We start from the raw sequence: 70699 nt of genomic DNA, 5'->3' as shown, positions 1-70699 counted from the left end.
AAATATTAGAGTTTTGAAAATTTCGTCGTTTATGGACACCCCCTGCCCAATTTTAGAACAAATTTCCGAGGATGGTGGGGCAACTGCCCCATGTTGCCCCACCCTGGGCACGCTAGTGAACACAAGTCATCCAACCGTCGGACGTGCAGTACGCGACGCGCAGCAGCAGAAGTGAATGAAGGAAGTGCGGAGGAAACAGAAGAGGAAGAAGGAGGTGTTGAAGGAATAAATAGAGAAAGTGAAAGTATAACCTTCCGGTGCCTTTTCTTCGGACCCCTTTCCGACCCCCTAAATACAGTCCACTCCGAAACTGGCCAACCGTGGCCGGTGCACAAACAAACATGGTTAAAACCGACGGTCGTCGGTTAAAACTACTATCCCAATTCGCCCCAGTTGACGGAACCTTTAAAAAAACTCCAGTTTTTTTTTAATTCCGGTCTGTTGATCAAATGACACCATATGAGTTAAACCTTGACGGAGTTCTGTTAGGATGTTGGCCGGATTAGCAGAGTGCCGACGGCAGCAGGGAACGCGAAAAAGAGGAACGGAATCGGTTAACTTTGCCGGAAATAAAATACGCACAAGTAACAACTAACTGTGTGTGACGTTTCACTTTTCTCTTGAACGGCAGCGCCGTTGTGGGCATCCGCGCACGTCACCACCAATAGGGTGGCTCAACACTCCTCCTAGCGGATTCATCCCTTGGCTCCTCCGTCGTCCAGTTTTGGCACCGCTCTCTTCTTATCTCTCTCGATCATGTTGATCTTCTCCTCCTGCTTGCAAGCAACAAGATAATCTACGTAAATGAGTAGAGATATCCCGTCCTTGCCGATTGGCTGCTTGTAGATGCTCGAATCCGAATTGCACCGCTCGAATCTCAACCGCGACAGTTTTCCGGTGATCGTCCGGTACCACACTCGCGCCGCTTGTTTGAGACCACAAATGCTTTTCAGCAGTCGGCACACTTTGGTCTGCTTCTTCTAGCTGCCGTTGTTCGCTCGAACCCACTCCTCCTTTTCGGGACAACGTACAGCTTTCTCGTACGCCGCTCGTTTCGCACGATGGGCTCCATCGGGGACACTTCTTGCTCTTCACGGTCGTGCTTCACTGATTCACTTTCGAGTTCACTGCACTTTCTCTCGTCCGGCATACGCAAATCCTCGACAAACTTCACATCACGACTTATCGTCACACGTTCACTTTGTTTGTCGTCAAAACGGTATGCTTTGTGTTCGTTCGAGTATCCCACAAACACTAGTTTTCGCGCTTTCACGTCCATTTTCTTTCTTGTCTGTGCGGGTACCTGCACCCATGCCTCACTCCCGAAGATTTTCATGTGCTCTTGGCTGGGTTTCCTCCCGTACCATTTCTCGAACGGACTCATCCCAATCGACCGCGACAGTAGACGGTTCTGGATGTAGGTCGCCGTCAGCACGGCTTCGCCCCAGTACTTCGGCTCCAACTCTGCATCGCGCAGCATACAGAGACGACTCCTTGAGGTACCGGTTCTTTCTCTCGGCAACTCCGTTCTGCTGCGGAGAGTACGGCGCCGTGAACTGGCTCACGAGTCCTTCTCGGCGCAGATAGTCCTACAGCGTCTTGTTGACGTACTCGCCGCCTCCATCGGACCGAATGACGCGCGGGGTCTTTCCGATCTGGGTCTTGCAGAACTTGACAAAGTTTTCGATCTTTCCCGCAGCGTCGGACTTGTTCCGGATCAGGTACACGAACGTCATTCTGGTGTAGTCGTCGATCAGCGACAGGTAGTACCTGTTTCCGCTCGGGGTGGCCTCCATCGGGCCGCTCAAATCCATGTGCACCAAATCCAGCCTGTCCTTTGTGTCGTGCACAGCCTGCTTCGGGAACGGAGTACGTGACATCTTCCCTTCCATGCAGCTGCTGCAGAGCGTCCGTACGCCGCAGTCCTCAACCTTGATCCCTTCCGCAAACTTCCCCAGAAACGCTTGAACCACCTCTTGATCACGATGACCGAGCCGACGATGCCAGGTGTGATGGCAGTTGGCAGTGTGGCTCCTCTGCACTGTGATCATTGCTTGGTCCGGAGTGCACAATCGGTAGAGACTTCCGTGGCGAGTCCCTTGGGCTGCTACTACTCCTGCACGGTTCCGGACTTCACAGCGTTCGCCGTTGAACACAACTTCGAATCCTTTCGCTGCAAGTGTGCTCACCGAAATCAGTCCGCTGGTGAGTTTGGGAACGTAGAGGACGTCGTGGAGCTCGATGTCGACCGGATTTCCTTCACCGTTGACCGACGAATCAATCGTTGGCTGGGCCAAGCAGAACCGCCTTTTTCCCAACCCCAAAAGAACACAAGCGATAGTATTCTGCAAGGCAGATACAGTCGCACCGCAGCAGGAGATCATCTTCAGTGGGACGGCAATCCCGCTGAGCAAAAGTGTCACGAATCTCGGACTGATCATGGACTGCAACCTGGACTGGAACCTTCAAGTGAACGACGTGGTAAGGAAGTTCTACGGAACACTCAAGACCTTCAGACGCTTCGCACCGATTCTTCCTGAGCCAACACGTCGAAAGCTGGTGCAGGCAGTAGTGATGCCGTACTTTACCTACTGCGACATCGTGTATTACCCCGGGCTGAGCGCTGCGCAACGAGAACAACTCCACCGCTGTTTCAAGTCAGCGGTACGGTTTGTACACAAGCTTTGCTGTTTCATGAAACGAGCATTTGAGGAGGCCACGCCCGGATACATCCTACAGCACCTACAACGCGCCAGACAGGAGCGAACGTCCGGCTTCATCGTCCCGAGGCACACAACCTCCAATGGGAAAAGTGTGCTAGTCTACGGAGTTTCCCGCTGGAACGAACTACCAGTAGCAATCAAGCAGGAGAGACGATTCAACGCTTTCAAGAAAGCGATAGTTAGGGAAAACGATTACTCTGATTGCTAATTTTATTCGCTCCTAAAGTTTGATTATGATCCACATTACCTCCTTGCCCTGTGTTAGGGCCCAAGGAAAAGTAGATTTTGCGTTTTGTTTCCACCTTTATTTTCTTGGCCCGTTAAAACGGCGGACGAATTTGATGGCCCTTCTGCCAACCCTGTAAGCAGAGAAAAAACAGAATAAACCGAACTGTTGGAGCCCCAACGCGTCGATAAGATCGGCAACACTGGACAACGCGGTTTGACAGGTTTGAGATCCACCCTGTGATGTTTGCGCGCAACGGCACCCGTTGCTGCGATTGAGAAGGCGAAGAAAGCGCGCAAAAAGAGGAACGACCGAGCGCGCGTTTTGTTTACGTCACCAGTCCTTTTTCACCAGTTGAAACGGAAACATCTCTCACTTTAATTCTAATAAATTAAGTTTAGTTAGTGTAAAGAAGTGCTTCTTCCCTTCGCCCACGGGCGCGTCCACCAGTCTACAGTCCGCCGAAAGTGTCCACCGTCGCTTTCAGCTCCGGCACACCAAGATTTGGTTGGTGCCATCTTCGCCGTTTTCGTGGGGCCAAGTCTGGCCCGAACATTGGTCCTTCACCCCGGATCGGACCCGGCGTGGACGGAGGAAAGTGAAAAGTGAGAGGCAAACCGGCCTCAGCCACGAACAGCTCGAGAACCGACACCGAGAAGCAAACCGGCTTCCGGAAGTTCCGCGAGTGCGAAGCAAACCGGCTTCCGGAAGTTCCGCGAGTGCGAAGCAAACCGGCTTCCGCGAGTGAACCACACAAAACAGTAAACCCGGCGTATTTTCGAGTGGCAAACCGGCCCCGGAAATAACCGAGAAGAACCTGAAAGTGCAACGTGAACAAACAAGTAAAAATGCCCCCAAAAGTGCAACGTACGCCGAAGAAAGAAGAAAGCCAAGAAGAAGAAGAGTTGGGCAACCTGGTCTTCCTTCGTGACGAAGAGAGGGACAGGCTCGAGCGCCTAAAAGTGAAGCTTGCAGCGACCGGTGCAGCTGATCGCACTGCAACCGCAGCGGAAGTGCACCAGCGAAAGCTTTACGATTGCAACGAAGCTTTCAAGTCCTTACAGCAGCAAATCTACCGGTTGGCTGGCACCAAGAAACGAGATGTGCACAAGGGTAAGTCGATCGAATTCGAATCCTTGTTCGACGAGCTGGCCATGACTCTCGGGAGATGGGTGGCAGCCGCCCACGTAACCGCAGTGCAGCAACCCATCATCATCCAACAGCCCCTCCCACGGATCATTCCGACATTCGATGGGAAGTACGAAAATTGGGAAAAGTTCAAAACCATCTTTCAAGATGTCGTTGACCGGACGAACGAGTCGCCGCGGATCAAGTTGTACCATCTGGAAGAAGCTTTGGTTGGCGAAGCGGTCGGAATTCTGGACGCCAAGACGGTTCAGGATGGGAACTACGACCATGCCTGGAACCTGCTGGAGGAACGATACGAGGACAAGCGGCGAATGGTGGATCTGCACATCGGCGGTTTGCTCGCCGTCAAGAAGTTGCCCCGTACTGATCATTCGGAGCTGCGTTCCCTTATTGACAACGTCGTTGGCCACGTGGAGAACTTGAAGTTTCTTGGCCAGGAGTTCTCTGGAGTGTCAGAGCTCATCGTCATCCATCTGCTGGGACACGCTCTGGACGATGAGACAAGGAAACTTTGGGAGTCAACGGTCAAGAAGGGAGAGCTTCCGAACTACCCCGAGACGATCCAGTTCCTGAAGGATCGTGTCTCGGTTCTGGAAAGATGCGAGACCACCGTCGACGCAACACCGAGGGAACACCACCGAGCAGAATCGAAGCCAACCGCGACTGATCAACCGTATCAGATCGCCAACGCAGCCGTCACGTTGTAATGTGAGACAGTCTGTCAAGTGTTTGACTAGTAAACGGTTGGCTTAAATGCGCCACTTCCGTCGGTAAACCGAGGGAAGACCAACCGTCATCACGGGTGCCCGGCCACGTGAGACCCCTAACCGAAGGGCGGGTTTATCTTGGTTTCCTGAAACAGGATCAAAGACGAAACGACTGTCTCCCAAACTCAAGAGGTTCAACAAACTAAGAAATGATCAGGAAAACTCAACAAAACCACCAAAAAAACGTTCAGCCAATAACCAAAACCGATTCCTACCTCTGGATCATCACCGGTGAAATCTTCCCGCCCACTGTGCCGCGTCTCGCTTTGGGAGTAGAAGATAATTGGGCTGAAAAAAACTACTAAAAAAGAAGACTACTGAGCCAGCCACTCCAAAAGAAAAAGAAGAACGCAACAATTTATCCCAAAACCCAGTGAAAACCTCCTGGTCGCTTTTTATTGCTCAAACTGCAGAAAACTGTTCATTTCGATCGAAGTGTATTTACATCGTGGGGGTGTTCACAAAAAAACGGTTTGATCCCGACGGGATTCGAACTGCGACCATCTCGCTTGCAAGCTTCTTCGGTAAATTCGTGTTCATCTTCCTACTGGCGCCTTAGCCGTCTCGGCTAACCTGTCTCTCTTCCCTTTCCCTACCTATCCGCCCAAGTGCACGTTTTGGGCTGCGTGCTTTACGTGTGCGTGTTCATTTGGCGCGGCGCGCGCTTTTCATGGGGTACCCTCAGGGGCTGTGATCACATGCGCATGGATTTTGATACTACTCACGGTCTGACCTGTTGTTGGTTGTTACAGCAGCGGCGTCGGGAATCCCCGACGGTCGTTCAGCAGATCCGGGTTCGGTTCCGGAAGTTGTCGTTCCTCGATGATCTCCCACGTGGTCCGGATGGACGTGTTGGACCCGACGGGATGACCTTAAGCGCGTTGGTGACGTCACGCTTCTTCCGGCACGTGGCGACTTGCCGGGTCTTTTTGCCACCGGGTGTGGTACGGCGGGTTTCTCCGACGGACGTTCGAAACGGATGGGTTGTAGCGCAGCAGCAGATTTCGAAGACGCCTGATAGAGTACCTGGCCAACTAGTCTGGACTTGTTTCGCCAACAATCCACGATTCTACCTTGCCAAACTAACTAGCCCACTCTGTCGGTGATTTGTAGCACCTCACGATCATCCAAACTCTAAACTAGCAATCACTCCCGCTCCTACCACGGTCGGTGACAAAGTGGACGAGTCAAAGTCAGGAACCCTCAGATGAGGTGCCAGAATCGAGACTTTGGCTATCGGAAACTACAAACCCGAAATTTCTTCGTTCTTTAGTTTTTTCCAAATTTGTCTTCTTCTGTCGAATTGTTGAGTTTTTCAGATCAGTCCATAGCATGTTCCCTTCCCTCTTGATGTTTTGAAATCTAGCCATCCCGCTTGCCCTTTTTTCAGAAACCACGAAGTTTGCCCTTCGTGTATAGCAATCTCACGAGGCTAGGAAAAAAGATTGTAAAAGTTCTGATTTTGTGAGTGCGCGTCGCGAGAGTACGGTGTCCGGTTTAGGACGGTAGCTCATAGTGAGTGAACGAATGGCTGAGTTCGCGAATGAACTCTGCCGTGAACTTGCGGGGGCTTTCGAAAGGGGAATTCATTTCCTAAACATTAATCAAGGGGTTCTTCGATCGATTTTTTTCTGTAAAAGGGCACCTTATTACAACGTCACGACCGGGACCACGGTGTGATTTTTGCAGCGAGCGTCACCTGACCTTCAAGTGCGCTGCCTTCCAAGACCTCACAGTGTGTCAGCGCATGGAGAAGGTTAAAGAAAAGCACGTCTGCTTTAACTGCTTGCGCGCTGGACACTGCGCGAAGAATTGCAGACGGACAAGCTCGTGTGGTAAGTGCCAACGCCGACACCACACTCTTCTACACGACTTCTACCGGAAGTCAACCGCACCGCAGAGACCATCTCCGGCTGTGCGTCAACCCGCTGAACCACTTCCGCCGGTGGAAGTGAACAACTGCCCCACTCCGATGCTTCAAACAGCAGTCGTCGATCTGGGCGACGGCAGCAATCGACCTGTGCCGTGTCGCATCCTTTTGGACAGCGGATCACAGGTAAACTTTATTTCTACCTCGATGGCTGATCGTCTTAAACTAAAAAGAGTTCCCGCAAACGTCCCGATCTGCGGCATCGGAGGTCAGACGACGAATACTAGGGAGTCGACAACCGTTCAGCTCCAGTCCCGATACAGCGGATTCACGGCGGACGTGGAGTGCCTGGTCGTCCCGAAGGTAACTGGAAAGATTCCGTCGTCACCGGTCAATACCACCGATTGGCCGATTCCAAAGGGATTTCAGCTGGCCGATCCTAAGTTCCACATCCCAGATCGCATTGACATGCTCGTCGGTGCCTCCCTGTACTTCCGCTTACTGAAACGAGGCTTCGTTCACATGTGGGACAATTACCCGGAACTGCGAGAGACTCACCTGGGTTGGGTTGTCGTCGGAGGAGCTGGAGAATCCGTCACTGGTCAGCAGTTTGCGCCCACTGCGGTGCTGCAGGCCACACATCTACATCAAGCGACCACTCTAGAAAAAGCTTCTGCTGGGCCTTCCCCAGCCCGGGGGGAGGATGTTGGAGCCCCAACGCGTCGATAAGATCGGCAACACTGGACAACGCGGTTTGACAGGTTTGAGATCCACCCTGTGATGTTTGCGCGCAACGGCACCCGTTGCTGCGATTGAGAAGGCGAAGAAAGCGCGCAAAAAGAGGAACGACCGAGCGCGCGTTTTGTTTACGTCACCAGTCCTTTTTCACCAGTTGAAACGGAAACATCTCGCACTTTAATTCTAATAAATTAAGTTTAGTTAGTGTAAAGAAGTGCTTCTTTCCTTCGCCCACGGGCGCGTCCACCAGTCTACAGTCCGCCGAAAGTGTCCACCGTCGCTTTCAGCTCCGGCACACCAAGATTTGGTTGGTGCCATCTTCGCCGTTTTCGTGGGGCCAAGTCTGGCCCGAACACCGAACCTTTGTTGAGACAAGTCGCGCGGTGTTTTTTCTCCCGTCAGAACCCCTCCATTTTCTCGCGAATTTCAACAAGTTTAAACTGAGCTATCGTCGAACATTTTTTGGTCCGTTCTCCCGGATATTATTCGGAGAATTTGGAGCTGGTTCCCGGTTCGTGAGTGATTAGCCCGGTGCTAAGTTCGGCTGCGGCCAAAGTGAAGTCGGTTCTTGTGTCCGTGGCACAAGTTTCGGGAAATCGCCATCTTGGGCGAAGTGGACTCTTGGGTTGGTGCTACGCCACCAGGAAAATGCGTGCCCGTGGCACTGAAGATCACGCAAGATTTTGAGAACGCTCGACTGGTCGGAAGTTTGGGGTTGGCGCTACACCACCAAGTGAGGGTGTGCCCGTGGCACAAAAGAAAAAAGCACGCCAGTTTCAGCGGACAAACGTTTGTGTGTGTGTGCCCGTGGTACATAAGAAAAAAGTGGTCGCCATTGTGGCGTGGAAAACTGACGCCGGTTGCGATCGGCTGCAGTAGTGTGCGTGCTCGTGGCACGTCGGAAAGGAAGCCATCTTGGCAAGTGCGAAAAAAGTCCATCTCTGCGCGAGACCAGTGAGTGCGAAAAAGGCTAAAGTGGCCATTGAAGAGGCAAAAAGTGTGCACGGATGAGCGACCAGCAGACGCCCACGGGAGAGTCGTCCGGAATTACGAGGAGGAATATTCTCGGAAATATGCGGCGTTTGAAAAGCTGCACAGTACCGTGTACGAGAAGTTGCAAGCGAGGATCGCCGAGTCGGAGCTCACCACGAAGCTGTTGGAACTGCCGAAGGCACCCGCCGCCGCAGTTGCCCCTCCACAACCTGTCTACATCCAAGCCCCAGCGCCAGTCCCGCACCTTCAAGCTCCGTTCCCTACCTTTAACGGCAAACCGGAAGGCTGGTACAGCTTCAAGAACCTGTTCCAGAGCATTATGAATCGCTACACGAACGACCCCCCAGCCATGAAGATTCTGTACCTCCGGAATGCGCTCGTTGACGACGCCAAGGACAAGATCGACCAGGACGTCGTAAATAATAACGATTACGACGCGGCCTGGAGGACGAATACGAGGACAAACGCCTCATTCTGGACACGCACATCGACGCCATTCTGGATTGCCCGAAAGTCGCCAAGGAGAGTCGCGGCAATCCATCTCCAATCTGGTCGAGGTGTGTGCGAAGCTTTGGCTGGTCACGGGTATCCAGTCGAAAGGCTAGCCGAGCTAGTGATGGTGAACGTGATCTACAAGAAGCTCGACAAGGAGACTCAAGAGCAGTGGGAGCTGAAGATCGCCAGCGGAGCGTTGCCAGACTTCGTGGAGTTCATGGAGTTCCTGCGGGAACGTGGGCGTGTTCTGCAGCGCACAAATCGCTCCCAGCAGCACCCAGCGCAGCAGTCAACAGTGGCCCCAAGCAAGCAACGCCAAGCGTTCGGACAGAAGTCCCTGCCCCTGCTCAAGTCGTGCTCGACGTTCAGAGACTTGAGCGTACCGGAGCGCAAGTCCGTTGCCACCAAGGCAAACTTGTGTTACAACTGCTTGAAGGCGAGACACCGGGTGAGTGATTGCGAGTCCAAGACTCTGTGCAAGGTGCAAGGCTGTGGCCGCAAGCACCACAGTCTCCTGCACGACAGTGCCACCCGAAGCAACCAAGGTCAAGTGAAGAATCGAGCCAGTGCCTGCCAGTGGCATCCTCGGTTCCAGCGGGCGGTCCAGCAACCGCTCCAGTGCAGCAGAGCAGCGCGGTGTCCCTCTGTGCAAACGTCGGCGGTGCGAAGCACCAAGTGCTGCTGTCGACGGCGGAAGTGATGGTGATCGGCCAAGCCGATTCCACTGTCAAGTGTCGTGCGCTGTTGGACTCGGGGTCTGACAGCAACATTATCACCGAGAAGTTGGCGAACAAGCTTAAGCTGAAGATGGACCTACCTGTGAGCGGTCTGAACGACAATCAGACTCGAGTGAAGTACCTGCTGTCCACGAAGATCAACTCCTGCGTCAACGCCTTCGCCTCACCCGTGTTGGATTTCCTGGTCGTACCACGCATCACGTCTAACTTACCCGTGGTTGAGATCGACGTCGCATCCTGGCCCCTACCGCCAGGACTGCAACTAGCTGACCCAAAGTTCCACACCCCTGGAGAGATTGACCTTATCATCGGCAACGAAATCTTCTTTGATTTGGTCAAGAGCGGTCGCGTCAAGATCGGCCGCAACGCGCCAACACTGGCCGAGACGGAACTCGGATGGGTCCTAGGAGGAGCGGTACCGACCAGAAAGGCCAAACCATGCCCGCGTGTGTGCCAACTGAACCACTTCGAGGAGGAGCTGAACAAGACGATGGTGAAGTTTTAGGAGATCGAGTGCGTCCACCCAGAGACCGACCTGACCGTAGCTGAGGCTGCCGTCGAGGAACACTTCCAGCGCACCCACTCCCGAGATGCCGAAGGCCGGTTCGTCGTCCGGCTTCCTTTCAACAACCAGAAGAGTCAACTGGGCGACTCGTACAACAACGCGCGGAAGCGCTTGGACAAGTTGATGATCTCGTTGGCCAGAAACCCAGCCAAGCGTGTCGAGTATTCCGCGTTCTTAACAGAATATCTCACACTGGGCCACATGAAGGAAGTGCAACACGTGAACGACGGAGGTTACTACATCCCACACCACGCGGTGTATAAGGCCTCAAGTTCGACCACCAAGACAAGAGTCGTTTTCGACGCTTCGGCAAAGACCACGTCTGGTCTGTCGCTGAACGATACTTTGGATGTTGGGCCCACAGTGCAAAACGACCTTCTGTCGATCATCCTGAAGTTCTGCACCCACCCGGTCGTGCTGACTGCCGACATCCCAAAAATGTACCGGCAGGTCAAGCTGCACCAAGACGACTGCAAGTATTAACGGATTTTGTGGTTGGATGACGACAGACAGCTGAAGGTTTACGAGTTGCAGACGGTGACATACGGCCTCGCCAGCTCACCTCATCACGCAACAAGGGCATTGGTTCAACTGGCCACGGATGAAGGCAAGGATCTCCCGCTAGCGGCGCGCGTGGTCAAGCGGGACAGCTACGTCGATGACTTCCTGACCGGTGGCTCGTCAGTCGCCGAAGTTGTCCAAATCTACGAAGAACTGACGGAGCTGCTGCGCCGAGGAGGGTTCTGCTCGAACAGCACCGAGGTGCTACGAGCGATCCCAGCTGAGCTGCACGAGAAGCAGGTTGATTTCGGGGGAGTCCGATGTCAACAACACAATTAAAACTCTCGGACTCATTTGGAACCCGCTCGAGGACTACTTTGTGTTGAAATGTGCAGTGTTCACCTTCTTTACACCACCTTGGTGTGCCGTTATTGTGCTAACCTTGCTAGCAGAGCATTGGTGGTTGTGACAGCTCATTCCCGCCAAACCAGTCGACGCGTGCGGTTGGCAGTTTGTTTTTGCTCGCTAAATAAAAGTTCGTTCGCTAAAGTAAATCGCGTGTTCTTTTCATTTCTCGATTCCGGTTCGCGTTCGCGGTAATCCGCTGTGCGTTCTGGACGGCAAATTCCGTCAGGTTATGGGCCCAGTTAGGACGGTTTCGGGAAAGTGAAAAAGGACGGTTCCGCGTGGAGGAAAAGTTAAGTTTTCGCGTGGTGGACGAAAAGTGTGCTTGCTTTTGTTTACCGTTTGGTGGCGGAGCACCAACGGAAAAGTGAGGTTGTGTTTTCGCGTGTGAAAGAACTTTGAAGTGCGCGTGAAAAATGGCCGGTATGTTCGGGATTGCCAAACTCGATGGCACGAACTGGCCAGTGTGGGAGATGCGTGTGGAGGCACTCTTGGCCGTCGAAGACCTCTGGGAGGTTGTGATGGAAGATGTGCCGGCGGCAGAGAAGCAGGACGCGGCTTGGAGGAGCTGCGACCGGAAGGCGAAGGAAAACATCGTGTCGCTGCTGGTGGACAGCCAGCGGTCGCTCGTGGAGGGAGAAGCCCACGCGCGGGACATTTTCAAAGCTCTCAAGGAACATCATCAGCAGGTGAGCCGATCCGCGGAACACACACAGCGGGGGAAAGCACGGAAGTGATTCCGTTGTGACCAGCCGGGGCATTTCAAACTGAGTTGCCCGGTTCGTGGCGGATTGCGGCGGAAAAGCGAGAGCGATGGTGAGAAGGATGCTGCCAGGAACATGGAGAAGAAGATCGCCGGGAAGACGGCGACGGTGTCCATCGAGGGCACGGCGGCGGCGGCTGCCAGAACCTTGGAAGTTCAAATCGCCGGGTGCACGGAGATCGAGACCGCTGAAAGCGACGAACAGGACGTCGCGCTCACCACCGGAGTGAGAAGATCTGCGAGTTGGGTGATTGACAGTGGTGCCAGCGCGCACATGAGCAACGACAGGAACTTTTTCTCGTCGCTGCGGGAATTTGCTGGTGGTCATATCACAGTGGCCAACGGAAAGCAGACCGAGATTCGCGGTGAAGGAAGCGGGGTAGTGCACGGCATTGACGGCGAGGAAAAGCCGAAGAAGATCGCCATCGGCGAAGTGAAGTTCGTCCCAGGACTAGCAACGAACTTGCTCTCGGTCGGGAAGTTGGCCGAAAAGAACTACAGTGTTGTGTTTGAGAAGAAAAGCTGTTCGATTGTGAGTGCCGAAGGTGAAGTGGTCGCTACGGGTAGACGTCACGGAGGACTCTACTACCTGCGCCAGACGAAAGCGGCGGTGAAATCGATGGTGGCTGCGGAGGCTCGACACAACGAGGGTTGCCAGCACCAGTGGCACCGACGGCTCGGTCATCACGACTGGGCAGTGGCAGAGCGGATCTTCAAGGAGGAGTTTGCCACGGGGATGAAGGTGGCGGACTGTGGACAGCGGCTCGTGTGTGAGTGCTGCGAGGAGGGTAAGTCAACCAATTTACCTCCTGTGCTCGGCCGGAAGTCGAAACAATTTCTAGACGTGGTGCACGCTAGTGTTTGTGGGCCGATGCGCACCGTCACGCCGAGTGGAAATCGATTCGTCTTGACGATGGTCGATGACTTCAGTAGGTTTACGGTCACCTACCTGCTGAAGCGGAAGTGCGAAGCGGCGAGTGGGATCAAGGAGTACGTCCGGTGGGTCGAAAGCCAGTTTGGGCGAAAGCCGCGAGTGATGAGGTCGGATGGAGGGGGAGTGTTCAACAACACAGAACTCCGGAACTTCTACAAGGTGGAAGCGATCCAGCCTCAGTTCACCAATGTGCGGAACGGCGTCGCTGAATGGAAGACCAAGTCGCTGATTGAAATTGCTACCTGCATGCTGAGCGACGCGGAACTGGACATGCGATTCTGGGGTGAGGCCATGCTCACGGCCACGTTGTAACGAGAGCTCTTTACCCTTTGGCTGCTCATCAAAATAAATACCAACCAACAACGTTTGCTTTTAACATTCTTCTATTGCACGGCCAAAAATGGCAAATATTTTTCTTAATTTAACATCGAATACCAGGCTCTTGGCCAAAATGTTTTGCTTAGTCTAGTTCTACTTGGGTGCACCCTAATCTTACAGTTCTAGCACTCACTGACATTACGCGCGCCGACTTCGCCAGACCAATTCCGCTCGAGATGGTTTCTTCTCATACCGGCTTCAACCGAAACAGAATCTCTCTCAGCGCCGTGTGCTCCGTCCCAACAAAACCGCAACTTCACTTGGCCTCTTCTCCTACAGCTTTCGGCACACACACACTTGTCGCCGTACACCGCCGGTTTTCGACAGGACGTATTGAAGTTCACTCATGGACAGCTGTGCGTCACGCCAGCGAGCGGCAAAAGAACAGCTTAGCACTCCCAAAGAAAACCCTCTGAGAGGGTTTTCTGTTGTCCAATGTGTGCACGACTTCCGTGGGTTGGTTCGGCGTTCTACACTCGGTTGTGACCGCTCGTGACCCACTCGGTCGTGAACGCTTGTGGCTAGCTGATACGGCCTCTAAAGAGGGTGAACGTCCTGTGTATCAGTGCCAGCGATTGGAAGTCTTGTGGGGTGCTCTGCTCCGTCCGGCCAGGCGATCTCGGCTTGGCTACACTTGAGCTGATTAATCCTCGCCGTCTGCGCCGTCTTGCCGTGATAATCGTCTCGGAAAGCTTGCTGATCCTGCGGCTTCTCTGCGGACAGTTCCTGTTGCTTCTCTGCGGACTGATGCTTGTTCTGGCCAAAATAGGAGGAAATGACCAAACACAATCCTTCCAGCGCTGCAGAAGACGCGGACCGTTTCAATTTCACTTCTAAGTTGGAACTAGCGTGCAAAACCCAACTTTGCCGGAACGTTATCTCGCACAAAATGAAACCACTTGCGCGCTTGGTTATCGTTCGGCGTTCTCTGCCTCACGATGAGTTAAGTGTGTTGGTGCAGGCGATTGGGGATTTCGTTTCCGCCTTCTGCTTGCAAGAAAACTTTGATGTAACAAGTCCCAGGTGGCGTATTTATGTCGGCGCGCACAGAAAGAAATAATCTATCTATTCTGCTATTGTGCTTACACATTAAAATTAAGAAAGACTAATTGGTTCCGTTTACAAATATCATCACAAAACAGACCATACAAAAAACAAACGTAACAACGTACCTCCAAAACAGGATGCCGATTGTACCGGATCAGAACGTGATCAGAACACGCCCTACGAGCTCTGGCGGGGACAGAAGCCAGACCTGGAACACCTTCGAGTGTTCGGCAGTAGAGCGTATGTCAACTTGCCGGAAAAGGAGCTGATCTTCGTCGGGTACGCCTTGGACCGAGAAGCGTACCGGTTTGTCGACCTGGAGACGGACAAGGTCACCGTTAGCCGTGACGCCAGATTCTTGGAACTCGGCGACGGCACAACAACGGTGGAGTGGCCTTCGTCGGAACCAGCGGAAGAGATCCAGTTGAAGCCGATCGTTGTGAAGGAAGAGTTCAAGGAAGAAGAAGTCGGAGACAACGTGGCTGGAGACGAAGAAGATGAAAAAGATGCCAGCGAAAGTGACGACGAAGAGTTCTTCGAAGCAGAAGGAGACGAAGGCGGACCGAGTCTAAGCCTTTGACGCTCGGGAAGGTCGAATCTGGGAGCAAGACCGCGCTACTTGGACGACTACGAGGTGAAGCATGCTGTCGGGATCGCGGTGAGCGCAGTCGAGGAGACTGCAGGCCGCATGGAGGAGCTGAAAGGGCGGAAGTGGAGCACTTTTAAGCGGTGCATTCAAAGGCTGTGGCTGTGAGAGGAGGCACCGGATGGAGGATTAGTGAAGAAGGCTCACCCTGAGGGGGAGTGTTGAAATGTGCAGTGTTCACCTTCTTTACACCACCTTGGTGTGCCGTTATTGTGCTAACCTTGCTAGCAGAGCATTGGTGGTTGTGACAGCTCATTCCCGCCAAACCAGTCGACGCGTGCGGTTGGCAGTTTGTTTTTGCTCGCTAAATAAAAGTTCGTTCGCTAAAGTAAATCGCGTGTTCTTTTCATTTCTCGATTCCGGTCCGATTCGCGGTAATCCGCTGTGCGTTCTGGACGGCAAATTCCGTCACTTTGTCTTCCGAGTGCCTCGACCCATCAACGAGGAATGGACAAAACGAATCGTGCTGTCGGAGATCTCCAGCCTGTTCGACCCCTGCGGCTTCCTGGGGCCGATAATCACGCTGTGCAAGCTGGTGATGCAAGACGTCTGGGTTCGTGCGCTAACCTGGGACCAACCACTTCCGATCGAGCTTTCACTGCGGTGGAGGCTGATTCGAGTGCAACTGCCAGCTATCAGCAAGATGCGGAAGAAGCGATGCCTGATCGCCCCGGATGCGGTGAACGTGCAACTCCATAGCTTTTCGGACGCCTCAAAGCGAGCATACGGTGGTGTGCTGTACATCCGGAGCGTCAACAAGCGTGGCGAGATCAGCGTGTGCCGAGCTGCCAGCAAATCACGAGTGGCTCCACTCAAGGAGCAAACAATCCCCCGGCTGGAAGCGTGCGGCGCAAAACTGTTGGCGGAGTTGACTCAAAAGGTCATGGCCGCCCTGGAAGTTCCATTCGACGACGTGGTGCTTCACTGCGACTCCAAGATCGTTCTGTGCTGGCTCAAGAAACCTCCATCGGCACTGAAGCAGTTCGTGTCGAACCGTGTAGCCGCAATTCATAAGTTGACTCGAGAGTTCACGTGACGTTTCATCCGATCGGAACAAAACCCAGCCGATGTGCTCTCACGGGGAGCGCTGCCGGAGCGCGCTTCCATGAAGCACCACATGAAGCGGGTCGTCGGCGAGACCAAGCTCACGTACGAGGAGATGACGAGGTTCCTGGCACAAACGGAGGCCATCCTCAACTCCCGGCCCCTGACCCCGTCGCACTTCCTGATCTGCCGGTCTGGAGTGGCTCTACCGGAACCGTCGTACGCGGATGAGAAGATCGGACGTCTCAGCAGATGGCAGCACATCCAGTACATGCAGCAACTTTTTTGGAGAAGATGGTCTGGCGAGTACCTCCATCAGCTGCAAGGACGACCGAAGTGGAACGCTGGAGTGAAGGAGTTTAAGGTCGACGAGAACTTGCCTCCGCAGCAGTGGCGGCGCGGACGGATCGTCGCTACACACCCCGGAGAAGACGGCGCTGTCAGAGTGGTGACAGTGAAAACTGCAACGAACGAGTTCAAGCGAGCAATCACCAAGGTTGCTTTCATGCCTTCGGTTGAGCCTGACGCCTCAACGGGGGGAGAATGTTTGGGCACACTGCCCAAGGAAAAGTAGATTTTGGTTTTGTTTCCACTTTTATTTTCTTGGCCCGTTAAAACGGCGGACAAATTTGATGGCCCTTCTGGCAACCCTGTAAGCAGAGAAAAAACAGAATAAACCGAACCTTTGTTGAGACAAGTCGCGCGGTGTTTTTTCTCCCGTCAGAACCCCTCCATTTTCTCGCGAATTTCAACAAGTTTAAACTGAGCTATCGTCGAACACCCTGATATACAGTGTAAACTAACAGGATATCGTTTCAATAAAATTACAATTACTGACCACAACCGCTCATTTCCATTATAAACTTCCAAGTGTGGTAGTTTACGCTGGTCAGTCTGGGAAGGACGTAGCGCACCAATAGGGTGGCTAAACATAGGATACATTGAAACTGTGGTTTTAAGATAACAATGTTTATTTCCAAGGTAATTTTCATCGGCTTTCACAGCTTCTTACAACTTATAGTTTGAGAATGTTTAATATTTGCCAGGAAGTTTCGTTAGCCCTAGAATTTGCGCCATGCAGCAAACAGTTTGAGTGGCTAGTTTTGGGTGTTGTTTTTTAAATCCACATAAAAACTGCAAATAATCCGTTTTCTCGAGCCTTCGAAGCGCTTCCTGGTTTAGAACTTTCATCGGCAGATCATAGAAAGTAATCAGTTTCGCGATGGATGTGCGACTTTGCTCACAAATTTCCCCAAAAAGATCGGTCAGGGTGCGTTCGGCGGGGGCGCCCACGATGAACGATCGCACGAGGTGGCCATTCTCGGCTAGCAACGTATCCATGCGGAGCTGGACACGATCAACGATCGACTGGAGCATGTCCTGCGACACGAGCAGATCGGACTCGCGGATCGCCCTTCGTCGCGCAATGATGGCGCTGATGATTCGAAGCTGCATGAGCTGGGACGAGCCACAGCACGTGTCAAAGTTGGTCAGCAGCTGTGTGGAAAAATGAAAAAAAAAATTTTTGTTTATTGTTGTCGAGCGCAATCTTAAAGAAAACTCACATGCATAAGGTTCATAAAGATCGGGAGACCGTGCAACTTGTCATGGGTGAGGCAGTCGTATGTTTGCAGGACCAACATCTGGGTGATGTTCCGTTCGGAGGTGGAGATCGATCGAGCTTCTTCGACTTCACTTTGGAACGACGACGGCGGCGAAAGCAAAAATTTGTTGGCCACGTTGTAGATTCGCTGGTCAGTTGAAAAAGCGAGCAAACTTTTGGGGTCTATTTTCCACGAATTGTACTTGTCGGTGGTGAGTGTTTGGGTGAGCATTGATTTGAGTCGGTTTGGATCTTCCAAATACGACAGACATCCGGCACGTTGTTTGATGTCTATACAGCCGTTTGATTTGAGAATATTTCTGTAGGAATACATAAAATACATTTATAATACTGAGCTTTTGTCAAAATGCGATCAAAGTTTGTTGATACTTACTCTAGAATGTGCCAATTTTGGTGGTCAAAATACACTTGCCAGTAGCTGGAGTCTTTAACGTACACTGTAGAGAGCGTATGAAGTTCCGGGAGCATGCAGGGCGCCATGATTTTGACTGGTTCGGTTTGTCCCTTGACAACGTAGTAAATCTCACACAGACAAAGCTTGCCACTGTCAATATCTCGTGGTAGAAACAGCCGTGGCTCGATGGCCAGCACGTACAAGTGGCGGAATGCTTGCAGATGGTATCGGTTGTCGTTGCTGTGGATGGGAAGCTTCGGGAATATTGAACAAATCAAAGCAGCAACGGCGGGCGGCGAACGTGACAACGTGTACCGTCCAGCACCGAGGAAGAGAAACCCGAGCGCCATGTGTATCGCCATGTGGGATCCATACGTCACGTGGCATTGGCCGAATCGTGAACGGAGCATACGAATGGCACGCAACACTCGGACGTCACCCGTGCCAGCCATTACCATCGATGCGGACAGCAGTATCATAATGGTGCAGTTTTCGATTGTTTGCTTTCCGGCAAAATCTCCAAACGGGCGCCCGTTTACCTCCAGGAAGTACTTTAGCAGATAGTTCAGTGTTTCAAAGGCACGTTCGTCAGCAGTTCCGGCGTATTTCAATCCAATAGAGATGGCCGCTCCGCACACTATGTTGCAGTAAGCCTGACATTGGGCCTCGTGATCGGTCAGTTGTTGCAGTTCGTCGTCTTGCAAACGATTTTTGATTATGTCCGACAATGAACGTGGAATCTGTTTGTACACCCAAGCAGTCGAGGCATCGATGTCGTTCCAGAGAATCAAATTCCGTGCGACAATGCGCAGCAGCAGCAGATCCGGTCGGATGAAATCCAGTAAGTACGTGGTATCCGGTGGCTTCATCCAGTTGGCAATCGCTTCATTTCCTGTGCGGAAGTACATAAGTCCCAGGGCCAGAGTGGCACCGGGGGCAGTCACGTCGATATTGACCGTGTCACCTTCCTTTATCTGGAACGATGGTAGCTTGTATTTCTCCTTTTGGGCTCCCATCAGAGGGCGCTTGTTGCCGCCGACCATGTAGTAATGCAATGTGTCGGGAATGTTGAGATCCCGCAGTGCCGTGCTTTGTTCTCCCTGCTCGAGAGTCACCAATCCTAGCGCTAGACCAGCCGTCAACGCGTACGACTCACGCTCAACGTAGTTTTCCATTTCGGGTCCAGGAGGGCGTCCAATCTCTTGCAGTAACACCTCGGCAATGTGGCGCTTCGCCGTGCCTTGGTACACGAGACCGATTCCCATCAACGAGGCCACTTGTATGTTTTGCGAAATGTCCAACTCGACGGCCGTCGGCGGTAGCAGCGCTTCGATGTGTACACTCAACAGTTTGGTTGTTTTGGTGTCCATCGAGCCTCGATGCGTCGCCGAAATGCCCAGCAGCAGACCCAGGCTGGTCATTTCATCGCACTTGACCAAATACTCGTAGATGCTCATAAAGGACAGCGTCTTTAGGTGACCGTTCAGCCCAAGAGCCATCAAGAATCCCGCGTGCTCCGTAGGTATTTCAGCCGCCCCCTTTGGTTTGTTGTACGTGATCCAGGTGGAATCGATGTCTGGAGTATCCGAGCAGATTCTCAAACCCGCGGCAACACCATTGTGGAACATTGGCCACAAGTTCATGTTGGGCGGAACTTCCAGCTGTTGAATTTCGATCGTCGCACCGCGCAGCACCTCTTTACCGGTGAGACAAAGCTTGGGAATCGGTAGTGTTTGTGTGGCCGTTGGTCGACTTGTCCGCAGCGTAAACATTCCCCGGCCAATTGGTAACGCCATCGTCCGTATGCACAGCGCGTAAAGTTGCTTTTCTTGCTCCTCGATGAACTCGTGATCAGAAACGTTCGGAGCCTGCAGAATGTCAATCGTCACCGGTTGCGAACTGTTAAGGAACGATTTGACGTCGTTGATTCGCAGGTCGTCGGGAAATCGTAGACGCAGCAGTTTCGTGTCCATATTCTCCATGCCACTTTCCTCCGGTTTGGTTTCCGTCTTGGGAATTACTTCCGGCTGAGGTTTCCGCCTGAGAGACAGCGAATGTTCTTTCAAACCGGATGCGCCCGACTTTTTCGACCGCACCAGTTGATTTTGCGCGTCGAAGGTGGCATGGGCGTATAGTTCATGGCGCAGCAGCAGCTCGTATACTTGTGCTTCGTAACTGTTGAGTGGTTTGTTCCGATTGCACTCGAGAAATTGTGAAATCAGATAGTGAATGCTGACCGGAAGTTTCTCAATCGTCAACCGGTTATATCCACGCTTGATCAGCATCCGAATGATGACGTTGGCCATCATCTGGTCAACATCGTCCATTGCCGCAGTTTTGGACAGCTCGAACGATGGAAGTAAACTCTCGAATTGTGCGGTAATCCACTTGGACAGATTTTTTGCTCGATACAAAAACGCTACGATGAGGATTATGTCACGGCTACGATCATTAACTCCGGCCACGTACGGGTACGATGGTAGCTCTGCACTACCTGCGTTCACGATCAACGTATGAATGTACTGAAAGATGTTGGGAATGTGCTCGAAATCAGTGTCCGACACGTTGACAAACTCTACGCTGTCTTCTTTGCGTATGAAGCAGTGCGACCGAATACGGATCAGATCCTGGATGTCGTCGAGAAAGTAGTGAAGCTGAAACTTCTCCAGCTTCAAGTCCAGGGACAACTCGTAGAGAAAGTGCGCCAACAGTTTCAGGCTGTTGTTCAATAGCGGGTCGAGCTTCATATCTTCGTAAAGCAAGTGCAGTGCAAACAGGATGTTTGGAACGTGTGGAAACAGCAGCTTGGACGAGTCGTACGCTGCCGGAGCGGTGCATTCCTGCGGAGGAGGATCGATTGCGCACTTGGCGTCACTGTGCTGCATCATAAACTCCCAATCGTCGTCCGTGCCGAGTTGGTTTTCGTTCTTTCGTCTCTTTTTTGGTTCGTCAAACGAAGATCTCGAACTGGACTTGTTGAGTCCTTCGCCGTCAACCGGTGGGTACGATCTTCCCATGTGTTGCTGCAACATAGTCCGAAACACTTCCCACTCGCGATCACCGTCAAAATTCTTCGAACCAGGTGCATTCCTAGTTCCGTACCAACGAACCATAAATTCCAGGGACAAATCTGTGGGTAGAATGTGTCGAAGCGCAAGCAAACACCGTGAAACCAGCTGGGACTCGCTCATCAGAGGAATCGCAATGCGAAACATTTTCTCGCTGGAAAACACCAGTGTAATCCGATTTCCGGAACCATCGCGAATGTTCTGACAGTTGTTTAGCCGGGAGGATGCTTGGCCTCCGGGCCGTGACAACTGATGCAGCGGTTGCACCGGTGATAGCATGTGCAATTCTTCGTCGAAACGGCTTTCGGCTTGCGCAGCCGCAGCCGTTGGCAACAGGCTGCTCCGTCGGGGGAAACCTTGCGACGACGAACCAAACGAGGTGCTCAGAGCACTGGACGTGACAAAACTGCTCAAAATACCCGCCACGTGCACCTTTCCAACGTATGCTGGCCCGGAATAGAGCATCAACGTGCCACACGGAGCCAAAACTGCAATCATGTTCAAGCGCTTCAAACAGACGGCATCTTTTGCAGGTATTTGCGAAATCATTTCGATGCCGGCGCTTATCAACGATGGATCCGAAAGGCCGGGCTTGATACGCACCAGAATTAGCTTTTCCGAACGTGGCAATAGAAAGCACAGGTAATTGTTCTGGACCAGGTCGGTGTGAAGAAAGCCAGTCGATGCCATTTCAAGAGAACTCCTAAAAAGATGTTAATGTTAATAACTCAAGAGCATGCACAAACTCCAAAGACAGCAAACTTACTTCCAAGTGTTGGAATGTTCAGTCCACACGTGCTCCAAACAGTACTCGGGAACGATTGGCTTCGAAGGCTCCGCCTGGCCAATCTTGCGCACATTCAACAGCGACGTTGATGTTCCTCCCATGGTCGACTGCAGCCTCGAAAGTGGCGTTGTCCCCGTTCCCGCTAGATGGCTCTGGTTGGGTGCGATGTTGCTCCGATTGGCGATACCAGCAACGCTCAGATTGAACGATTGACCCATCTGGCCAACATTGCTCACGTAGGGACTGCAAAACGTCGCCCCGAGGCTGGGTCGCCCAGCAGTGGATGCACTGTGACGGGTCAAAACTACAATCAGAAAGAAACGTCAACAGTCGTTTTGAATACACATCTTGAGTGATCGACTTACGCGACGTTTTGTAAAACGATTGCGGCGTAGTCACTGCAGCTGGCAGCGGAGTCGCCGGTTGAGAAAGATTAACGCTTGAGGTAAAGGCACTGTTGGAGAAGCATTCGCTGTCGTTGACGCATCCGACCGAATTCTTTTCGTCTTCGGAGGCCTTTCGTAGGAAGCAAATAAAATGCTTGCCAGTCTTCTCGTCAAACATCAACACCAAATCGGTTTGCTCGCAGGAAAATACCACCCGATATTCCGTTTCGGTGATGTAGCTGACTGATCCGGACATCTTGATGATCACCGGACACATTTCATCCAGAGGGTGCGTGAGGGAAAACAGTCGGGGCAGCGGAACCGAATGAATGTCGAGAAGCGTGCTAGAGGACTCTTTTTCGAGCAAAATTCCGTGCTTCGTTACCCAAACGTTCGAAACGGGACATTCGATGCTGGTGATGAAGTTTTCTCCGTTGTCACAGTGCACTTTCAGTGTGGTTCCATCCACAAGGCATACGGCCGATTTGGCAGCAAAACCCTTGAATGACCTCGTATTGTCCTTTTCGTTCTCGGAGCATTCCGACGATAGAAATCGCACCGGACAGAAGAAGGCAAATTTGATCGATGTCTCGCAGGTAAGACAAACGTGGGGAGCCGCTGCTTCGTCACCGTTAGTAGTGGTGCCCTTTGTCCAGACGGCCGTCGTTCCCTTCACGTACAGTTCTTCCTCGGTGTTGACGTTCGCTTCGAACAAAAATTCAGCCGAATCGTCGTAAACCTCCCGCAGCACATAGTACTCGGATGGGGTCTCATCGAGCGAGATGTTTACGTCTTGCATGCGCTGCAGCAACACGAAATCGGACGGAACCGAGACGGGTTTCTTCACGTTAAGAAGGGGGCCCGGGTGTTCGTCCACCGCCTGACGACCCCGTGGAATAAATTCCTGCAGATCGAACACAGTTTAGTTTTATTTTTATAGCTAGCAAACAAAACTTACCAAAGGTTCCGAGGCGGTTATCATTACTTTGCTATAGTCATCCAACATGGAACATAACAGATTCCAAATTTTGTCAGCAACCGGCAACGATACACTTTTGCCCCGCGAAAACAGCAAGCAAACTACACCCGTACCAAAAATCATGATTTTTTGAGTTCCAAATCCCACTTTTCATACGAATTTTTCAGTTCAACCCATATAACCATTTTTATGGTTGTAGTACCTGAACTCAAAAAATCGTATGAAAAGTGGGATTTGGAACTCAAAAAATCATGATTTTTGGTAAGGGTGTAGTAGTTGTCAACTGTACACGATTGTGTCATACCAGGTCATGTTGGGTTAATTCGGAATGGCTTAAAAAATACTCAAATAAATATAACTCACTCATACTCATCACATGCGGATTTTTTAGGCAGCAATTCGACGCCAACATTTCAAAAAGCATCATGTACAAACCATGCGTTTTGAGAAAAACGCATTTGAATGTTGAGCATCCATTTTCAATTCCCATTTTAATATAAAAGCAAAATAAGATGTTCTAATAATAACAAACGATGAAAAACGTTGCTTTTATTGATACTTGATCATCCAAATTCAATAAAACATTATTTCCGTCGTTTTATTTAAGAAACCCCGTGGGAGTCGCTCTACCTGCATTCCTGTCACACATGAGGTCTGCACAGCTGATTCCACGTAGATTTGTCCCGCCAGTAATGACAGGAAACGCTGACAAACGGAATATGTGCCAAAATCATAAGTGGTTTTTAACATATGAAGGGAAATCATCGTGAACTGGAACTGCCGGTCGTTAGCCCGGGTAAAGTGGAAACGTTGAGATGATTGTTGTCCTCTGCTCTCATCTCGCAAAAAGCCATACAGAGAACCACGTCCCATTCAACCGGCTCCGTGGCTTAATGGTTACGGCTTCTGTCTCCCAAGCAGAAGGTTCAGGTAGCAGTGAATTGATCCGTAGTGTTGAAACATGTTATCTCTTCTTCTCATATTATTAAATACGCGCTGATCCCTGATTTGCCTGAAGGGATTGGAAGTCTAAATATAGATCGAGATTCCTTCAGATGCTTGCTTCTATGTTTAGGCGGGGCCGAACAATGCCCAGCGACCTCGGAATTGGACCGCAAGGAGCTCTGTCATTCTGAAATGGGTCGTTGGAAGCAGCGCGAGGGCTATCACCACCTAATACCCGGGACTGAGATAAGCTGTATCAGCATTCGGCATGTACACAGTCTGATACATATTATACTTTCCCATAATTTCGCTACCGGTTAGCGGGTATTGGATTGGGCCACACACACACACATTTCCGTCGTTTTATTTAAGAAAAACAAACATAACTTCTTTTGAAATCACCAACGTCTATCCAGGTTTTGGCACACTTTTTTCGTAATGTTGGTACCAATGCGTGATTTTGACATTTCGGGCGTTCACCTTTCGAACGCCATTTTCGCTTAAAAACCTGGATATCTCCCTGCTGGCATTGGAGGGAGCGCTTTGTTATGATTCGTTTTTCTTCGCCGAATGTACATGGCGCTTTGTTCATGATGCTTTTTTTTATTCGTCACAAGTTTCACATGTAGTCTTTTGTTTGACAGGTTGACAGGGCTATATAAACAGGGACTGCTGATGGCAGAGATTTTGTTTATGTTACTTTATTTAAAATCATGATTAAACAGACTTTACTGAAGTAACTTTTGCTCATTTTTGGTGGAGAGGCAGCTTATTAGGAGTACTTTCAGAATATGCAATAACCAAGGGGGAGGAAACTTCAAAAATATTAAGAACATTTTGGTAGAATAACGAAGTTTTAATATACTTTTTAATATATTAACGAAATGTCAACCATGAGTTCTCACCAACACTTGAAGCACCTTGATTTTGACAGTGCAAGCGGATTGTTGTTGTTTTCATTTATCAGCTGATTGAAATAGGTTTATATTTCTTCTCGCGGAACTTGTCCGGATCTTTTAGGAATCCGTTGAACAGTCATCGCAAAGAGAAAGTGCACGAGGACATGGCCACAGCAGCAACCGCTTTCGGTAAACTGAGCATCCTGGAACTCCCGCCAAACCAACGTCTACGAGATTTACCGTAATGGAAGGGGGAGGAAGGCGGCCAGAAAGCATCAGGAATTCGTGGCGAAGAGCAGAGAGACAAACCGGCCATGAAGAGAACGAATTGGCCATGGTAGACGGCTTCAGGCCAGCTCGAGGTTCAAGGCCGATTCTTTATTTTTAAGCTCAATTGAATAATAAAACAATTTTATAATCATAGACCGTTCGAGAGGCGGGTTGGTAGATGTTTCGTCTAGGCTAGATTTTCTGCCGCGATATTTGTGGACCTGATTTGGACCTCAACCTTGACCTCAACACATTATCGTGCTCGTTTGCCTTAGATGTCAGGGCACGTTGACTGGCTTCAACATCCATCTCCAAATTAACCGTGTCTGGTGTAACATCTTCGGTAGGGACTCTTGACACATCAGCTGGCCACGTTTGTTTGGCTAGAGCTAACCGCTGTGCCCGACCAGGCTCAATTGACGGAATTTCCACCGTCAGACAGGCACTTGCATTGGCATGAAAACACTTCAGAAAATGTCATCCTCCTTCTCCTCCTACTACTGTTGCGCTCATGAGGCTGTTCCTTTGGCACTGGCATTATAGCCATTCGAGGTACGGTTGGCAGAAATTCCGTCATGCCGTTCTGGACAGAACCAGCTACAACGGAATCCATCTTCCGGCAATCGCATGTACTCCGGAGATGGCAAAGTTACAGCTTCCAGTTGGCGAGTTTGAACGATATGCGAGTATTTCCTGTTAGATACTTGGAACAGAGTTCAAAGTTGGTCACATCCCATTCTCGGCGTGAAGAGCCTGGGTGGGAATCGGATGGGAACCTGGCTTGTGAGACCAGCAAGCGGCAACGGTCGACGGTAAACAAAAACAACAACAAAAGTCTGACTTTTCTTTACGTCAGTTATGACATTTCTATTAAAGGTGTATGTATTCAGGGTGGGAAAGTATTAATATAAGCGGTATACGCACTTCGGAAGGAACCGGTCAAGAAAAAAATCAAATGGACAGCAGCGGCAGCGCAAGCAAGTCAGAGAGGGTGAAGAAAAGCCCCAAGAAATCGCTCCCTCTCCTTTGTTCTGCTGTTCGTAAAGCTGTTTCTTGACCCCTTTCCTTCCGATCTGCATACTAGCCTATAATAGCAAAAGTTAGTATACTTATTCATATAATAAGTAAAGTTCAAAGGAGTTTCTTGCCCCTTGGCAATAACCCAGAAAGTGTCAAAATGTACATGATGCCTTTTGCAATGTTACCGTCGAATTGTGGTTTCGGAAATAAATCTAATCTAGATCCAATTTGGGTACTAATGCCCTACGTAAATTAAAACCCATTTCTGATCTCTTTTTTTTTCATTTTAATGCGGCACGACTTACCTTACACGAATACGCTCCGCAAACTGATCAACTATAATTCTGAGTGCAACGAGATGTTGCCCTGTAAAAAAAATTCAATTCGCAATTCGCATAACGCCTCGAATCGCACGACCGCCGCACTGAAAGCCCGACCATGGTAATTTTAAGAACATTTGCTAAAAATGCTGCTTATTAAATTAACTGTGGCTTTTCGGTAAAAGTAAACGCAAATTTTGTTAAATGTACCATACTTCCACAAAATTGCATGGTAGCAATTACAAAATCATTATCATTCTCTCCGTATTGAAGGGTTAAAATTACCATACCGCTCTCGACATAGTAAAACTGATTGCGTTAATCAGTCAATCCAAGCACGGAATGTTTTTGGCAAAAATACGTCGGTGCGTGTTCTCAATTTAACCCTACAATAAATATATGGTAGCAACTCCCTGACAGACGGACCGGACCGACAACGGCCCGAAAACCGCCGGACGACTCGACAAAACGGCCCGAATTCCGACGGTTGGTCCGACGGAATTGGGTACTAAAACCCTATGTCAATTTTTATGTACAACGGTGAAAAACACGATTAAAAACCATTTCTGATCACTTTTTTTCATTTGATTGCAAAAAAAAAATTTCACAACACAACATTTTTTCGATGGATCAACTATGGTCCCCTTGGAACGAGCTGTCAAGTAGGAGCTTTTCTGTCAAGAAGGACTGCGAGGATAATTTTTCAAAATTGATTTAAAAATCTATTTTAAACTCTTTGTGGTCGTACAAAGGGTCTTTGTACTCAGAAAAATAAGCTTTATCACTGTAAACAATAATATCAGCAATCTAAGCTTCATTTTAGGACCCAATTCGAGCCCTTTTCGTGTGTATATGCAACACTTTCTCCGACGATCGTCGAAATCGACGTTTGAGAAAATCGACGTTGACGGGCCGTTGTCGGGTCCGGTGGTTTAGTGGTTAGCGTGGTAGCCTCTGAACCCCAGTATGGCCTGGGTTCAATCCCAGACGGACCCGGTGGCATTTCTCGAGACGAGATTTGCCTGACCACGCCTTCTATCGGATGGGGAAGTAAAACGTCGGTCCATTTGCGTAAAAGAGGTTTTGAGTGACTCACCACACATAACCTTCGGACGCCTAGAAATGAGCAGAAACTTGCAATAGAGACCACAAAAGACCCGGGGGTCGTCAAAGTGGATTACTTTGCTTTGCTTTTGGGCCGTTGTCGGGCGACTTTGTTAATTAGATTTTCCTGCCACTGTCAGACGCTCACGTTTCGATTTTAGGGCTTAATCAATCAAAAGTATTTTTTTTGCAAACAAGTACTTTTTATTTTTCTTTATTGATGATTGATGTATTTTTGTCTTCAGTGTGTGCCGATTTTGATCCAAAAAGCAGCTCTTGCATGTTTTGTTTATGTCCTTGTCAGGACAATTTATCCACCGCTGCTGGATTCCGTCCAGGGAGAATTTGTTTATTTGGTTTGTTCGCACTAATATCATTTAAAAATAAAATTATAAGGATTTGGTAATTAAGAAAAAAATTTTGAAGTCACCGCCTGCTAATTTTCTATACGCCGATCAAACCCAGGACAAACGCTCGAAAATGGCAGGACAAGATCGATTTCGACACTGAAAATACGCCACACGTTTTATTCAAGTGCCCAAACACTTGAATGATTGACACGTTATTTTCATTCGGGTGACTCAAGCTTTTCAAGATCTACACAAAACAAGCACTATTCAAAGTCAACGTGATTTTTGAATTTAATGTGTTTCACTGATTGATTTTAGCGCGACTTTTATCGATGGCTAGAAGCGAGGCTAGAACGAGTAGCACAAAAAACTCTCCCGTTTTCAACTGACCGGCCGGCGCAGTGGTAGCGTGCACGACTAGCAAGCGAGAACTTGTAAATCGCTTGAACATATTATTTTTCAACACCATTTAGAATTCAAGTGTTTGGCTATTGAAATTATTTTTTGGTCAATCATCGAAATTTCAAGTGTTTTGCGATTGATATTTGAGTGCTCTGTACTGCAGGGTCAGATCATGTGCGAAACACTTCGATGCGCCTTGTGAGTTTTGCTCAGTGAACGCTTCGAATCGCACGACCGCGGGACTTCAGTCTAACAGGGTAATAATTAGGTCTATTCCCGTACTTGCAGAATTGCAGAATTTCTGCAGCATCTGCAGCCCGCATAAGTCACTTTTTTGCAGCACGTTCCCGTACTTTTCAACTCGCTCTCTTCATCTCTCTCTTTTGCAGAAGTTCTGCAAGGAGAGAAGCAGCAACAATTTTGCCTTTGTAGCGCGTTCCAGTACTTTTTCTGCATGCAATATTGTACACAGTTGAGTGGATTTACCCAAATTGGGTATGAAAGTTATTTAATTATTTCAAAAAATTAAAATAGAGGGATTGACGAGGGGATTGAGAAAAATAGTAATTGAAAGGAGTTTGCCTCTAGAACGGGGGCATTATTTTTTTATTCAACTTATTATTTTATTTAAAAGCATGTTGTTAGGACTCAAAATTGAACTATCCCTGTACACAAAACACAAATAGCGCACAGCGCTATCTAGACAAGTTTGGACCTGGGATGGGATAAACAAAGAGAAAAAAACCTATTAGGTGTTACGCCGACCCGATTGTTAGGTTAGAAATTTGACAGTTCGGCTGCACTGTTTACATTTTTTGCACGTGTGTCTAAGTAAAAATGTGTGTGCGTGTGCGCTCGTGACGTCACGCTGTAAAACCTAATTGTTAAACTAAACCACTTTCAACATGGCCGCTTCTGTCAATCTAAACCAGTCCTTTCTTATGAGGAGAAAATGAGAAGTATTGTAATTTGAGTTGAAAAAAAAATAAAACGAATTTAAATCAATTTCACAAATAATTGTTAATTGCATTAATAGATTGATTAAAATATTTTCAATTGAAAGGCATTTATTTCTATCGTACACCGAATGTTGACTTATCAGCATTTTCATTTTAAAAAACAATACATTTCATGAACCGACTATTCTTTTGCCCATTTAAATCTCTTGTTATTTTTTTTGCGCGTTACATAGAAATGTCATCTAGATTGAACAATATTAAACCTGTGCTTCCCATGAAATTAAAATGTGGCGTGAAGAAACAACATTGTAGAACTGGATTTAAAAAGCAAACAAAAATAATGGCCACAGTTTAGCCTATTTGATTTTTTTCGCACTTTTTTATTTCAACACATTGCCACAAATTGAAAAACAAACTTTTATGCTCTTTGAAGTGAATGAATTGGTACAAATTTGAATTTTTGCCAGCCATTTCTTTCGATTTTGACACCTTAAGTGGTATACGCACTTCGGAAGGAACCGGTCAAGAAAAAAATCAAATGGGCAGCAGCGGCAGCTAAAGCAAGCCAGAGAGGGTGAAGAAAAGCCCCAAGAAATCGCTCCCTCTCCTTTGTTCTGCTGTTCGTAAAGCCATTTCTTGACCCCTTTCCTTCCGATCAGCGTACTAGCCTTTAGGGCGTGCGACCTAAGGAATGTTAACTTTCTTTAAAGTTGAGTAAAAATTGCCGTTGAATTCGACGTGCTCCTCTTTGGGGAACTGGGAAAGATTTGTTTACTTTCTTTGCGTAACGGGACAACGACAGGAGCAGTTCAAAAAAATAATCTCCCCTCCCATTTAATGACTTGCAGGCTCGCTTGCAGGCATTTTAGGATTTTTTTAGATTGATGTATTTTACATCCGCACCAATAAAGTTTCCCCACTCGCACAGAACGGTCGAGTTTGTTCCCCCAAAAGTGCGCCGCGTTTTTTAGTCGTCCGATTAGACGTTCCCCCCGAAATAAGATCCCCGCCCGTGATAAGATCACCCGGCCTCGCCTGTGTTCGGTCGCGAACCTGCCCCACCGTGCACAGTTGGTCCTCGCGCTATCCGCAAGGCCGTGTTTTACCCCGAAGTGTCACCCTGCTGAATTGTCCGGATTATCCGGTGTGTGTTCCCCCCGAAAACGATCCCCAGCGGTGGAAAAACGACCCGTACCGGCCCGTGAGCTGCCCCGAATTCCCGCACCCGCAGTGTCCCCCATCACATGTACCATTTATTAGGTAACTAGAAATAAATTATGCTTAGGTAGAATTTATACATTAAAAATTATTCAAAACTTTTACATTAGGTAAAAAACGTTACTTAATCCACCTTTAGGTGGTTGGTGCCTTCCTCATATTCATAAAGTCAATACATTCAGTAAAAATAGCAACATTCCCCCTTAACATGTTTAACAAATCAACTTTATTACTCATTTCTTTTGATATGGTTCGCAGACCATCAATATTTCTGGCTCATCGGCAAGGTCTGATAAAAAAACCTATCCAACGATAGTTCACATGGAAGATTCAGACAATATTTTTATCACAATATCTGAAATCAAACCTCTAAAAAGTGTATAAATAACACTTAAGTGCCAATAACTTTTAATAGGGCTGTCAGATCCTTGATGTTTTAGGCTCATTTGAAAGGTCTTTCGATTATCTAACTAACGATGGGTCGCATGATGGACCCGGACATCATTTTCATTGAAATATCTGAGATCCGGCCTCCAAAAAGTGTATAAATAACACTTAAGAGGCAGTATTTGTAGATTCTGCTCGGTTTGTTCTAGAGGTCGTATCGAGGTGCTCCGATTTGGCTGAAACTTTCAGCGTTTGTTTGTCTATACATGAGATGAACTCATGCCAAATATGAGCCCTCTACGACAAAGGGAAGTGGGGTAAAACGGGCATTGAAGTTTGAGGTCCAAAAAACATGAAAAATCTTAAAATTGCTCGCATTTCCGTAAAACTTCATCAATTCCTACTCTCTTAGATGCATTCGAAAGGTCTTTTGAAGCCCTTTAAAATGTGCTATAGACATCCAGGATTGGTTTGACTTTTTCTCATAGCTTTTGCAAATCACTGTTAAAAATTGATTTTTTTAAAACCTTAATAACTTTTTGCAACAGCCTCCAACACCCATACTCCTATAGGTCAAAAGATAGGTAATTTCATGGACTATAACCCTACGGAAATAACTTTTTGGCCAATCGCAGTTTTTCTCATAGTTTTTCGATTTTTCTATAACAAACATTTTACAACGTTAGTTTTTGCCCTGTAGGCATTTACATGCAATGTATTGTTGAAGTCGGCTTAAACTTGCACGCGCTTTCAGCGAAACGAATAGCGCACTCCAAAAACGTTCTGAGCGCAGATTTTATTGAAACGACGCAGATTACAATTTGAAGCACAGTCGCAATATCGAAAACACGTGTGGAAGAGAGAATTAGTTCAGCGAACCTGAAGGTAGATGGAGTTAGTGTTCGCTGTAGAATTTGCGGTCAGAATTTACTCAAAAATATGTATGGGGTGGCACGTCAGTTCGTCAGTGGTTTTAGGCTCATTTGAAAGGTCTTTCGATTATCTAACTAAGAGAGTTGGAATTGATGAAGTTTTACGGAAATGCGAGCAATTTTAAGATTTTTCATGTATTTTGGACCTTAAACTTCAATGCCCGTTTTACCCCACTTCCCTTTGTCGTAGAGGGCTCATATTTGGCATGAGTTCATCTCATGTATAGACAAACAAACCCTGAAAGTTTCATCCAAATCGGAGCACCTCGATACGACCTGTTTCACATCGGTGAAAAACTCGCTCTTAAGTGCTAATAACTTTTCATAGGGTTATCAGATCTTCAATGGGCTCATTGGAAAGGTCTTTTTAATACCTTTCTGAAAATGTATAACATGACAGGGTTTCTTACAAAAACCACCCTTTTTACAATCTTCCGGACATACGCCAAAATCGTTTTTTTAGCATAACTTTTGAAGTACTTTATTGATACTTGCACTGTAACTTGGATTTGGCCCGCACTTTTCTCTCGCACTTTTGACAACAAAATTTCCAAAAACTAGGCAACCAGCAGTTGTTTATTTACTTTTCCAGTCGCAGTTTTCACCAAACTGGATATTCGCACTTTAAAATTGCGATTGACAGGTGAGCAACATCGGCTCGCTTTGATCATTTTTTGAGAAAATTAAAATTTCCCAAGCCAGTTTGACAAGTTGCAATAGTGCGATCGTTAGCAATAATTTAGTGCGAAGTCCAGGTTAGTGAGAATTGCGCAATACTAAACTTCATAATTTTCAATAGGGACTTATGGGACCCCAAGACGAATCGAATGAGACCAAAACGGTCCAAATCGGTTAAGCCAGTGCTGAGATAATCAAGTGCATATTTTTTGGTGCACAGACCCACATCCCTACACACACACACACACACACACACACACACACACACACACACACACACACACACACACACACACACACACACACACACACACACACACACACACACACACACACACACACACACACACACACACACACACATACACACACACACACACACACACACACACAGACATTTGCTCAGAATTTGATTCTGAGTCGATAGGTATACGTGAAGGTGGGTCTACGAGGTCAAACTAAGAAGTTCATTTTTCGAGTGATTTTATAGCCTTTCCTCAGTAAGGTGAGGAAGGCAAAAATAGTGAGGGTTGCAGGTACGTTTTACAAAAATAATTAAAAAATGACAAACACGTACCATAAATACACGTTTTAATAGCAAAATGTTTAAAAGATTATTCAGGAAAACATAAATAAATTATAAATGGATGTCACATAGAAGAACAACGGTGATGCAGCGAAATTGACAAATTTTAAAAAAAATAAGTGAATCACAAAATCATAAAATTAGAAATCTAGACATTTAGAAATTCATGATTAAAAATATTTACAAAAAACTTATATTTTCAAATTGAGAAGCTTGGAAAAAATCTGATATTTGAGAAATTTAAAAATGCAAATATTTATATCAGAAAAATAAAAAAAAATAAAACACAAATTCAAAGCCTCGTTCAAAGCTTGAAAAATACAAATAATTAAAAAATAAATATATCAAAATGTTCAAAATATCAAAAAAATCATAATTTTAAAAATTCAAATTAAACTTAAAAGTTCCTAAACTTAAAAATTCTTATATTTTGAAATTCTGAATAAAAAAAAAATCAAAAGTTTGAATATTTCAGAGTCCAGAACACCAAAAATTCAAAAGCTACAATTAAAAAAAAAAAGGTTGCTAAAAAATTTCAAAAATAAGCAATGTTTTAAAATTCTGTGAATCAAAAATTTTAAAATTCAGGTATTAAAATAATAGAAACAGTTAGTACTCTATTTTCCGAAGAACTTGTCAAAATTTCCAACCTCTAAAACCTCTAATCTGAGCTTCTAACCTAAAATATGACTCCAATAAAAATTGTACTTTTTATGATTCAAGATGGCGGCATTTAAAAATGTCCGAATTTTAGAATTTAAATTTCTTAAAATAGAAGAATTCGACAAAACTACATCAATTTTTTTTTTGTTCATATAAGAATACAAATTGGTAGCACCGTTAAAGGTACAATGAATTATTTACCAATTAAATTTACCTATTATTTAAACACACATATTTAGTCTTTTCACAAACAATTGGGTCCTAAAATGAAGCTTAGATTGCTGATATTATTGTTCACAGCGATAAAGCTTATTTTTCTGAGTACAATGAACCTTTGTACGACCACAAAGAGTTTAAAATGGATTTTAAATCAATTTTGAAAAATTAACCTCGCGGTCCTTCTTGACAGAAAGCTCCTACTTGACAGCTCGTTCCAAGGAGACCATAGTTGATCCATCGAAAAAATGTTGTCTTGTAAAAAAAAAATTAGCTTTAAAATGAAAAAAAGTGATCAGAAATGGTTTTTAATCGTGTTTTTTACCGTTGTACATAAAAATTGACATAGGGCTTTAGTACCCAATTGAAGATCAAAAATTATTTCTAAACAAATATTTATTTGAAATTATTAAACACAAAAGAAATGTGTCTTTTAAAAGATTTTTGAAAAAATCTGTTATTATAATATTTTTTTTGTTGAGTTATTAGCCGTGCTGTAATACTGACTTTAGTTATCTTTTTTTTTGTCAGGTTAAAATATTAACACTTAAAAATCGCTATATCATAAAGAACTAAGCCTGAAACCGTTCTCATTAAAAACAGACATTAAAAAAACTACCCCAAAAATCCATTAATTCAAAATATACAAACTTCCCTTCAAAAAGACTACTTTAATTTAGTAATAATAAAACATAAAGTTTATTGCAACTAATAATGGGAGCGTTCTTTTATTACGTAACGCAGTAGGGGGGGAGGGGGGGTCGAAGGCAGTGTTACGCTCCATACAATTTTTTTAAAATTTGTATGGAAGTTTTGTTACGAGGGGGGGAGGGGGTCTAAAAATCCATTTTTTTGCGTTACGTAATAAAAGAACGCTCCCTAATTAAATTGATGATTTCACCCAACTTGCAAATTTTACGTAAGCGTGTACTCAACATCCATCACACCAAATTGCAGTAACTTTTCAACAAGAAAGAGAAGAGAGAGCTTGCAGAAAAGTACGGGAACGGTTTTGCTGCAACTTCTACCTCTCTCACTGCAGAAGTTCTACCTGAGAGAAAAGTTACTTTTGTTGCAGAAAAGTACGGGAACGCTCTGCTGCCGTTTTTGTGCAGAATTGCAGAATTCTGCAGTACGGGAATATACCTATTATTCTATTTGTGAGTACTTTCCTTTCTACGTGTAATCATGTGGTGACATTTCATTTTCGCCTTCGGTTGTCAACTTATAAGTGTCACCACCGGGGATGCTTCCATCGCTTCGGAGTGATTTTTAAAGGTGCGCAAGCAAAAAACAAGGGAAAATTACGATGGGAGCCTCTTCCAGCAACCCGAGGACCGTCACGATCGATAACGATTCACCGGTGGGAGTCATAGACATTTCCGACGACGTCGTAAATAGGCTCAAGTCCGGAATGCCCCCGAAAGAAGGTAGGCAGTTGGATTTTTAACAAAAATAAAAGACGGTCACGATTATGCAATAAGTAAAAACAAAAATGAATCGTAAATAAATTCACCACAACTATGCAATCTCTGCCTATTTGCAGGTACTAGACAGCAGCAGTCGAGTGCCCCATCCGTTGGCGCTGGGCCAAGTTCTTACCCGAATCCTCTGCCGCCGCCACCGACCGGTTTTTACGGAGAACCCTCGTTAACATCGATGCAAATCCGTCGCGAGAAAGAACAGGAACTGCGAGCCAACGATGTCTACTGGACAAAGCGACTGCAGACTCTCGAGGCCAACCTCCAGAAGACTAACCAGATACTGGAGAAGGAATATAACGATGCGGTAATGCTCTTTCGCGATGCCGGACGCTCTGTATTATTTGGTCTATTAAAATGATTGTGTTTGCTTTTCAGATTGCCGATGTGAAGAAACGTTTTGATAGCACTGCCGTGGCCCATCAGCTGCCCCCGTGCCAGGATCTAAAGGCCAAGGTGGTAGAGTGCTACAAAAAGAACCAGCATGAAACGCTCAACTGTTCCGCGGACGTGCGAGCCTTCACCGACTGTGTTAACTTACACCGCATTCAGCTGCTGAAGGAGAAAGCATCCGGATCCGATAAACCGGCCAAGTAGTTTTGAGCGAAATGCGCTGGAAAGTTATCTGCAAAACAAAAACATGCTGTACTAGTAAGGTAAATCATGTTCTTTCGTGTGTACATACATCAGAAAAGAATTAACCCAAAATGTCGATTCGGTAGTGTTTTCTACTTTTCGTGCTGGGACACAATTTCTTGTAACTCCTGGAAACTATCGTACCCCACGATGCTCTTGCCGTGGCCGTCTTGTCCCCAGTACACACTTTTCGCGTCTCTTTCCGAAAGTCCCGTTTCGAGCACCTGCTTGCTGTTCCCTTCTTCTGGCTTGCGTTTGGTGATGTTTTGTGCGGCTTCGTCCGGAATCTGCTCCGGAGTTTTTGGTTGCTGCAGCACGGCGTTCCGCCGGACGATGGTCGTCTTGACCAGGGAGCTCGGATCGTCCACCGTTTCGTAGCTGTGCAGATTGTTTCGCTCTTTTTGAGAGTTGTCTTCACCGTCACCACTGCTGCCGTTTCCGGCGGGGATCGATGAAAAGGTGTTGGCCGGAAGGCGGGACCAGAACGGCCGCAGGATGTTGGAAGTGTTAATTTTTCGCACAAAAACTGCCATTTTGCTTGAACTTGAAATTTGGAATGACGATGAGTTAAAAAAAAATTACTTACTGAAACACGTTGTCTTCGCACCCATTGAAAATGCAATATTTTATTTTATTTTTTTATTTATAATTGAAAAAGGATAAAAGGTTATTTTGGGTAGAGAAAAAGCTGTTTCGCCGTTCGGGAATGACAGGAAAAGTAAGTAGTTTCACGACAGAATTGCAAAAAATATATTATGACCTCATTTTTTTCAAGAATTTTACATACACAGAACAGAAAACGCAGCAACAATTTTTGTTTTTGCTTGAAAAAATATATAATAGAAACAATAAGGGAAGGTTGAAGGAGCGGCCGTGGCTGACTGGTTACGGTGTTCGCTTTGTAAGCGAATGGTTCTGGGTTCGATTCTAATCTGCTCCCAACGAGAAAGTTAAGAACACATAAATTTGAAATGATGAATATGAACGAAAAATCAAAGTCGCTCGAGGCGGAGTTCGATCCTCCGTCCTTTGGATTGGTAAGCAAAAATGCTAACCACTAGGCAATGACGACTTGGTGAGCGTGGACTGGAATTAGGAATACTGTTACAGAGAGCGAGTTGTGGCGCTATAACCACGGCAAATAGTGTCCAGGGCATTCGTGGAAATACAATGTCCCATCCCAGAGGGTCCCGGAGTACCAAACCTTCTTAGCATGGTGCTCCCAACGAATACAACCAAAATCTCGGAGCGTATGGTGGTGTGTCCCCACGCTTCTTCCTCCCCTGTCGATTCAGAATTGTGTTGTTGTTCGAACACTCTGTGCACAAACTAAACCCAATTACGAGTCATCTCTGCGATACGGCTTTGCGCAGTAGGCCTGGCCGCTTTAACGCTTGTGATGTTTCAATGCATTCCGATGCAATGGCGTACTACAAATGTTAATAAATGACAAGAAGAGTGCTAGGCGTCATCTAACCTAAGGCACTCTCCAGGATCCCTTAGAAAGATTGGCTGCGCTAGGGTCTGATTAGATTAGATTAGAATAGAAACAATAAGGGAACCAATAAGAGACCATTTTCCAATATACAATTTTTATTGGCTCATTATATCATCTTTAAAAAAAATGTGTGAATCCGCTTAGTACGACCACCTGAAAAGCAAAACAAAGTCATTAATAATGTTATCAAACTCCGTCGTTTTTCCCCACTTACAATTTCAATATTTTGTCCTTCCCTCCGGAGGCGACCCTAGACCCGTCAGGTGCCCAGTCTACGCCAAACACTTCATCGGCATGTCCGGGCAGTTCCTGGGCCAGTTTGCGGTCCTTTACGCTCCACACCTTCAGGGTGGAATCTTTGCTTCCGCTGAGCAGAAGGCGCGAATCGGCCGACCACGCCACCGTATAAACGGCCTGCACGTGCCCACGGAGTGCACAGATGAAGGCACCGTCACTGGCACGCCACAGCCGAACTGATTTGTCAAAGGACGCCGACGCAACCAGTTTCACGTCCGGCGAATATTTTACATCGTTGACTACGTTTTGGTGGCCGGTCATTCGCGTGACGAACTGCTTCTGGGTAGATTTCCACAAGTACAGAGTGAAATCGTCCGAACAGGACACAAACGATTCAACCGCATCCGGACAAACCTTGTCGTACCGTTCCTGGGCTAGCCGCTGCAGTTCTTTCTCTGTGAGGTGGACGAAATCGATTAGATTTGTGAGAAATTTTTGACTATGATAGTTGAAGAGTACTTACTATCGGAAACACTCTTGTTCCGATCGATAACCGGGTGGAATGGTCCAGTGCGAAGAACGTAGTCGGTGTTCAGAGCCAAGTTGTTAACCCAGTGGGCATGCCCGGTGAATGTTTTGCACAGGACGCCATCCTCTGCGCGCCACATCTTGATTGTACGGTCGCGTGACGAAGTGTACAGGATGCCAGCTCCGCCCCAACGCACCGCGGTGACCGGTCCGGTGTGGCCGGCTATGACTTTCGTGCACGTCCCCAGCACGACGTCCCATATTCTAACGTCGTTGTCGTTGCCGGCACTGGCTAGATAGCGACATTCCGGGTTTTTATGGTACGGCTCCCAGCTAAGGCAACTGACCCACTTTTTGTGGCCAGCCAGCGGACGTCCGAGGAGCTTGCCCGTGTCCGGACACCAGACGCGAATTTCGCCCACTTTATCGGCCGAGGCTACTTTCAGCGAGTCCGGAGACCAGGCAACACAAAGCACCCAATTCCGGTGGCCGGTGCAGGTGTGATGGGGCGTTTCAGTTGTCAAATCCCATAGCCTCAGCGTGGTGTCTCCAGAACCGCTGGCCAAATGCAAACTGTCCGGACTGAACGCTAGCGAAACGACCGCTTCTGCGTGTCCCGGCATAGAACTTGTGCACCGGGTAACCGGACGAACCCGGAAAACAGCTTGTGGCTGATACACAATGTCCAGGACGTTTTCGGCGTCCAGCTTGTTGGCGCCCAGCGTCTGTTGGACACTGTCACGGATCTCATCGTCGTTAATAAAGAACAGGTACGGCGAGGGGTCTTCGTTCCTGAGCAACGCATTCAGGATCAGTTCCAGCTGCTGTTTGGTCACATTGATCGGAAGATCCAAAGGAGGACCGGCCTCCTCGCCAGTGTCCGATACGAACCGTGCCTGGAAGGTGTGCGTTTGCGTCGAATCATCCACGTCGTCCACCTCCATTTTTCAAAAAGAATATCGTGGTGTATTCAAAACTCAGAATGACAAACTTTTTTAGAATTATACTCAAAACACACGTGCTAGTCGGACTTGTGTGAACTCAGCATTTGAGCTCAGCATCTAAAGGGCCTATCCGACCAAAGCGAGTCATGCGCGCCCTCGCGGCATTTTTTGGAACTACTTCAGAATTTTACTCAAAATAATCCACATTTGTTAGAGATTCAAACCAGCAACAATCCGATCGCTAATCTGGTACGCTAACCACTGAACTATCGAGGTTCATGTAAGGCTAAGGAATAAACTCGAACTGGTCAAGCAAGAAACTTTTAAATTCTACTGAGAATATCTTCCTAACATAAATGCTGCAACGAAATGGGGGTGGTTCGACCCAAATCGCTCTGAAAAGATATGAATTCCCGGTAACCAAGCAATGAGCTAGTCGGTTTTTGATTGCTCAGAATGTCCCCTACAAGCTGTATATATGGAAAAGTTGCCTAAATTTAGTTGAGTATTTTTTTGGAATTTTTTTGAAAAAAATTTTTGGCTCCCCGTAGGGTGGTTCGACCACGGATACGTCACGACTGTCATCCACATACAAAGCGAGTGAAGTCAAAATCGAACCAAGATCGAACCAAGTTTTTGCAGCGAGGTTTTTGAAAATGTTGTATGCACATGAATTACAAAAAATAATAACTTTTTTTTTTAATCATCAAGTTTTTTTATTCAAGCGATTTACATTTAATTTCAGATTTGAACTTTAATTAATATTCAAATAACTCATAGCAATTTTAGTTTTTTTTTAAAGATTTACATTTAATCTCAGATTTGAACTTTAATATTTAGCACACGTATGTTTGACTATGTCAATGTCACTGTTGACATTTATTCAGTTTGCTTTCTTTTTTCTATAAATGCGGTTTTGTTGGTGTAATTACTAGCAAATCACATTTTAGAACAGGATGCAATGAATAATCATCGAAATATGTTGTTCAAACTCGTTGTTGAATTATGTTTAAATGTTAATTAACTGAGTATTCTACAAGTGTAATTGAATTTAAATCAACAGTCAGGAAGAATCTTACAAAGCTAATTTTGTTTCAAGGAAACTGAATATATTCAATTTTTAGTTTAATGTTACGTGTTGTTCTAGTACAACTTTGTTTATCGGTCTAATAAATAATAAATGAGGAAATCTGCACGTTATACTTGCCATTTACTTTAATATATAAACAAAAGATGATTAAAACTTAAAATTAATTAATTTTTAGATAATAATTAATTAATTTGTTTCATACTACCTTTTCAAAAACCCTACGTAAACAACATTGACAGCGCCGCTGGCGGTGACTTCGGGAAAGTGCATGCCTGTCAGATCCCTGGGTTCGACCCAAATCGCTCTGAAAAGATATGAATTCCCGGTAACCAAGCAATGAGCTAGTCGTTTTTTGATAGCTCAGAATGTCCCCTACAAGCTGTATATATGGAAAAGTTGCCTAAATTTAGTTGAGTATTTTTTTGGAATTTTTTTGAAAAAAATTTTTGGCTCCCCGTAGGGTGGTTCGACCCAAATCGCTCTGAAAAGATATGAATTCCCGGTAACCAAGCAATGAGCTAGTCGTTTTTTGATAGCTCAGAATGTCCCCTACAAGCTGTATATATGGAAAAGTTGCCTAAATTTAGTTGAGTATTTTTTTGGAATTTTTTTGAAAAAAATTTTTGGCTCCCCGTAGGGTGGTTCGACCCAAATCGCTCTGAAAAGATATGAATTCCCGGTAACCAAGCAATGAGCTAGTCGGTTTTTGATAGCTCAGAATGTCCCCTACAAGCTGTATATATGGAAAAGTTGCCTAAATTTAGTTGAGTATTTTTTTGGAATTTTTTTGAAAAAAATTTTTGGCTCCCCGTAGGGTGGTTCGACCCAAATCGCTCTGAAAAGATATGAATTCCCGGTAACCAAGCAATGAGCTAGTCGGTTTTTGATAGCTCAGAATGTCCCCTACAAGCTGTATATATGGAATAGTTGCCTAAATTTAGTTGAGTATTTTTTTGGAATTTTTTAAAATTTTATTTTTGGCTCCCCGTAGGGTGGTTCGACCCAAATCGCTCTGAAAAGATATGAATTCCCGGTAACCAAGCAATGAGCTAGTCGTTTTTTGATAGCTCAGAATGTCCCCTACAAGCTGTATATATGGAAAAGTTGCCTAAATTTAGTTGAGTATTTTTTTGGAATTTTTTAAAATTTTATTTTTGGCTCCCCGTAGGGTGGTTCGACCCAAATCGCTCTGAAAAGATATGAATTCCCGGTAACCAAGCAATGAGCTAGTCGTTTTTTGATAGCTCAGAATGTCCCCTACAAGCTGTATATATGGAAAAGTTGCCTAAATTTAGTTGAGTATTTTTTTGGAATTTTTTAAAATTTTATTTTTGGCTCCCCGTAGGGTGGTTCGACCCAAATCGCTCTGAAAAGATATGAATTCCCGGTAACCAAGCAATGAGCTAGTCGTTTTTTGATAGCTCAGAATGTCCCCTACAAGCTGTATATATGGAATAGTTGCCTAAATTTAGTTGAGTATTTTTTTGGAATTTTTTAAAATTTTATTTTTGGCTCCCCGTAGGGTGGTTCGACCCAAATCGCTCTGAAAAGATATGAATTCCCGGTAACCAAGCAATGAGCTAGTCGTTTTTTGATAGCTCAGAATGTCCCCTACAAGCTGTATATATGGAAAAGTTGCCTAAATTTAGTTGAGTATTTTTTTGGAATTTTTTTGAAAAAAAATTTTGGCTCCCCGTAGGGTGGTTCGACCCAAATCGCTCTGAAAAGATATGAATTCCCGGTAACCAAGCAATGAGCTAGTCGGTTTTTGATAGCTCAGAATGTCCCCTACAAGCTGTATATATGGAATAGTTGCCTAAATTTAGTTGAGTATTTTTTTGGAATTTTTTAAAATTTTATTTTTGGCTCCCCGTAGGGTGGTTCGACCCAAATCGCTCTGAAAAGATATGAATTCCCGGTAACCAAGCAATGAGCTAGTCGTTTTTTGATAGCTCAGAATGTCCCCTACAAGCTGTATATATGGAATAGTTGCCTAAATTTAGTTGAGTATTTTTTTGGAATTTTTTAAAATTTTATTTTTGGCTCCCCGTAGGGTGGTTCGACCCAAATCGCTCTGAAAAGATATGAATTCCCGGTAACCAAGCAATGAGCTAGTCGTTTTTTGATAGCTCAGAATGTCCCCTACAAGCTGTATATATGGAAAAGTTGCCTAAATTTAGTTGAGTATTTTTTTGGAATTTTTTTGAAAAAAATTTTTGGCTCCCCGTAGGGTGGTTCGACCCAAATCGCTCTGAAAAGATATGAATTCCCGGTAACCAAGCAATGAGCTAGTCGGTTTTTGATAGCTCAGAATGTCCCCTACAAGCTGTATATATGGAATAGTTGCCTAAATTTAGTTGAGTATTTTTTTGGAATTTTTTAAAATTTTATTTTTGGCTCCCCGTAGGGTGGTTCGACCCAAATCGCTCTGAAAAGATATGAATTCCCGGTAACCAAGCAATGAGCTAGTCGTTTTTTGATAGCTCAGAATGTCCCCTACAAGCTGTATATATGGAAAAGTTGCCTAAATTTAGTTGAGTATTTTTTTGGAATTTTTTTGAAAAACATTTTTGGCTCCCCGTAGGGTGGTTCGACCCAAATCGCTCTGAAAAGATATGAATTCCCGGTAACCAAGCAATGAGCTAGTCGGTTTTTGATAGCTCAGAATGTCCCCTACAAGCTGTATATATGGAATAGTTGCCTAAATTTAGTTGAGTATTTTTTTGAATTTTTTTTGAAAAAAAAATTTGGCTCCCCGTAGGGTGGTTCGACCCAAATCGCTCTGAAAAGATATGAATTCCCGGTAACCAAGCAATGAGCTAGTCGGTTTTTGATAGCTCAGAATGTCCCCTACAAGCTGTATATATGGAATAGTTGCCTAAATTTAGTTGAGTATTTTTTTGGAATTTTTTTGAAAAAAAATTTTGGCTCCCCGTAGGGTGGTTCGACCCAAATCGCTCTGAAAAGATATGAATTCCCGGTAACCAAGCAATGAGCTAGTCGGTTTTTGATAGCTCAGAATGTCCCCTACAAGCTGTATATATGGAATAGTTGCCTAAATTTAGTTGAGTATTTTTTTGGAATTTTTTTTAATTTTATTTTTGGCTCCCCGTAGGGTGGTTCGACCCAAATCGCTCTGAAAAGATATGAATTCCCGGTAACCAAGCAATGAGCTAGTCGTTTTTTGATAGCTCAGAATGTCCCCTACAAGCTGTATATATGGAAAAGTTGCCTAAATTTAGTTGAGTATTTTTTTGGAATTTTTTTGAAAAAAATTTTTGGCTCCCCGTAGGGTGGTTCGACCCAAATCGCTCTGAAAAGATATGAATTCCCGGTAACCAAGCAATGAGCTAGTCGGTTTTTGATAGCTCAGAATGTCCCCTACAAGCTGTATATATGGAAAAGTTGCCTAAATTTAGTTGAGTATTTTTTTGGAATTTTTTTGAAAAAAATTTTTGGCTCCCCGTAGGGTGGTTCGACCCAAATCGCTCTGAAAAGATATGAATTCCCGGTAACCAAGCAATGAGCTAGTCGGTTTTTGATAGCTCAGAATGTCCCCTACAAGCTGTATATATGGAATAGTTGCCTAAATTTAGTTGAGTATTTTTTTGGAATTTTTTAAAATTTTATTTTTGGCTCCCCGTAGGGTGGTTCGACCCAAATCGCTCTGAAAAGATATGAATTCCCGGTAACCAAGCAATGGGCTAGTCGTTTTTTGATAGCTCAGAATGTCCCCTACAAGCTGTATATATGGAATAGTTGCCTAAATTTAGTTGAGTATTTTTTTGGAATTTTTTAAAATTTTATTTTTGGCTCCCCGTAGGGTGGTTCGACCCAAATCGCTCTGAAAAGATATGAATTCCCGGTAACCAAGCAATGAGCTAGTCGGTTTTTGATAGCTCAGAATGTCCCCTACAAGCTGTATATATGGAATAGTTGCCTAAATTTAGTTGAGTATTTTTTTGAATTTTTTTTGAAAAAAAATTTTGGCTCCCCGTAGGGTGGTTCGACCCAAATCGCTCTGAAAAGATATGAATTCCCGGTAACCAAGCAATGAGCTAGTCGGTTTTTGATAGCTCAGAATGTCCCCTACAAGCTGTATATATGGAATAGTTGCCTAAATTTAGTTGAGTATTTTTTTGAATTTTTTTTGAAAAAAAATTTTGGCTCCCCGTAGGGTGGTTCGACCCAAATCGCTCTGAAAAGATATGAATTCCCGGTAACCAAGCAATGAGCTAGTCGTTTTTTGATAGCTCAGAATGTCCCCTACAAGCTGTATATATGGAAAAGTTGCCTAAATTTAGTTGAGTATTTTTTTGGAATTTTTTTGAAAAAAAATTTTGGCTCCCCGTAGGGTGGTTCGACCCAAATCGCTCTGAAAAGATATGAATTCCCGGTAACCAAGCAATGAGCTAGTCGGTTTTTGATAGCTCAGAATGTCCCCTACAAGCTGTATATATGGAATAGTTGCCTAAATTTAGTTGAGTATTTTTTTGGAATTTTTTAAAATTTTATTTTTGGCTCCCCGTAGGGTGGTTCGACCCAAATCGCTCTGAAAAGATATGAATTCCCGGTAACCAAGCAATGAGCTAGTCGGTTTTTGATAGCTCAGAATGTCCCCTACAAGCTGTATATATGGAATAGTTGCCTAAATTTCGTTTAGTATTTTTTTGGAATTTTCATAAAAATAAAATAAGATTTTACGAGGACTCTGTATCTGAAGATTTGCACACAATGGCGCACTCTCGCGGAATTTTTCGAAACCTTGTATCCAAACAAACCACTCCGACCTTCTGGAACTGTGTCGGTAATGTAGTTTCGATTCTTAAAATAGATTTTTGAGATCAAGTCAGGAATGTGGAGTATCATATGAAAAGGGCTCATTAGCATTTTGAAAGCCGGGACTATTTTTAAAATTTCTAGGCTACAGGGAACTATTTAACAAACCACGCAATGATGAAGGTAAGCTTTTCTTTTGCCCTACGAGTTTAGTGAACAAGTTCACACAAGTCTGATGATTAGCAAAATTGTTAAAACTGTTAGCGTGGTAATCCACCTGGTTCTCGTGTTGGTCTAAAAATAGAAACAGGCTCTGTTACTCCCCATATTATTTTTTTTTAATTTGTAAGGAAATTCGACGCCAACATTTCAAAAAGCATCATGTACAAACCATGCGTTTTGAGAAAAACGCATTTGAATGTTGAGCATCCATTTTCAATTCCCATTTTAATATAAAAGCAAAATAAGATGTTCTAATGATAACAAACGATGAAAAACGTTGCTTTTATTGATACTTGATCATCCAAATTCAATAAAACATCATTTCCCTAATTTTATTTGAGTAAAACAAACATAACTCCTTTTGAAATCACCAACGTCGATATCACCCTGCTGTCATTGAGGGGGGCGCTTTGTTATGATTCGTTTTTCTTCGCCGAATGTACATGGCGCTTTGTTCATGATGCTTTTTTTTCGTCACGAGGTTCATGTAGTCTTTTGTTTGACAGGTTGACAGGGCTATATAAACAGGGACTGCTGATGGCAGAGACTTTGTTTATGTTACTTTATTTAAAATCAATATTAAACAGACTTTACTGAAGTAATTTTTGCTCATTTTTGGTGGAGAGGTAGCTTATTAGGAGTACTTTCAGAATATGCAATAACCCAGAAGGTGTCAAAATGTACATGATGCCTTTTGAAATGTTACCGTCGAAATGTTCGCGCTAGGCCGTTGCAAATATATTTTTTGAAGTTTATGTCCCTCGACTCTGACCAAAGTCATGGGGGGGTTTTAACATTTGAATGAAAAGAGAGTTGAAAAATGCATTATACACTTGTCCAGTTGTTTTGCAATCATTAGTTTCCAAAATACCTAAGTATTGGCGCACATTTATTATTTTTGACATAGGACTATGTCTCTACTTACTATATTGGGGGGCCAGTTCAGAAATTCGATCCAAAGCGTCACATTTGAGCGTTCAAAAAAATGGGACATTTCGAACGCTTATATCTTATTTCCCTGTGAATTAATCCAGACGGTTGAACCACCAATCGAAAGGGGAAGACTTCAGCTATCGTTTAACTACATAGAAAGTTTGACTAAACATAGTTAAAGCACTTAAAACATGCAATCAAAATAAGTAATTTTTCAGTACAAATCGGACAGATGACCAATCAGAGCGAGCGTATGCATTCGAGGCCGCGCCCCTTTTGTGCCGTTCTCCGGCTGTGCCGCTATTTAAGCAGATAATTTCGCAAAAGCAAGTCACTTTGGAACGAGCACTCGAACTGTGCACATCGGGCCGGCGCGGAGCAACAGCAGCAGCAGCCAATAGAAGAAGAGGACCACCAGCAGCAGAAGGAGGAAATTCGAGCGAAGCGGACCGGTGGAAGTCGCTATGATGCTGCGGTTCTCATGTAAAATGGCCATTTCGACAGTGGTGGCCAAAACCTGGAGTGGCCGATGCCCTCAAAGCAGGTTCCCCCGGGGCCCGGTGGAACATTTACAGAACCATACGAGTTGTAACAATATGGGTATCAAAATTCATGGTTTTTGATACTGAACATGCCAATGGCCATTTCGACAGTGGTGGCCACAACCTGGAGTGGCCGGTGCCCTCAAAGAAGGTTCCCCCGGGGCCCGGAGGGCCTTTTACAGAACCATACGAGTTGTGGCAATATTGGTATCAAAACTCATGGTTTTTGATACTGAACATGAAAATTGCCATTTCGACAGTGGTGGCCACAACCTGGAGTGGCCGGTGATCTCAAAGCAGGTTCCCCCGGGGCCCGGAGGGCCTTTTACAGAACCATACGAGTTGTGGCAATATGGGTATCAAAATTCATGGTTTTGATACTGAACATGAAAATTGCCATTTCGACAGTGTTGGCCACAACCTGGAGTGGCCGGTGATCTCAAAGCAGGTTCCCCGGGGCCCGGAGGGCCTTTTACAGAACCATACGAGTTGTGGCAATATGGGTATCAAAATTCATGGTTTTGATGCTGAACATGAAAATTGCCATTTCGACAGTGTTGGCCACAACCTGGAGTGGCCGGTGATCTCAAAGCAGGTTCCCCCGGGGCCCGGGGGGACTTTTACAGAACCATACGAGTTTTGGCAATATGGGTATCAAAATTCATGGTTTTTGATACTGAAAATGATAATGGCCATTTCGACAGTGGTGGCCAAAACCTGGAGTGGCCACTGCCCTCAAAGAAGGTTTCCCCGGGGCCTGGGGGGACATTTACAGAACCATACGAGTTTTGGCAATATGGGTATCAAAATTCATGGTTTTGATACTGAACATGAAAATGGCCATTTCGACGGTAGTGGCCACAACCTGGAGTGACCGGTGATCTCAAAGCAGGTTCCCCCGGGGCCCGGAGGGCCTTTTACAGAACCATACGAGTTGTGGCAATATGGGTATCAAAATGCATGGTTTTGATACTGAACATGAAAATTGCCATTTCGACAGTGTTGGCCACAACCTGGAGTGGCCGGTGATCTCAAAGCAGGTTCCCCGGGGCCCGGAGGGCCTTTACAGAACCATACGAGTTGTGGCAATATGGGTATCAAAATTCATGGTTTTGATGCTGAACATGAAAATTGCCATTTCGACAGTGTTGGCCACAACCTGGAGTGGCCGGTGATCTCAAAGCAGGTTCCCCCGGGGCCCGGGGGGACTTTTACAGAACCATACGAGTTTTGGCAATATGGGTATCAAAATTCATGGTTTTTGATACTGAAAATGATAATGGCCATTTCGACAGTGGTGGCCAAAACCTGGAGTGGCCACTGCCCTCAAAGAAGGTTTCCCCGGGGCCTGGGGGGACATTTACAGAACCATACGAGTTTTGGCAATATGGGTATCAAAATTCATGGTTTTGATACTGAACATGAAAATGGCCATTTCGACGGTAGTGGCCACAACCTGGAGTGACCGGTGATCTCAAAGCAGGTTCCCCCGGGGCCCGGAGGGCCTTTTACAGAACCATACGAGTTGTGGCAATATGGGTATCAAAATGCATGGTTTTGATACTGAACATGAAAATTGCCATTTCGACAGTGTTGGCCACAACCTGGAGTGGCCGGTGATCTCAAAGCAGGTTCCCCGGGGCCCGGAGGGCCTTTACAGAACCATACGAGTTGTGGCAATATGGGTATCAAAATTCATGGTTTTGATGCTGAACATGAAAATTGCCATTTCGACAGTGTTGGCCACAACCTGGAGTGGCCGGTGATCTCAAAGCAGGTTCCCCGGGGCCCGGAGGGCCTTTTACAGAACCATACGAGTTGTGGCAATATGGGTATCAAAATTCATGGTTTTGATACTGAACATGAAAATTGCCATTGTGACAGTGTTGGCCACAACCTGGAGTGGCCGGTGATCTCAAAGCAGGTTCCCGCGGGGCCCGGAGGGCTTTTTACAGAACCATACGAGTTGTGGCAATATGGGTATCAAAATTCATGGTTTTTGATACTGAAAATGATAATGGCCATTTCGACAGTGGTGGCCAAAACCTGGAGTGGCCGCTGCCCTCATGGAAGGTTCACCTTGAGGGAACATTTATGACAAATTTGGCAAAAAAACTATGAAACAAAATAAAATAATCTTATTCCAGATTTCACTAGCAATCCAAAAACTCATTCTAATTGTTTGGTCCTATGTCTTTCGGTTATGCCTCTGACATACCATCTTGAACTTTTTTGCAAAAAAAAAAAGTGTGCAAATTACACGTACGCGACCGCCGGGACCGATACATGTAACCAGTATACAATGTACAGGATACGTAGAGCTACATTGGCGTTCGTAGGCTACATTCACACCGACGATTTGGCCGTGCGAGCAAGGGCGCGGTCTTTGTATGCTTGGATGATATTATCAGCAGTCGGTATCCAAGTAACCACAAGCACTAAATTGAAGTATTAATTCAGTACTAAATCAGCACTGGAATGTTTTGAAGTATTAAATAAGCTTTGCGAATGCTTCAAAGTACCAAGACTTTTTGCAGCCTTTACTACTGGAATTAAATTATGACCTTGAAAATGTGCTTCAAAGCATTTGATGTTTATCAACAAAGTAACCCATCGATACGGGAAACATTTCAACCAGGCACGCTCTTATTGACTTTAATCCTTCTCCCGTCATACCGTTCTAGTAAGCGTGCGGGCTAAGGCGCAGTTCCCCCAGAGTGCATCAGTTTTATTTTTGCGTTAACTGGGTTCAATTCCCGCTGATTGAAGTGTTTTTTTTTGTTTTTTTTTTGGTACAAAACCGCAGCATGTAATTAAGTCAAATTTTTCAAACATATTCCCATAGCACAAAGGACAATATCAAAAGTTCTCTGGTAAATTGAATGACTTTTCTCACAAGCAAAAAGCTGCTTTCCGGAAGTCTGATACACTTTGTGAAATTTTGCCAACCGTGGACCAAGCACTCCTCGGAAAAGCAGTTCCCGTTAGCCGTTAGCCAGTGCTTGTCCCTTTTAACCCGTAATTAATTGTACTGGACTTGACTGGCTGGCCGCAATTTACTGAGTGATAATCGATAATTTCCGTCCAACAAAATCACAACGGAAACTAGAACAGCAAAAAGAAAGTCTAAATTAATGTTCGATGCATCAACCACATCGATTAAAACTTTCAAAACCAATACTCAATTCCGAATACATCAGTTGGCTGGCGCGCATCCTGGAGATCGACGAGAAAATGAATAACATCAAAGTGTCACACTCACACATGAAACGTAACAGGAGAAAAAAACAAAGTAGGCCCACCACCAAGTGTGTGAGTGGAGCAGCTGTTTTTTTCCCCCCAGCCTTGACGTCGATAAAGCAGTTTGTTTTTGTTCGAGCTTTCGGCGAAGCATTAAATCGGCATCTCTGTGCGCCACTTGAAATATTTCTCAAGGGAAAAGTGCTGATTAAATGTTTTGAAGCATTATTTGATGGTATTAAATGCCAATATAATGCTGATTTAATGCTGCTATTTAGTGCTTCGCGGTTACTTGGGTAGTGTCTGTGAACTCCATGTAAAAGGGGTGTCAAACTAAAAAGTGACCCCGTTCGTTTGACAACAGTTGGTGTCAAACCATCGGGGTTTGAGTGTACACACTTGCACCGTTTGGCTTGTGTTTACACTTCTTGTCTGATGCGCAGTGGTGCTCCACAGTAGTTGCAAATCTGACACTGGGTCACTCTGGGTTGTTTGTTCCAGTATAAGGCTAGTACGCAGATCGGAAGGAAAGGGGTCAAGAAACAGCTTTACGAACAGCAGAACAAATGAGAGGGAGCGATATCTTTGGGCTTTTCTTCACCCTCTCTGGCTTGCTTCTGCTGCCGCTGCTGTCCATTTGAAATTTTTCTTGATCGATTCCTTCCGCAGTGCATACACCGCTATACAGAAAAAACGTTACTTAATCCACCCTTAGGTGGTTGGTGCCTTCCTCTCATTCAAAGGGTAATGCTATCCAAAATAGACACGCTCGTGGGAAGGTCTCTAAATTACCTATCCAAAGATAGGTCGCATGATATATTTGGAATACGTTTTCATCTAAATATCTGAGAACTAGCCTCCAAAAAGTGTATAAATAACTCTTAAGTGCTTATAACTTTTGATAGGGTTGTCAGATCTTCAATGTTTTGGACGCGTTGGAAAGTTCTTTTGATTACCTGTTCAACGACGGGTTGCATGATAGATCCGGACAACGTTTTCATCGTGATGTCTGAGATCCGGCTACCAAAAAGTGCATAAATAACACTTAATTGCTAATAACTTTTGATAGGGTTGTCAGATCTTCAATGTATTGGTCGCGTTGGAAAGGTCTTTTAAATACCTTTCTAAAAATGTATTACATGCTGGAGTTTCTTACAAAAACCACCCTTTTTACAATCTTCCGGACTTTAGTCAAAATCGTTTTTTTAGCATAACTTTTGAAGTACTTTACTAAACTTCATAATTTTCAATAGGGACTTATGGGACCCCAAGACGAATCGAATGAGACCAAAACGGTCCAAATCGGTTAAGCCAGTGCTGAGATAATCGAGTGCATATTTTTTGGTGCAAAGACCCACATCCCTACACACACACACACACACACACACACACACACACACACACACACACACACACACACACACACACACACACACACACACACACACACACACACACACACACACACACACACACACACACACACACACACACACACACAGACATTTGCTCAGAATTCGATTCTGAGTCGATAGGTATACATGAAGGTGGGTCTAGGAGGTCTAATTGAGAAGTTCAGTTTTCGAGTGATTTTATAGCCTTTCCTCAGTAAGGTGAGGAAGGCAAAACTGGATTGGCCGCAACCTGGATTGGTCCGGGTTCCCCCGGGGATGTTCCGTTGAGCGGATATTGGCGGCACCGTATGAATATGGGCAATATTGGTGTCAAACTTCACGATTTTCAAAATCACATATGAAAATTACGAAAATGGAAATTTTAAACGGACTGGCCACAACCCGAATCGGATGTTTCGTTGAGGGGACATTTGCGGCAGCGCATAGTGTGGGCAATATTGGTGTCGAACTTCACGATTTTCAAAATCACATGTAAAAATTATGAAAATTGACATTTTTAACGAACTGGCCACAACCCGGATGGTTCCGGGTTCCCCGAGGAATGTTCCGTTGGAAGGACATTGGCAGCACAGTATGAATATGGGCAATATTGGTATCAAACTTCATAATTTTCAGAATCACATATGAAAATTACGAAAATGGACTTTTTGAGTGAACTGACCTCACTCCAGGCAGTTCCGGGTTCCCCGGGGGAAGTTATATGTATATGTTAGTGTCAAACTTCACGGTTTTCAAAATCACCTATCGAAATTACGAAAATGAACTTATAAAGTTTATTCGTCACAAACTGCATCAGTCCGAGTTCCCCGGAGTATGTTTCGTTGAAGAGACCTTATCGGCACAAATAAATAAATAAGAAATATTGAAGTTGAAAAGAAATATCAAATGATTTTTTCTAAAGTCATCCACAATCCACAATTTAAATAAATTCAAAAAATAAATTCTTTCAATTTACCTTCAACGGAACATCGCCAGGGGAACCCGGACAAATTCGGATTGTGGCCAGTCCACTCACAATGTCCATTTTCGTGATTTCCATATGTGATTTTGAAAATCGTGAAGTTTAACACCAATATTGCCCATATTCATGGTTGCCGCCAATGTCCCTCCAACGGAACATCTTCCGGTGAACCCGGAACAATCCGGGTTCTGGCCAGTCCGTTTAAAATGTCAGTTTTCGTAATTTCCATATGTGATATTGAAAATCGTGAAGTTTGACACCAATATTGCCCATATTCATACGGTGCCGCCAATATCCGCTCAAAGGAACATCCCCATGGGAACCCGGACCAATTCGGATTGTGGCCAGTCCACTCACAATGTCCATTTTCGTAATTTCCATATGTGATTTTGAAAACCGTGAAGTTTGACACCAATATTGCCCATATTCATACGGTGCCGCCAATATCCGCTCAACGGAACATCCCCGGGGGAACCCGAACCAATTCGGATTGTGGCCAGTCCACTCACAATGTCCATTTTCGTGATTTCCATATGTGATTTTGAAAACCGTGAAGTTTGACACCAATATTGCCCATATTCATACGGTGCTGCCAATATCCGCTTAACGGAACATCCTCGCGGAAACCCGGAACCATCCGGGTCACAGCCAGTCCACTAAAAATGTCCATTTTCGAAATGTTCATATGCGATTTAAAAAATCGTGAAGTTTGACACCAACACTGTCCATATTCATAGGTACCGCCAATATCCTTCCAACGGAACATCCCCCGGGGAACCTGGGCCAATCCGGATTGTGGCCAGTACAATGAAATTGTCCATCATCAATGTCCAGTTCCGTGGAACCATAAAAAGTCCATTTAAAAAAAAAACCTTGAGTTTCCTTTAACTTCAAGCAGATGTCAAATATTTGTGCGCGCTACTAGCGGGCGACTAAATTTGGTCACCCGCTGTTCACCGAGGGTCGAACTGCTATTTTATGAGCGCGTTTGTGAGCGACCGGTGTGGGGATGAGTGATAGTGGAGCGCTTCCAAATCCTTACTGCGCGCGCCCGGTGGAGATGGTCTTACACGGGCCGACGCTCATATTAAGCACGCAGCCTTTAACTGTCAGGAAAAAGTTGTATAACAGTTTAATCAACTGTCAATGTCAGAGCTTCGGTGTTGTTCAGGAGAATGACAGATGAATATTTTGAGCCTACCGTTGTTTACATCGTTGAATTTAATTCCTTAAGACGAGACAAAAAGTGAAGCAAAACTGCGGAAAAAACTTAAAAATAAATGAATCATTCAGAATGGTTCCAAAGTGGAAGACAACTTTTCTTTCTCATTTATGTAAGTATAAAAAATATGTTGTTTGCCGGTTTCTAAACATAATTTTGATTTATTTTTTACAGGATTGGCGTGAAAAATGAAACGACACCTCAAACTTGAATGGCCCAGACGGATAAAATTGTGCCGTCCCATTTACACGTTGCCCAGTGCCCGAATCTTCGCAATGCTGCATAGTGACCGCGACTTAAGCAGCATAAATGCTTAGCCCTGCACACCGTATCGATGTCCGTTCCGGCCCTAGAATCGGCGTCAGCAGCTGCAACTTCTCAAATATTTGTAAACCGATTTAGGTCCTCGATCGCAAGCCTCCGAATGTTCACCAGAAGTCGTCGGTTGCAGCAGCTAAAGCACGTGATACTCAGTATCAGTCTTTTCATTACCCATCTAACGATGTGTCGCATGGTAGATCCGGACAACGTTTTCATCAAAATTTATGAGATCCGGCCTCAAAAAAGTGGATAAATAACACTTAAGTGCTTATAACTTTTGATAGGGTTGTCAGATCTTCAATGTTTTGGCATCATTGGAAAGGTCTTTTGATTACCCATCTAACGATGTGTCGCATGGTAGATCCGGACAACGTTTTCATCAAAATTTATGAGATCCGGCCTAAAAAAAAGTGGATAAATAACACTTAAGTGCTTATAACTTTTGATAGGGTTGTCAGATCTTCAATGTTTTGGCATCATTGAAAAGGTCTTTTGATTACCCATCTAACGATGTGTCGCATGGTAGATCCGGACAAGGCTTTCATCAATATATATGAGATCCGGCCTAAACAAAAAGAATACATAACACTTTAGTGCTTATAACTTTTGATAGGGTTGTCAGATCATCAATGTTTTGGGCTCGTTGGAAAGGTCTTTTGATTACCCATCTAACGATGTGTCGCATGGTAGATCCGGACAACGTTTTCATCAAATTTTATGAGATCCGGCCTCAAAAAAGTGGATAAATAACACTTAAGTGCTTATAACTTTTGATAGGGTTGTCAGATCTTCAATGTTTTGGGCTCGTTGGAAAGGTCTTTTCAATACCTTTATAAAAATGTATAGCATGACGGGCTTTCTTACAAAAACCACCCTTTTTACAATCTTCTGAAATGTAGTCAAGATAGTTTTTTTAGCATAACTTTTGAAGTACTTAACTAAACTTGCTGATTTTAAATAGAGACCTATGGGACCCCAAGACGGATCGAATGAGACTAATACGGTCAAAATCCGTTCATCCAGTCCGGAGATAATCGAGTGACAATTTTTTTGTCCACCCACCTACACACATCCACACAGACATTTGCTCAGAACATGATTCTGAGTCGATAGGTATACGTGAAGGTGGGTCTAGGTGGTCAAATAAAGAAGTTCATTTTTCGAGTGATTTTATAGCCTTTCCTCAGTAAGGTGAGGAAGGCAAAAAAACCCGATTTAATCCCACCTGGGGTGAGATAGAGCCTTTCTTACTAAAGAATATAACAATGGTAGAACTTTTTTCAATTCATGACATCGACTGTGTTTATTTATAACGTCAGAAAGTCTTATAAATTATATGATTTCCAATGTATTATAAATTATATGATTTCCAAAAGAACACAATTTTCACCAAAAGAATATTTTTAATCGTACTATATGTTTGTACGTTTGTAATCAAACAAGCGTTTATGACAAACGCGATCATAGCAAGCTTCCCATGCGCCAGTGACAACGCACACCGCAGTTTTGGTTTTCGGCTTTAGCTTCAACGAAAGTGACAGAGTCAGAGATAGCTATTTTTAACAACCGCACCACTACACACTCAATTGCAAGAACCTTAGGTATAAAGCCATAGGGACGTGGCGTTACATCGTGCTGCCACCTGGTTTTTTTAAGCGCAAGAGTGTAAAAGTGCTGAGTCATCGTCTAAAAATAGACGGCGTCCTATCTCGCCCAGCAAAATGAAGTCGATAAAGTAGTCGGTTTCGATGAGCAAAAGTGGAAAATGTGGTCTAAAAATAGCGACGCCATCCCCCTATTGGCGTCGCCAGCATTGAAAACTTTGAAAACGATATAAACGATGAAAAGCTTAGAAAGCTCCTATTGGAATCCAATGAACCCTGTTAAATAAACTTACTAAAATGAAGTCTACATTTGGGCAATTTTAGGAGCGCACGGGAAACAAATTGATTGTAGCCGGATAAGTCGAGCCACAAAATAAATGCGCCAGCATTCTCGCGCCAGTATTCGAAGCTCAACTACACAAAATAAATGCGCCAGCATTCTCGCGTCAGTATTCGAAGCTCAACTTGACAACTTGTCAACTTGGCGACGAAGGGTCAAAAATCGATGCAGTGTGATTCTCGTCGATCTCCAGGATGCGCGCCAGCCAACTGATGTATTCGGAATTGAGTATTGGTTTTGAAAGTTTTAATCGATGTGGTTGATGCATCGAACATTAATTTAGACTTTCTTTTTGCTGTTCTAGTTTCCGTTGTGATTTTGTTGGACGGAAATTATCGATTATCACTCAGTAAATTGCGGCCAGCCAGTCAAGTCCAGTACAATTAATTACGGGTTAAAAGGGACAAGCACTGGCTAACGGCTAACGGGAACTGCTTTTCCGAGGAGTGCTTGGTCCACGGTTGGCAAAATTTCACAAAGTGTATCAGACTTCCGGAAAGCAACTTTTTGCTTGTGAGAAAAGTCATTCAATTTACCAGAGAACTTTTGATATTGTCCTTTGTGCTATGGGAATATGTTTGAAAAATTTGACTTAATTACAGGCTGCGGTTTTGCACCAAAAAAAAAAACAAAAAAAAACACTTCAATCAGCGGGAATTGAACCCAGTTAACGCAAAAATAAAACTGATGCACTCTGGGGGAACTGCGCCTTAGCCCGCACGCTTACTAGAACGGTATGACGGGAGAAGGATTAAAGTCAATAAGAGCGTGCCTGGTTGAAATGTTTCCCGTATCGATGGGTTACTTTGTTGATAAACATCAAATGCTTTGAAGCACATTTTCAAGGTCATAATTTAATTCCAGTAGTAAAGGCTGCAAAAAGTCTTGGTACTTTGAAGCATTCGCAAAGCTTATTTAATACTTCAAAACATTCCAGTGCTGATTTAGTACTGAATTAATACTTCAATTTAGTGCTTGTGGTTACTTGGATACCGACTGCTGATAATATCATCCAAGCATACAAAGACCGCGCCCTTGCTCGCACGGCCAAATCGTCGGTGTGAATGTAGCCTACGAACGCCAATGTAGCTCTACGTATCCTGTACATTGTATACTGGTTACATGTATCGGTCCCGGCGGTCGCGTACGTGTAATTTGCACACTTTTTTTTTTGCAAAAAAGTTCAAGATGGTATGTCAGAGACATAACCGAAAGACATAGGACCAAACAATTAGAATGAGTTTTTGGATTGCTAGTGAAATCTGGAATAAGATTATTTTATTTTGTTTCATAGTTTTTTTGCCAAATTTGTCATAAATGTTCCCTCAAGGTGAACCTTCCATGAGGGCAGCGGCCACTCCAGGTTTTGGCCACCACTGTCGAAATGGCCATTATCATTTTCAGTATCAAAAACCATGAATTTTGATACCCATATTGCCACAACTCGTATGGTTCTGTAAAAAGCCCTCCGGGCCCCGCGGGAACCTGCTTTGAGATCACCGGCCACTCCAGGTTGTGGCCAACACTGTCGAAATGGCAATTTTCATGTTCAGTATCAAAACCATGAATTTTGATACCCATATTGCCAAAACTCGTATGGTTCTGTAAATGTCCCCCCAGGCCCCGGGGAAACCTTCTTTGAGGGCAGCGGCCACTCCAGGTTTTGGCCACCACTGTCGAAATGGCCATTATCATTTTCAGTATCAAAAACCATGAATTTTGATACCCATATTGCCAAAACTCGTATGGTTCTGTAAAAGTCCCCCCGGGCCCCGGGGGAACCTGCTTTGAGATCACCGGCCACTCCAGGTTGTGGCCAACACTGTCGAAATGGCAATTTTCATGTTCAGCATCAAAACCATGAATTTTGATACCCATATTGCCACAACTCGTATGGTTCTGTAAAAGGCCCTCCGGGCCCCGGGGAACCTGCTTTGAGATCACCGGCCACTCCAGGTTGTGGCCAACACTGTCGAAATGGCAATTTTCATGTTCAGTATCAAAACCATGCATTTTGATACCCATATTGTCACAACTCGTATGGTTCTGTAAAAGGCCCTCCGGGCCCCGGGGGAACCTGCTTTGAGATCACCGGTCACTCCAGGTTGTGGCCACCACTGTCGAAATGTCAATTTTCATGTTCAGTATCAAAAACCATCAATTTTGATACCCATATTGCCAAAACTCGTATGGTTCTGTAAATGTCCCCCCAGGCCCCGGGGAAACCTTCTTTGAGGGCAGCGGCCACTCCAGGTTTTGGCCACCACTGTCGAAATGGCCATTATCATTTTCAGTATCAAAAACCATGAATTTTGATACCCATATTGCCAAAACTCGTATGGTTCTGTAAAAGTCCCCCCGGGCCCCGGGGGAACCTGCTTTGAGATCACCGGCCACTCCAGGTTGTGGCCAACACTGTCGAAATGGCAATTTTCATGTTCAGTATCAAAACCATGAATTTTGATACCCATATTGCCACAACTCGTATGGTTCTGTAAAAGGCCCTCCGGGCCCCGGGGAACCTGCTTTGAGATCACCGGCAACTCCAGGTTGTTAGCACTACGGTCGAAACGTCAACTTGCATGTTCAGTATCAAAACCATGAATTTTGATACCAATATTGCCACAACTCGTATGGTTCTGTAAAAGGCCCTCCGGGCCCCGGGGGAACCTGCTTTGAGATCACCGGCCAATCCAGGTTGTGGCCACCACTGTCGAAATGTCAATTTTCATGTTCAGTATCAAAAACCATGAATTTTGATACCCATATTGCCAAAACTCGTATGGTTCTGTAAATGTCCCCCCAGGCCCCGGGGAAACCTTCTTTGAGGGCAGCGGCCACTCCAGGTTTTGGCCACCACTGTCGAAATGGCCATTATCATTTTCAGTATCAAAAACCATGAATTTTGATATCCATATTGCCTAAACTCGTATGGTTCTGTAAAAGTTCCCCCGGGTCCCGGGGGAACCTGCTTTGAGATCACCGGCCACTCCAGGTTGTGGCCAACACTGTCGAAATGGCAATTTTCATGTTCAGTATCAAAAACCATGAGTTTTGATACCAATATTGCCACAACTCGTATGGTTCTGTAAAAGGCCCTCCGGGCCCCGGGGGAACCTTCTTTGAGGGCACCGGCCACTCCAGGTTGTGGCCACCACTGTCGAAATGGCCATTGGCATGTTCAGTATCAAAAACCATGAATTTTGATACCCATATTGTTACAACTCGTATGGTTCTGTAAATGTTCCACCGGGCCCCGGGGGAACCTGCTTTGAGGGCATCGGCCACTCCAGGTTTTGGCCACCACTGTCGAAATGGCCATTTTACATGAGAACCGCAGCATCATAGCGACTTCCACCGGTCCGCTTCGCTCGAATTTCCTCCTTCTGCTGCTGGTGGTCCTCTTCTTCTATTGGCTGCTGCTGCTGTTGCTCCGCGCCGGCCCGATGTGCACAGTTCGAGTGCTCGTTCCAAAGTGACTTGCTTTTGCGAAATTTTCTGCTTAAATAGCGGCACAGCCGGAGAACGGCACAAAAGGGGCGCGGCCTCGAATGCATACGCTCGCTCTGATTGGTCATCTGTCCGATTTGTACTGAAAAATTACTTATTTTGATTGCATGTTTTAAGTGCTTTAACTATGTTTAGTCAAACTTTCTATGTAGTTAAACGATAGCTGAAGTCTTCCCCTTTCGATTGGTGGTTCAACCGTCTGGATTAATTCACAGGGAAATAAGATATAAGCGTTCGAAATGTCCCATTTTTTTGAACGCTCAAATGTGACGCTTTGGATCGAATTTCTGAACTGGCCCCCCAATATAGTAAGTAGAGACATAGTCCTATGTCAAAAATAATAAATGTGCGCCAATACTTAGGTATTTTGGAAACTAATGATTGCAAAACAACTGGACAAGTGTATAATGCATTTTTCAACTCTCTTTTCATTCAAATGTTAAAACCCCCCCATGACTTTGGTCAGAGTCGAGGGACATAAACTTCAAAAAATATATTTTTGCAATTCCGTCGTGAAACTACTTACTTTTCCTGTCATTCTTGAACGACGAAATAGCCTACTTTTCTGTACCAAAAATAACAGAATCGAATAGCAACACTTTTCAAAATAAATGCTGAAAAGTTCTACTTTTCAGCACTGAAATGGGTGCTGAAAAGTTGAACTTTTCAGCACTTGTTTCGAAAAGAAACACTTCTCAAATTTTTTTTTGATTTAAACGATTTATTGACAAAGTACATGAAAATTAGACTTAAAATTTCACTCAATGGGTGTTTTTCGAAATTGCAAAAAATGTTGTATGGAACTCGTTGCAAAACTTGATTTTTTCAGCACTCGTCGTATTTATCCAACTCGGTGAACCTCGTTGGATAAATGTACGACTCGTGATGAAAAAATCCTCTTTTTGCAACTTGTTGCATAAACTACTATTGCAACGGCCTAGCGCGAACATTTCGACGGTAACATTTCAAAAGGCATCATGTACATTTTGACACCTTCTGGGTTATTGCATATTCTGAAAGTACTCCTAATAAGCTACCTCTCCACCAAAAATGAGCAAAAATTACTTCAGTAAAGTCTGTTTAATATTGATTTTAAATAAAGTAACATAAACAAAGTCTCTGCCATCAGCAGTCCCTGTTTATATAGCCCTGTCAACCTGTCAAACAAAAGACTACATGAACCTCGTGACGAAAAAAAAGCATCATGAACAAAGCGCCATGTACATTCGGCGAAGAAAAACGAATCATAACAAAGCGCCCCCCTCAATGACAGCAGGGTGATATCGACGTTGGTGATTTCAAAAGGAGTTATGTTTGTTTTACTCAAATAAAATTAGGGAAATGATGTTTTATTGAATTTGGATGATCAAGTATCAATAAAAGCAACGTTTTTCATCGTTTGTTATCATTAGAACATCTTATTTTGCTTTTATATTAAAATGGGAATTGAAAATGGATGCTCAACATTCAAATGCGTTTTTCTCAAAACGCATGGTTTGTACATGATGCTTTTTGAAATGTTGGCGTCGAATTTCCTTACAAATTAAAAAAAAATAATATGGGGAGTAACAGAGCCTGTTTCTATTTTTAGACCAACACGAGAACCAGGTGGATTACCACGCTAACAGTTTTAACAATTTTGCTAATCATCAGACTTGTGTGAACTTGTTCACTAAACTCGTAGGGCAAAAGAAAAGCTTACCTTCATCATTGCGTGGTTTGTTAAATAGTTCCCTGTAGCCTAGAAATTTTAAAAATAGTCCCGGCTTTCAAAATGCTAATGAGCCCTTTTCATATGATACTCCACATTCCTGACTTGATCTCAAAAATCTATTTTAAGAATCGAAACTACATTACCGACACAGTTCCAGAAGGTCGGAGTGGTTTGTTTGGATACAAGGTTTCGAAAAATTCCGCGAGAGTGCGCCATTGTGTGCAAATCTTCAGATACAGAGTCCTCGTAAAATCTTATTTTATTTTTATGAAAATTCCAAAAAAATACTAAACGAAATTTAGGCAACTATTCCATATATACAGCTTGTAGGGGACATTCTGAGCTATCAAAAACCGACTAGCTCATTGCTTGGTTACCGGGAATTCATATCTTTTCAGAGCGATTTGGGTCGAACCACCCTACGGGGAGCCAAAAATAAAATTTTAAAAAATTCCAAAAAAATACTCAACTAAATTTAGGCAACTATTCCATATATACAGCTTGTAGGGGACATTCTGAGCTATCAAAAACCGACTAGCTCATTGCTTGGTTACCGGGAATTCATATCTTTTCAGAGCGATTTGGGTCGAACCACCCTACGGGGAGCCAAAATTTTTTTTCAAAAAAATTCCAAAAAAATACTCAACTAAATTTAGGCAACTTTTCCATATATACAGCTTGTAGGGGACATTCTGAGCTATCAAAAAACGACTAGCTCATTGCTTGGTTACCGGGAATTCATATCTTTTCAGAGCGATTTGGGTCGAACCACCCTACGGGGAGCCAAAATTTTTTTTCAAAAAAAATTCAAAAAAAATACTCAACTAAATTTAGGCAACTATTCCATATATACAGCTTGTAGGGGACATTCTGAGCTATCAAAAACCGACTAGCTCATTGCTTGGTTACCGGGAATTCATATCTTTTCAGAGCGATTTGGGTCGAACCACCCTACGGGGAGCCAAAAATAAAATTTTAAAAAATTCCAAAAAAAATACTCAACTAAATTTAGGCAACTATTCCATATATACAGCTTGTAGGGGACATTCTGAGCTATCAAAAACCGACTAGCTCATTGCTTGGTTACCGGGAATTCATATCTTTTCAGAGCGATTTGGGTCGAACCACCCTACGGGGAGCCAAAAATAAAATTTTAAAAAATTCCAAAAAAATACTCAACTAAATTTAGGCAACTTTTCCATATATACAGCTTGTAGGGGACATTCTGAGCTATCAAAAACCGACTAGCTCATTGCTTGGTTACCGGGAATTCATATCTTTTCAGAGCGATTTGGGTCGAACCACCCTACGGGGAGCCAAAAATTTTTTTCAAAAAAATTCCAAAAAAATACTCAACTAAATTTAGGCAACTTTTCCATATATACAGCTTGTAGGGGACATTCTGAGCTATCAAAAAACGACTAGCTCATTGCTTGGTTACCGGGAATTCATATCTTTTCAGAGCGATTTGGGTCGAACCACCCTACGGGGAGCCAAAAATAAAATTTTAAAAAATTCCAAAAAAATACTCAACTAAATTTAGGCAACTATTCCATATATACAGCTTGTAGGGGACATTCTGAGCTATCAAAAACCGACTAGCTCATTGCTTGGTTACCGGGAATTCATATCTTTTCAGAGCGATTTGGGTCGAACCACCCTACGGGGAGCCAAAATTTTTTTCAAAAAAATTCCAAAAAAATACTCAACTAAATTTAGGCAACTTTTCCATATATACAGCTTGTAGGGGACATTCTGAGCTATCAAAAAACGACTAGCTCATTGCTTGGTTACCGGGAATTCATATCTTTTCAGAGCGATTTGGGTCGAACCACCCTACGGGGAGCCAAACATTTTTTTCAAAAAAATTCCAAAAAAATACTCAACTAAATTTAGGCAACTTTTCCATATATACAGCTTGTAGGGGACATTCTGAGCTATCAAAAAACGACTAGCTCATTGCTTGGTTACCGGGAATTCATATCTTTTCAGAGCGATTTGGGTCGAACCACCCTACGGGGAGCCAAACATTTTTTTCAAAAAAATTCCAAAAAAATACTCAACTAAATTTAGGCAACTTTTCCATATATACAGCTTGTAGGGGACATTCTGAGCTATCAAAAAACGACTAGCTCATTGCTTGGTTACCGGGAATTCATATCTTTTCAGAGCGATTTGGGTCGAACCACCCTACGGGGAGCCAAAAATAAAATTTTAAAAAATTCCAAAAAAATACTCAACTAAATTTAGGCAACTTTTCCATATATACAGCTTGTAGGGGACATTCTGAGCTATCAAAAACCGACTAGCTCATTGCTTGGTTACCGGGAATTCATATCTTTTCAGAGCGATTTGGGTCGAACCACCCTACGGGGAGCCAAAAATAAAATTTTAAAAAATTCCAAAAAAATACTCAACTAAATTTAGGCAACTATTCCATATATACAGCTTGTAGGGGACATTCTGAGCTATCAAAAAACGACTAGCTCATTGCTTGGTTACCGGGAATTCATATCTTTTCAGAGCGATTTGGGTCGAACCACCCTACGGGGAGCCAAAAATAAAATTTTAAAAAATTCCAAAAAAATACTCAACTAAATTTAGGCAACTTTTCCATATATACAGCTTGTAGGGGACATTCTGAGCTATCAAAAAACGACTAGCTCATTGCTTGGTTACCGGGAATTCATATCTTTTCAGAGCGATTTGGGTCGAACCACCCTACGGGGAGCCAAAAATAAAATTTTAAAAAATTCCAAAAAAATACTCAACTAAATTTAGGCAACTTTTCCATATATACAGCTTGTAGGGGACATTCTGAGCTATCAAAAAACGACTAGCTCATTGCTTGGTTACCGGGAATTCATATCTTTTCAGAGCGATTTGGGTCGAACCACCCTACGGGGAGCCAAAAATAAAATTTTAAAAAATTCCAAAAAAATACTCAACTAAATTTAGGCAACTATTCCATATATACAGCTTGTAGGGGACATTCTGAGCTATCAAAAAACGACTAGCTCATTGCTTGGTTACCGGGAATTCATATCTTTTCAGAGCGATTTGGGTCGAACCACCCTACGGGGAGCCAAACATTTTTTTCAAAAAATTCCAAAAAAATACTCAACTAAATTTAGGCAACTTTTCCATATATACAGCTTGTAGGGGACATTCTGAGCTATCAAAAAACGACTAGCTCATTGCTTGGTTACCGGGAATTCATATCTTTTCAGAGCGATTTGGGTCGAACCACCCTACGGGGAGCCAAACATTTTTTTCAAAAAAATTCCAAAAAAATACTCAACTAAATTTAGGCAACTTTTCCATATATACAGCTTGTAGGGGACATTCTGAGCTATCAAAAAACGACTAGCTCATTGCTTGGTTACCGGGAATTCATATCTTTTCAGAGCGATTTGGGTCGAACCACCCTACGGGGAGCCAAAAATAAAATTTTAAAAAATTCCAAAAAAATACTCAACTAAATTTAGGCAACTTTTCCATATATACAGCTTGTAGGGGACATTCTGAGCTATCAAAAACCGACTAGCTCATTGCTTGGTTACCGGGAATTCATATCTTTTCAGAGCGATTTGGGTCGAACCACCCTACGGGGAGCCAAAAATTTTTTTCAAAAAAATTCCAAAAAAATACTCAACTAAATTTAGGCAACTTTTCCATATATACAGCTTGTAGGGGACATTCTGAGCTATCAAAAACCGACTAGCTCATTGCTTGGTTACCGGGAATTCATATCTTTTCAGAGCGATTTGGGTCGAACCACCCTACGGGGAGCCAAACATTTTTTTCAAAAAAATTCCAAAAAAATACTCAACTAAATTTAGGCAACTTTTCCATATATACAGCTTGTAGGGGACATTCTGAGCTATCAAAAAACGACTAGCTCATTGCTTGGTTACCGGGAATTCATATCTTTTCAGAGCGATTTGGGTCGAACCACCCTACGGGGAGCCAAACATTTTTTTCAAAAAAATTCCAAAAAAATACTCAACTAAATTTAGGCAACTTTTCCATATATACAGCTTGTAGGGGACATTCTGAGCTATCAAAAAACGACTAGCTCATTGCTTGGTTACCGGGAATTCATATCTTTTCAGAGCGATTTGGGTCGAACCACCCTACGGGGAGCCAAAAATAAAATTTTAAAAAATTCCAAAAAAATACTCAACTAAATTTAGGCAACTTTTCCATATATACAGCTTGTAGGGGACATTCTGAGCTATCAAAAAACGACTAGCTCATTGCTTGGTTACCGGGAATTCATATCTTTTCAGAGCGATTTGGGTCGAACCACCCTACGGGGAGCCAAACATTTTTTTCAAAAAAATTCCAAAAAAATACTCAACTAAATTTAGGCAACTTTTCCATATATACAGCTTGTAGGGGACATTCTGAGCTATCAAAAAACGACTAGCTCATTGCTTGGTTACCGGGAATTCATATCTTTTCAGAGCGATTTGGGTCGAACCACCCTACGGGGAGCCAAAAATAAAATTTTAAAAAATTCCAAAAAAATACTCAACTAAATTTAGGCAACTTTTCCATATATACAGCTTGTAGGGGACATTCTGAGCTATCAAAAACCGACTAGCTCATTGCTTGGTTACCGGGAATTCATATCTTTTCAGAGCGATTTGGGTCGAACCACCCTACGGGGAGCCAAAAATAAAATTTTAAAAAATTCCAAAAAAATACTCAACTAAATTTAGGCAACTATTCCATATATACAGCTTGTAGGGGACATTCTGAGCTATCAAAAACCGACTAGCTCATTGCTTGGTTACCGGGAATTCATATCTTTTCAGAGCGATTTGGGTCGAACCACCCTACGGGGAGCCAAAAATAAAATTTTAAAAAATTCCAAAAAAATACTCAACTAAATTTAGGCAACTTTTCCATATATACAGCTTGTAGGGGACATTCTGAGCTATCAAAAACCGACTAGCTCATTGCTTGGTTACCGGGAATTCATATCTTTTCAGAGCGATTTGGGTCGAACCACCCTACGGGGAGCCAAAAATAAAATTTTAAAAAATTCCAAAAAAATACTCAACTAAATTTAGGCAACTTTTCCATATATACAGCTTGTAGGGGACATTCTGAGCTATCAAAAACCGACTAGCTCATTGCTTGGTTACCGGGAATTCATATCTTTTCAGAGCGATTTGGGTCGAACCACCCTACGGGGAGCCAAAAATTTTTTTCAAAAAAATTCCAAAAAAATACTCAACTAAATTTAGGCAACTTTTCCATATATACAGCTTGTAGGGGACATTCTGAGCTATCAAAAAACGACTAGCTCATTGCTTGGTTACCGGGAATTCATATCTTTTCAGAGCGATTTGGGTCGAACCACCCTACGGGGAGCCAAAAATAAAATTTTAAAAAATTCCAAAAAAATACTCAACTAAATTTAGGCAACTATTCCATATATACAGCTTGTAGGGGACATTCTGAGCTATCAAAAACCGACTAGCTCATTGCTTGGTTACCGGGAATTCATATCTTTTCAGAGCGATTTGGGTCGAACCACCCTACGGGGAGCCAAAAATTTTTTTCAAAAAAATTCCAAAAAAATACTCAACTAAATTTAGGCAACTTTTCCATATATACAGCTTGTAGGGGACATTCTGAGCTATCAAAAAACGACTAGCTCATTGCTTGGTTACCGGGAATTCATATCTTTTCAGAGCGATTTGGGTCGAACCACCCTACGGGGAGCCAAAAATAAAATTTTAAAAAATTCCAAAAAAATACTCAACTAAATTTAGGCAACTATTCCATATATACAGCTTGTAGGGGACATTCTGAGCTATCAAAAACCGACTAGCTCATTGCTTGGTTACCGGGAATTCATATCTTTTCAGAGCGATTTGGGTCGAACCACCCTACGGGGAGCCAAAATTTTTTTCAAAAAAATTCCAAAAAAATACTCAACTAAATTTAGGCAACTTTTCCATATATACAGCTTGTAGGGGACATTCTGAGCTATCAAAAAACGACTAGCTCATTGCTTGGTTACCGGGAATTCATATCTTTTCAGAGCGATTTGGGTCGAACCACCCTACGGGGAGCCAAACATTTTTTTCAAAAAAATTCCAAAAAAAATACTCAACTAAATTTAGGCAACTTTTCCATATATACAGCTTGTAGGGGACATTCTGAGCTATCAAAAAACGACTAGCTCATTGCTTGGTTACCGGGAATTCATATCTTTTCAGAGCGATTTGGGTCGAACCACCCTACGGGGAGCCAAAAATAAAATTTTAAAAAATTCCAAAAAAATACTCAACTAAATTTAGGCAACTATTCCATATATACAGCTTGTAGGGGACATTCTGAGCTATCAAAAACCGACTAGCTCATTGCTTGGTTACCGGGAATTCATATCTTTTCAGAGCGATTTGAGTCGAACCACCCTACGGGGAGCCAAAAATAAAATTTTAAAAAATTCCAAAAAAATACTCAACTAAATTTAGGCAACTTTTCCATATATACAGCTTGTAGGGGACATTCTGAGCTATCAAAAACCGACTAGCTCATTGCTTGGTTACCGGGAATTCATATCTTTTCAGAGCGATTTGGGTCGAACCACCCTACGGGGAGCCAAAAATAAAATTTTAAAAAATTCCAAAAAAATACTCAACTAAATTTAGGCAACTTTTCCATATATACAGCTTGTAGGGGACATTCTGAGCTATCAAAAAACGACTAGCTCATTGCTTGGTTACCGGGAATTCATATCTTTTCAGAGCGATTTGGGTCGAACCACCCTACGGGGAGCCAAACATTTTTTTCAAAAAAATTCCAAAAAAATACTCAACTAAATTTAGGCAACTTTTCCATATATACAGCTTGTAGGGGACATTCTGAGCTATCAAAAAACGACTAGCTCATTGCTTGGTTACCGGGAATTCATATCTTTTCAGAGCGATTTGGGTCGAACCACCCTACGGGGAGCCAAAAATAAAATTTTAAAAAATTCCAAAAAAATACTCAACTAAATTTAGGCAACTTTTCCATAAATACAGCTTGTAGGGGACATTCTGAGCTATCAAAAACCGACTAGCTCATTGCTTGGTTACCGGGAATTCATATCTTTTCAGAGCGATTTGGGTCGAACCACCCTACGGGGAGCCAAAAATAAAATTTTAAAAAATTCCAAAAAAATACTCAACTAAATTTAGGCAACTATTCCATATATACAGCTTGTAGGGGACATTCTGAGCTATCAAAAACCGACTAGCTCATTGCTTGGTTACCGGGAATTCATATCTTTTCAGAGCGATTTGGGTCGAACCACCCTACGGGGAGCCAAAAATAAAATTTTAAAAAATTCCAAAAAAATACTCAACTAAATTTAGGCAACTTTTCCATATATACAGCTTGTAGGGGACATTCTGAGCTATCAAAAAACGACTAGCTCATTGCTTGGTTACCGGGAATTCATATCTTTTCAGAGCGATTTGGGTCGAACCACCCTACGGGGAGCCAAAAAATTTTTTCAAAAAAATTCCAAAAAAATACTCAACTAAATTTAGGCAACTATTCCATATATACAGCTTGTAGGGGACATTCTGAGCTATCAAAAACCGACTAGCTCATTGCTTGGTTACCGGGAATTCATATCTTTTCAGAGCGATTTGGGTCGAACCACCCTACGGGGAGCCAAAAATAAAATTTTAAAAAATTCCAAAAAAATACTCAACTAAATTTAGGCAACTATTCCATATATACAGCTTGTAGGGGACATTCTGAGCTATCAAAAACCGACTAGCTCATTGCTTGGTTACCGGGAATTCATATCTTTTCAGAGCGATTTGGGTCGAACCACCCCCATTTCGTTGCAGCATTTATGTTAGGAAGATATTCTCAGTAGAATTTAAAAGTTTCTTGCTTGACCAGTTCGAGTTTATTCCTCAGCCTTACATGAACCTCGATAGTTCAGTGGTTAGCGTACCAGATTAGCGATCGGTTTGTTGCTGGTTTGAATCCCGAACATATGTGGATTATTTTGAGTAAAATTCTGAAGTAGTTCCAAAAAATGCCGCGAGGGCGCGCATGACGCGCTTTGGTCGGATAGGCCCTTTAGATGCTGAGCTCAAAAGCTGAGTTCACAGAAGTGCTAGTCGGTTGTTTCTGTTTCCTCGCGAGAACGTCAACGCTGAGTGCACGTTTAACATTTTTTACTCAAATTCCTTCGAGGTTTTATAGTGCACGTTCAAGCGATTGTACTCAGATCAATGGGAATCAACAAAATTAAATCAGCGTGTATGATGAAAGTGACAGCAGCAGTGACAGAACAAAACACAAAAAAAGAAAGACGCGGTTAAACAGCAGTAACTGTTAAAAGTTAAAAAAAAATTGGAGCCTTAACCTGATTGGAATAATTGTATAGATAATTGGCGAGTTTGGCCAGAAAAATCAACGTCACACTATTGTAAAAGCTTCCTTGTTATACCCAAATCGGCAATGGAACCAATGACCCTTGGAAGCCCCAGCGGAAGTCCGTCGGTAAGCAGTAGCGGTTATCTTCCTTCGTTTTTGATGGGGGACCAGCAGACGACGCCCCGGGCAAACACTCTTTCGCCAACGAAAGGCAGAAGTTCCCTTGCGTTCGTGCAGTCGCCATCGGCCGGTGGATTTGGCGCGCAGTCTCCGTCAGACTTTGGGAACCGCAGCACGACTGCCGGCCTCTCCCACAAGTTTCCCATGGGAGGTGGTCCGAATCTGAACCAAACAGGGCCACTCAACCACAACACGAGCGTGGGACCACCAACGCAGGGTTTATTTGATTCGTTCCGGAACGAGAAGCAAATGTTCCAGACGCCGACGAAACCGTTCTCATCCAACCAGCAGCAGCAGCAACAGTCGAGATTGGCCGAGGCTACGTCACCGGGAGGGTTCAACCAACAGGGAACGAACGATTCGTACCTCAATCGAAGTGGCTTCAATGTTTCTCGGGTCATGTCGCCGATTCCGGTCGCCAAGGAGCAGGATTTCATCTCCAACATGTCTGTGATGTCGCCGCTGTCCCAGTCCCACCAGGGCCTCTCGCAAACCCACACTTCTGGTAACGATTACTGGATTACGGTGTTTGGCTTTCCCCAGTCGGCTTCATCTATGATTTTGTCCCACTTTTCGCAATGCGGTGCCATCATCGACAAGGTCTTTGCCACCCAAAACGGAAACTGGGTGCATTTGCGATTCAGCTCACGGCTCGAGTGCGATAAAGCGCTTAATTACAACGGCAAAATCATCGGACAGAACCTCATGCTGGGTGTGCAGTACTGTAA

At 44.4% G+C, this 70699-nt stretch overlaps 5 protein-coding genes across 6 annotated transcripts in view; 3 read left to right on the top strand and 2 right to left on the bottom strand.

Moving 5' to 3' along the window:
* Positions 1-9660: 9660 nt before the first annotated feature.
* On the top strand, positions 9661-11103 carry LOC120430111 (uncharacterized). Its single transcript, XM_039595197.1, has 3 exons — positions 9661-10113; positions 10204-10703; positions 10773-11103. Exons 1-3 carry the CDS (start codon positions 9661-9663, stop codon positions 11101-11103), a joined length of 1284 nt encoding a protein of 427 aa, XP_039451131.1.
* A 5826-nt stretch (positions 11104-16929) lies between these two features.
* On the bottom strand, positions 16930-23349 carry LOC120430110 (anaphase-promoting complex subunit 1). Its single transcript, XM_039595196.2, has 6 exons — positions 23199-23349; positions 22220-23144; positions 21834-22158; positions 17979-21770; positions 17547-17904; positions 16930-17478 (listed from the first exon to the last, which is right to left on the bottom strand). The coding sequence occupies exons 1-6, from the start codon at positions 23340-23342 to the stop codon at positions 17014-17016; spliced, it is 6009 nt and encodes a 2002-aa protein (XP_039451130.2). The 5' UTR covers positions 23343-23349; the 3' UTR covers positions 16930-17013.
* A 12027-nt stretch (positions 23350-35376) lies between these two features.
* LOC120430120 (MICOS complex subunit MIC19) lies at positions 35377-36729 on the top strand. Of its 2 annotated transcripts, XR_008212629.1 has the most exons (4): positions 35377-35598; positions 35715-35956; positions 36028-36305; positions 36372-36729. XR_008212629.1 is itself a non-coding variant. In XM_039595204.2 (3 exons), the coding sequence occupies exons 1-3, from the start codon at positions 35478-35480 to the stop codon at positions 36244-36246; spliced, it is 582 nt and encodes a 193-aa protein (XP_039451138.1). In that variant the 5' UTR covers positions 35377-35477; the 3' UTR covers positions 36247-36363. The 2 variants fall into 2 exon arrangements, 1 of the variants encoding a protein (XP_039451138.1); XM_039595204.2 differs by lacking the exon at positions 36372-36729 and having other exon boundaries at positions 36028-36363.
* Positions 36584-39595, bottom strand: LOC120430115 (protein Notchless). The gene is made up of 3 exons (XM_039595201.2): positions 38544-39595; positions 37998-38475; positions 36584-37936 (listed from the first exon to the last, which is right to left on the bottom strand). Exons 1-3 carry the CDS (start codon positions 39490-39492, stop codon positions 37924-37926), a joined length of 1440 nt encoding a protein of 479 aa, XP_039451135.1. The 5' UTR covers positions 39493-39595; the 3' UTR covers positions 36584-37923.
* Positions 39596-69554: 29959 nt separating this feature from the next.
* Positions 69555-70699, top strand: part of LOC120430117 (nucleoporin Nup35) — a 1497-nt gene continuing 352 nt past the window's right edge. Inside the window, exon 1 of the mRNA XM_039595202.2 lies at positions 69555-70699. This exon is cut by the window's right edge and continues 45 nt beyond it. Within this exon, the coding sequence (XP_039451136.1) occupies positions 69876-70699 (824 nt within the window). The 5' untranslated portion in view covers positions 69555-69875.

Source organism: Culex pipiens, chromosome 1 (genome assembly GCF_016801865.2).
Source record: "Culex pipiens pallens isolate TS chromosome 1, TS_CPP_V2, whole genome shotgun sequence".
Lineage (NCBI taxonomy): Eukaryota > Metazoa > Arthropoda > Insecta > Diptera > Culicidae > Culex > Culex pipiens.
The sequence above is the reverse complement of the archived record's forward strand: the minus strand, read 5'-3'. Positions and strand labels throughout refer to the sequence as shown.

Coding starts and splice junctions, on each gene's coding strand:
- LOC120430120 (XM_039595204.2), top strand. CDS start 35,478: ATGGGAGCCTCTTCCAGCAACCCGAGGACCGTCACGATCGATAACGAT. Junction 35,599..35,714: donor CGGAATGCCCCCGAAAGAAG/GTAGGCAGTTGG, acceptor GCCTATTTGCAG/GTACTAGACAGCAGCAGTCG. Junction 35,957..36,027: donor AGAAGGAATATAACGATGCG/GTAATGCTCTTT, acceptor TTTGCTTTTCAG/ATTGCCGATGTGAAGAAACG.
- LOC120430111 (XM_039595197.1), top strand. CDS start 9,661: ATGGTGATCGGCCAAGCCGATTCCACTGTCAAGTGTCGTGCGCTGTTG. Junction 10,114..10,203: donor GATGGGTCCTAGGAGGAGCG/GTACCGACCAGA, acceptor GTGAAGTTTTAG/GAGATCGAGTGCGTCCACCC. Junction 10,704..10,772: donor ACTGCCGACATCCCAAAAAT/GTACCGGCAGGT, acceptor GGATGACGACAG/ACAGCTGAAGGTTTACGAGT.
- LOC120430110 (XM_039595196.2), bottom strand. CDS start 23,342: ATGATTTTTGGTACGGGTGTAGTTTGCTTGCTGTTTTCGCGGGGCAAA. Junction 22,159..22,219: donor ATCGTTTTACAAAACGTCGC/GTAAGTCGATCA, acceptor TTCTGATTGTAG/TTTTGACCCGTCACAGTGCA. Junction 17,905..17,978: donor CAAAATTGGCACATTCTAGA/GTAAGTATCAAC, acceptor GTATTCCTACAG/AAATATTCTCAAATCAAACG.
- LOC120430115 (XM_039595201.2), bottom strand. CDS start 39,492: ATGGAGGTGGACGACGTGGATGATTCGACGCAAACGCACACCTTCCAG. Junction 38,476..38,543: donor GAACAAGAGTGTTTCCGATA/GTAAGTACTCTT, acceptor TCCACCTCACAG/AGAAAGAACTGCAGCGGCTA.